Below are 58992 nucleotides of genomic sequence, written 5' to 3' on the forward strand. Positions count from 1 at the left end.
GATGATGATGTTGGGTTGATTTGATTTAAAAAAATATATTAAAAAATGAATGACTTGAACGAATGAAATGAACACCCCCCAGCGGTTCAATTGGACTGGTACGGTCCTGCACAGAGTACTGGCACCTCAAATGTTCTGCTTCTTGAGCACCGGCACCATCTTGTAGAAGTACCGTAACATTACAATTAGTAACAGTACACCGTACCATTACAATTAGTAACAGTATCGTAACATTACAATTAGTAACAGTACACCGTACCATTACAATTAGTAACAGTACTGTAACATTACAATTAGTAACAGTATCATAACATTACAATTAGTAACAGTACACCGTAACATTACAATTAGTAACAGTATCATAACATTACAATTAGTAACAGTACACCGTACCATTACAATTAGTAACAGTAACGTAACATTACAATTAGTAACATTACCGTAACATTACAATTAGTAACAGTAACGTAACATTACAATTAGTAACAGTATCGTAACATTACAATTAGGAACAGTACACCGTACCATTACAATTAGTAACAGTACTGTAACATTACAATTAGTAACAGTACACCGTAACATTACAATTAGTAACAGTATCGTAACATTACAATTAGTAACAGTATCATAACATTACAATTAGTAACAGTACACCGTACCATTACAATTAGTAACAGTACTGTAACATTACAATTAGTAACAGTACTGTAACATTACAATTAGTAACAGTATCGTAACATTACAATTGGTAACAGTATCATAACATTACAATTAGTAACAGTACACCGTAACATTACAATTAGTAACAGTACACCGTACCATTACAATTAGTAACAGTACTGTAACATTACAATTAGTAACAGTACACCGTAACATTACAATTAGTAACAGTATCGTAACATTACAATTAGTAACAGTATCATAACATTACAATTAGTAACAGTACACCGTAACATTACAATTAGTAACAGTACACCGTAACATTACAATTAGTAACAGTACACCGTAACATTACAATTAGTAACAGTACACCGTACCATTACAATTAGTAACAGTACTGTAACATTACAATTAGTAACAGTACACCGTACCATTACAATTAGTAACAGTACACCGTAACATTACAATTAGTAACAGTACACCGTAACATTACAATTAGTAACAGTACACCATAACATTACAATTAGTAACAGTACACCGTAACATTACAATTAGTAACAGTACCGTAACATTACAATTAGTAACAGTACCGTAACATTACAATTAGTAACAGTACCGTAACATTACAATTAGTAACAGTACTGTAACATTACAATTAGTAACAACACACCGTAACATTACAATTAGTAACAGTACACCGTAACATTACAATTAGTAACAGTACACCGTAACATTACAATTAGTAACAGTACACCGTAACATTACAATTAGTAACAGTACACCGTAACATTACAATTAGTAACATTACAATTAGTAACAGTACCGTAACATTACAATTAGTAACAGTACTGTAACATTACAATTAGTAACAGTACTGTAACATTACAATTAGTAACAACACACCGTAACATTACAATTAGTAACAGTACACTGTAACATTACAATTAGTAACAGTACACTGTAACATTACAATTAGTAACAGTACTGTAACATTACAATTAGTAACAGTACACCGTACCATTACAATTAGTAACAGTACACCGTAACATTACAATTAGTAACAGTATCGTAACATTACAATTAGTAACAGTATCGTAACATTACAATTAGTAACAGTACACCATAACATTACAATTAGTAACAGTACACCGTAACATTACAATTAGTAACAGTACCGTAACATTACAATTAATAACAGTACCGTAACATTACAATTAGTAACAGTACCGTAACATTACAATTAGTAACAGTACCGTAACATTACAATTAGTAACAGTACTGTAACATTACAATTAGTAACAACACACCGTAACATTACAATTAGTAACAGTACACTAACATTACAATTAGTAACAGTACTGTAACATTACAATTAGTTTCAGTACACCGTAACATTACAATTAGTAACAGTATCGTAACATTACAATTAGTAACAGTACACCGTAACATTACAATTAGTAACGGTATCGTAACCTTACAATTAGTAACAGTACCGTAACATTACAATTAGTAACATTACAATTAGTAACAGTATCGTAACATTACAATTAGTAACAGTACACCGTAACATTACAATTAGTAACAGTACACCGTAACATTACAATTAGTAACAGTACCGTAACATTACAATTAGTAACAGTACACCGTACCATTACAATTAGTAACAGTACACCGTAACATTACAATTAGTAACGGTATCGTAACCTTACAATTAGTAACAGTACCGTAACATTACAATTAGTAACATTACAATTAGTAACAGTATCGTAACATTACAATTAGTAACAGTACACCGTAACATTACAATTAGTAACAGTACACCGTAACATTACAATTAGTAACAGTACACCGTAACATTACAATTAGTAACATTACAATTAGTAACAGTACCGTAACATTACAATTAGTAACAGTACTGTGACATTACAATTAGTAACAACACACCGTAACATTACAATTAGTAACAGTACACTGTAACATTAAAATTAGTAACAGTACACTGTAACATTACAATTAGTAACAGTATCGTAACATTACAATTAGTAACAGTATCGTAACATTACAATTAGTAACAGTATCGTAACATTACAATTAGTAACAGTATCGTAACATTACAATTAGTAACATTACCGTAACATTACAATTAGTAACAGTATCGTAACATTACAATTAGTAACAGTACACCGTAACATTACAATTAGTAATTGTAATTCTGAGGGACCCTTTTTTTAAATTTTTGCCTAAAATGACACCCAAATCTAACTGCCTGTAGCTCAGGCCCTGAAGCAAAGATATGCACATTCATGGTACCATTTGAAAGGAAACATGTTGAAGTTTGTGGAAATGTGAATTGTATGTAGGAGAATATAACACAATAGATCTGGTAGAAGAAAATACAAAGAAAAAAAAGAAAAAAAAATGGTATTGTTTTTCTATCCCCATCTTTGAAATGCAACAGAAAGGTCCCACTTCTAGCCATCACTCTGGTTGTAATTCCGATGGTGTCCACAAGAGGGCAGCAGTGTATGTCCAAAGCCATCTAGCCATGGGGCGGCAGGGTAGCCTAGTGGTTAGAGCGTTGACTAGTAACCGGAAGGTTGCAAGTTCAAACCCCCGAGCTGACAAAGTAAAAATCTGTCGTTCTGACCCCTGAACAAGGCAGTTAACCCACTGTTCCTAGGCCATCATTGAAAATAAGAATTTGTTGTTAACTGACTTGCCTAGTTAAATAAAGGTAAAATAAATAATCACTCTGGTTGTAATTCCAGTGGTGTCCACGAGAGGGCAGCAGTGTATGTCCAAAGTTTCAGACTGATAACTTGAATAATGAGCAAGCTACATGACATTTAGTGTGAAGTCACCCAGGTGTCCTTCACGATTTGACCAAATGTACATTTACATTTTTCTGCAAGAATATCATCAAATCTGTATACTTGGACTTTGATTTAGCTTTTCCAGTATTAGTAGCTGTACTGTAAGCTCAACATTTGCAAAACACCCAGTTTTCATAACTTCATAACTCACCTTGTGCGCAACGAGCTCCGCCATATTCTCGCAATTTCTGTCCAAAAGTTAAAGGCTTGTTGCGCACAAGGTTAGCAGCAAAATTGCCGTGAAGCCCAGCTCATTGGCTATCTAGCTAGCTTTATTTGACAGTCAATCAAGTGAAGACCGCCCGTGTCATCGGCGCGCAATGAAGGTGCCGCTCTCTGACCAAATTTGGTGTCCTATAGGATATACTACACTTCTAATGATAGAGTGAAGTCTGGTTACGTTCTAGGATCTCTGATATGGTGTCCTATAGGATATACTACACCCCTAATGATATAGTGAAGTCTGGTTACGTTCTAGGATGTCTGATATGGTGTCCTATAGGATATACTACACCCCTAATGATAGAGTGAAGTCTGGTTACGTTCTAGGATCTCTGATATGGTGTCCTATAGGATATACTACACCCCTAATGATAGAGTGAAGTCTGGTTATGTTCTAGGATCTCTGATCAAATCAAATCAAATTTATTTATATAGCCCTTCGTACATCAGCTGATATCTCAAAGTGCTGTACAGAGACCCAGCCTAAAACCCCAAACAGCAAGCAATGCAGGTGTAGAAGCACGGTGGCTAGGAAAAACTCCCTAGAAAGGCCAAAACCTAGGAAGAAACCTAGAGAGGAACCAGGCTATGTGGGGTGGTCAGTTCTCTTCTGGCTGTGCCGGGTGGAGATTATAACAGAACATGGCCAACATGGCCAAGATATGGTGTCCTATAGGATATACTGCACCCCTAATGATAGAGTGAAGTCTGGTTACGTTCTAGGATCTCTGATATGGTGTCCTATAGGATATACTACACCCCTAATGATATAGTGAAGTCTGGTTACGTTCTAGGATCTCTGATATGGTGTCCTATAGGATATACTGCACCCCTAATGATAGAGTGAAGTCTGGTTACGTTCTAGGATCTCTGATATGGTGTCCTATAGGATATACTGCACCCCTAATGATAGAGTGAAGTCTGGTTACGTTCTAGGATCTCTGAGGAATAAATACAAAGGTGATTTGACTGGTTGAAACAACGTTTAGGGTTTCTTTCTTTGCAAATTGAACGAGTGGAAATACAAAATCGATCGTGCGTGCTACATGGACCTTTTGAGGATATGAAAAAGGATTTTATCTAACAAAACAACACTTCATGTTATCTCTGGGTCTCTTTAGATGATAAATCAGAGCAAGATGTCAGAATGTAAGTACACATTTCAGCGATAGAGGTGAATGTATCAAACCTGTGGCGATGAAAAAAGTTTGTTGTTGTTGTTGTTAGGAGCTCTCCTCAAACAATAGCATGGCATTTTGTCACAGTCATAGCTACTGTAAATTGGACAGTGCAGTTAGATTAACAATAATTTAAGCTTTCAGCCGATATAAGACACTATATGTACCGACATTTGTTGTTTCTCTAAAAGTCTGCGATCTTGACACATGGCGCTGCGTGATTTACAACTGTCCCATTGACAGGACGCCTATCCCTAATTAACATTCCACTTCAAGCACTGACATCACGCAAATGTAATGCAACCTGTGGTAACACTTGACTTTAGAGTCTGCAGGTATACCTATATAATGCAACCTGTAGTAACACTTGACTTTAGAGCCTGCAGGTATGCCTATATAATGCAACCTGTAGTAACACTTGACTTTAGAGCCTGCAGGTATACCTATATAGTCCAACCTTCTTTAACCTTCCTCCCTACCCCTTCATATCTCCAGGATTCCCAGGAGCAGGGGGGATATCGAGAGGATGGCGGGTCAGTGTGGTTTTGGGGAGCTCCACACCCCGTACGGCCCCCGTCAAGGGCCCCAGCCCGGCCTACAGAGCTGTCAAGTAGAGACACACCGTCACCAATCAGCAGGTTGAAACACACAGAGGAAGACGAGGGAGAAGACATCTTCCTCTCTGTTCTGTCCTCTCAGCACAGAAATATGGACTTGATCAAGCCAGTCAGTGTTGAACCTGTCTTCTATATTGCTCTGGTCTCTACCCTGACTCCTGTTTTAGGAGACAGAAGGAAGGGCCAGAAAGAGAAGACATTTATGTGAGCGCTCTCTAAAACAGACTGTATTATTCAACACCATCACACACAGCCCAGTATTTATTTAACCTTTATTTAACTAGGCAAGTCAGTTAAGAACAAATTCTTATTTACAATGACGGCCTACAAATAGGCAAAAGGCCTACCGCAGGAACCCCTCTCCCTCCCTCTCTTCCCAAAACCCCTCTCCCTCCTCCACTCTCCTCCACTCTCCAACCCTCTCCCTCCCTCCCTCTCTTCCCCAACCCCTCTCCCTCACTCCCTCTCTTCCCCAAACACCTCTCCCTCCCTCACTCCCTCTCTTCCCCTAACCCCTCTCCCTCCAACCCTCTCCCTCCCTCCCACCCCTCTCTCTCTTCCCAAAACCCCTCTACCTCCTCCACTCTCCAACCCTCTCCCTCCCTCCCTCTCTTCCCCAACCCCTCTCCCTCACTCCCTCTCTTCCCCAAACCCCTCTCCCTCCCTTCCCCCAACCTCCCTCCCTCTCTTCCCAAAACCCCTCTCCCTCCTCCACTCTCCAACCCTCTCCCTCCCTCCCTCTCTTCCCTCACTCCCTCCCTCTTCCCCTAACCCCTCTCCCTCCAACCCTCTCCCTCCCTTCCCCCAACCTCCCTCCCACCCCTCTCCCTCTCTTCCCCTAACCCCTCTCCCTCCACCCCTCTCCCTCACTCCCTCTCTTCCCCCAACCCCTCTCCCTCCCTCGCTCACTCCCTAACCCTCTCCCTCCCTCCCTCACTTCCCCCAACCCCTCTCCCTCCCTCGCTCCCTCTCTTCCCCCAACCCCTCTCCCTCACTCCCTCTCTTCCACTAACCGCTCTTTCCTTTTGAATTTCCTCCTCCCTTCTTTTCATAACTGGGCCACAGCCTGTCCTCCTCTCCACCTGGCCACAGCCTGACCTCCTCTCCACCTGGCCACAGCCTGTCCTCCTCTCCACCTGGCCACAGCCTGTCCTCCTCTCCACCTGGCCACAGCCTGTCCTCCTCTCCACAGCCTGTCCTCCTCTCCACTTGGCCACAGCCTGTACTCCTCTCCACAGCCTGTACTCCTCTCCACCTGGCCACAGCCTGTACTCCTCTCCACCTGGCCACAGCCTGTACTCCTCTCCACCTGGCCACAGCCTGTCCTCCTCTTCACTTGGCCACAGCCTGTCCTCCTCTTCACTTGGCCACAGCCTGTCCTCCTCTTCACTTGGCCACAGCCTGTCCTCCTCTTCACCTGGCCACAGCCTGTCCTCCTCTCCACCTGGCCACAGCCTGTCCTCCTCTCCACCGGGCCACAGCCTGTCCTCCTCTCCACCGGGCCACAGCCTGTCCTCCTCTCCACCGGGCCACAGCCTGTCCTCCTCTCCACCGGGCCACAGCCTGTCCTCCTCTCCACCGGGCCACAGCCTGTCCTCCTCTCCACCGGGCCACAGCCTGTCCTCCTCTCCACCGGGCCACAGCCTGTCCTCCTCTCCACCTGGACACAGCCTGTCCTCCTCTCCACCTGAACACAGCCTGTCCTCCTCTCCACCTGAACACAGCCTGTCCTCCTCTCCACCTGAACACAGCCTGTCCTCCTCTCCACCTGGACACAGCCTGTCCTCCTCTCCACCTGGACACAGCCTGTCCTCCTCTCCACCTGGACACAGCCTGTCCTCCTCTCCACCTGGACACAGCCTGTCCTCCTCTCCCCTGGGCCACAGCCTGTCCTCCTCTCCCCTGGGCCACAGCCTGTCCTCCTCTCCACCTGGCCACAGCCTGTCCTCCTCTCCACCTGGCCACAGCCTGTCCTCCTCTCCACCTGGCCACAGCCTGTCCTCCTCTCCACCTGGCCACAGCCTGTCCTCCTCTCCACCTGGCCACAGCCTGTCCTCCTCTCCACCTGGCCACAGCCTGTCCTCCTCTCCACCTGGCCACAGCCTGTCCTCCTCTCCACCTGGCCACAGCCTGTCCTCCTCTCCACCTGGCCACAGCCTGTCCTCCTCTCCACCTGGCCACAGCCTGTCCTCCTCTCCACCTGGCCACAGCCTGCCCTCCTCTCCACCTGGCCACAGCCTGTCCTCCTCTCCACCTGGCCACAGCCTGTCCTCCTCTCCACCTGGCCACAGCCTGTCCTCCTCTCCACCTGGCCACAGCCTGTCCTCCTCTCCACCTGGCCACAGCCTGTCCTCCTCTCCACCTGGCCACAGCCTGTCCTCCTCGCCACCTGGCCACAGCCTGTCCTCCTCGCCACCTGGCCACAGCCTGTCCTCCTCGCCACCTGGCCACAGCCTGTCCTCCTCTCCACCTGGCCACAGCCTGTCCTCCTCTCCACCTGGCCACAGCCTGTCCTCCTCTCCACCTGGCCACAGCCTGTCCTCCTCTCCACAGCCTGTACTCTCCGCAGCCCAACTGAAGGAACAAGATGTTCCATTTTCTTCCGATACTGGCTGGTTGCCAAGCAGCAGTATGGGAACATTCTTTCACCCGAGTTGAATAACAGATCAGATCGTCCAACATTCTATAGCAATAACCTATTGACGTGACTCAAATAAGATCTGATCGCAGATCCAATTTACCAATTCCCTACAGCAGGAATCTGTTGAGTTTGATTCAGATTTGTTTCTTGCAACACACCCAAAGGTTGGTGGTATTTGCTTTCGGTGCAGCATGCTAGTTGAATAAGATCTCCTTGTACAATGCAGATCCTCAAACCCCTCTTAACAGAGACCTGTTAGTGGGTGCAGATCCTCAAACCCCTCTTAACAGAGACCTGTTGCTGGGTGCAGAGCTAGAGACAGGCAGTAGAGACTTGGCTCCAGAGTACACTAATCTATAACCAACAGGCTTGGCACTAGAGTACACTGATCTATAACCAACAGGCTCTAGAATAAACAGATATATAACCAACAGGCTCTAGAATAAACAGATCTATAACCAACAGGCTCTATAATAAACAGATCTATAATCAACAGGCTCTAGAGTATACAGATCTATAACCAACAGGTTCTAGAATACACTGATCTATAACCAACAGGTTCTAGAATACACTGATCTATAACCAACAGGTTCTAGAATACACTGATCTATAACCAACAGGTTCTAGAATACACTGATCTATAACCAACAGGTTCTAGAATACACTGATCTATAACCAACAGGTTCTAGAATACACTGATATATAACCAACAGGTTCAAGAATACACTGATATATAACCAACAGGTTCTAGAATACACTGATCTATAACCAACAGGTTCAAGAATACACTGATCTATAACCAACAGGTTCTAGAATACACTGATCTAGAATACACTGATCTACGTCTGTCACGTGCTCAGTGTGAACCTGCTTTCATCTGTGAAGAGCACAGGGCGCCAGCGGCGAATTTGCCAATCTTGGTGTTCTCTGGTAAATGCCAAGCGTCCTGCACGGTGTTGGGCTGTAAGCACAACCCCCACCTGTGGACATCGGGCCCTCATAACACCCTCATGGAGTCTGTTTCTGACCGTTTGAGCAGACACATGCACATTTGTGGCCTGCTGGAGGTCTTTTGCAGGGCTCTGGCAGTGCTCCTCCTTGCACAAAGGCGGAGGTAGCTGTCCTGCTGCTGGGTTGTTGCCCTCCTACGGCCTCCTCCACGTCTCCTGATGTACTGGCCTGTCTCCTGGTAGCGCCTCCATGCTCTGGACACTACGCTGACAGACACAGCAAACCTTCTTGCCACAGCTCGCATTGATGTGCCATCCTGGATGAGCTGCACTACCTGAGCCACTTGTGTGGGTTGTAGACTCCGTCTCATGCTACCACTAGAGTGAAAGCACCGCCAGCATTCAAAAGTGACCAAAACATCAGCCAGTAAGCATAGGAACTGAGAAGTGGTCTGTGGTCACCACCTGCAGAACCACTCCTTTATTGGGGGTGTCTTGCTAATTGCCTATAATTTCCACCTGTTGTCTATTCCATTTGCACAACAGCATGTGAAATTTATTGTCAATGAGTGTTGCTTCCTAAGTGGACAGTTTGATTTCACAGAAGTGTGATTGACTTGGAGTTACATTGTGTTGTTTAAGTGTTCCCTTTATTTTTTTGAGCAGTATATATATATATATATATATATATATAAAAACCTATCGAATCTATATACAGTTGGAAGTCAGAAGTTTACATACACTTAGGTTGAAGTCATTAGAACTCGTTTTTCAACCACTCCACAAATTTCTTGTTTACAAACTATAGTTTTGGCAAGTCAGTTAGGACATCTACTTGGTGCATGACACAAGTAATTTTTCCAACTATTGTTTACAGACAGATTATTTCACTGCATCACATTCCCAGTGGGTCAGAAGTTTACATACACAAAGTTGACTGTGCCTTTAAACAGCTTGGAAAATTCCAGAAAATTATGTCATGGCTTTAGTAGCTCCTGATAGGCTAATTGACATAATTTGAGTCAATTGGAGGTGTACCTGTAATGTATTTCAAGGCCTACCTTCAAACTCAGTGCCTCTTTGCTTGACATCATGGGAAAATCAAAAGAAATCAGCCACAACCTCAGAAAAAAATTGTAGACCCACAAGTTTGGCTCATCCTTCAAACGCCTAAAAAGGTACCACGTTCATCTGTACAAAAAAATAGTATGCAAATATAAACACCATGGGACCACGCAGCCATCATACCACTCAGGAAGGAGACGCGTTCTGTCTCCTAGGGATGAATGTGGTGCGAAAAGTGCAAATCAATCCCAGAACAGCAAAGGACCTTGTGAAGATGCTGGAGGAAACAGGTACAAAAGTCTCTATATCCACAGTAAAACGAGTCCTATATTGACGTAACCTGAAAGGCCGCTCAGCAAGGAAGAAGCCACTGCTCCAAAACCGGCATAAAAATCCAGACTACGGTTTGCAACTGCACATGGGGACAAATATCGTACTTTTTGGAGAAATGTCCTCTGACATGAAACAAAAATAGAACTGTTTGGCCATAATGACCATCGTTATGTTTGGAGGAAAAAGGGGGAGGCTTGCAAGCCAAAGAACACCATCCCAACCATGAAGCACAGGGGTGGCAGCATCATGTTGTGGGGGTGCTTTGCTGCAGGAGGGACTGGTGCACTTCACAAAATAGATGGCATCATGAGGTAGGAAAATTATGTGGATATATTGAAGCAACAGCTCAAGACATCAGTCAGGAAGTTAAAGCTTGGTCACAAATGGGTCTTCCAAATGGACAATGACCCCAAGCATACTTCTAAAGTTGTGTCAAAGGAAAGGATAAAAGTCAAGGTATTGGAGTGGCCATCACAACGCCCTGACCTCAATCCTATAGAAAATCTGTGGGCAGAACTGAAAAAGCGTGTGTGAGCAAGGAGGCCTACACAGCTGACTCAGTTCTAACAGCTCTGTCAGGAGGAATGGGCCAAAATTCCCCCAACTTATTGTGGAAGGCTACCCGTAACATTTGACCCAAGTTAAACAACTTAAAGGCAATGCTACCAAATACTAATTGAGTGTATGTCAACTTCTGAACCACTGGGAATGTGATGAAAGAAATAAAAGCTGAAATAAATCACTATTATTCTGACATTTCACATTCTTAAAACAGTGGTGATCCTAACTGACCTAAGACAGGGAATTTTTATTAGGATTAAATGTCAGGAATTGTGAAAAACTAAGTTTAAATGTATATGTAAACTTCCGACTTCAACTGTATGTATACTGTAGCTAAGTAATAAGAGTATGTTGTGTAGTTGCCCATGTGCCTCTAATAATTTGGTCCCTTTCTCCTTCATAACTTACCCTACTGTTCTGATTTGGTGGTGCACATTTAGCCTACAGCCTGTTTTAGAGAAATGTAATCATTGACAATTGTAAGAGCTTTCATTGGTCTCCTTAGAGTCCCCCTTAAATGTATCCTATGGTTCTGACTTGGTGTACAGGGAGAACACTAAGAATGGCCCATGTTCTGAATTCTGTCACTGTACATTTCAAAAGGGCTGAACAGATAGTTATGACTACATCCATTTTAGCTCGCTCATTGTGGTAATAAAAATGACAGATTTCCTCATCATTGTTCCATTATGCCAGAGTATGCATGTAAACTGGTGTGAAATAGCTAGTTAGCGGGGTGCGCGCTAATAGCGTTTCAAATCGGGTGACGTCACTCACTCAGACCTTGAAATAGTTGTTCCCCTTGCTCTGCAAGGGCCGTGGCTTTTGTGGAGCGATGCTTCGAGGGTGGCTGTTGTCGATGTGAGCAGAGGGTCCCTGGTTCGAGCCCAGGTAGGGACGGAAGCGGAACTGTTACATGTACAGCTTAAATTGTTAGAAACCACATTTGTTTAAGTAAGTCTGACATATTAGCTTTTTTAAAATATTTTTTAATAAGGCAGTAAACGAGGCTGAATAAACTGTTTCGCTGCCAGACAAGGCTCAGCTGAAAGACAGGTGAGGATTCACGCCATGAAGCTGAAAGGAAACCCTTGCTGCTGGGACAGCTTTATGTAGGCCCTAACAGTTTGTGGGAACCGTTATAGTGCTGGGACAGCTTTTTGTAGGCCCTAACAGTTTGTGGGAACCGTTATAGTGCTGGGACAGCTTTTTGTAGGCCCTAACAGTTTGTGGGAACCGTTATAGTGTTGGGACAGCTTTATGTAGGCCCTAACAGTTTGTGGGAACCGTTATAGTGCTGGGACAGCTTTATGTAGGCCCTAACAGTTTGTGGGAACCGTTATAGTGCTGGGACAGCTTTATGTAGGCCCTAACAGTTTGTGGGAACCGTTATAGTGCTGGGACAGCTTTTTGTAGGCCCTAACAGTTTGTGGGAACCGTTATAGTGTTGGGACAGCTTTATGTAGGCCCTAACAGTTTGTGGGAACCGTTATAGTGTTGGGACAGCTTTATGTAGGCCCTAACAGTTTGTGGGAACCGTTATAGTGCAATTAATGTATTGTTTAGTGGCATGCATAATGACAAGTGGATTTTGCACCCCTAGACGGCTGAAAAATGACCAATCCTCAGGTGGACGATTCATGCACTTTGCTAACTCAAGATAACTGCCCGTTACAAATCTGCTGTGCTGGCTCTATGCAGTCACCTCACAAGGTACAATTCTCATTAGTGGTAAAGTCTCACATAGCGATTGGCTGTACGGTCCAAGGACGTCAGGATACTTAATAAGGGAGCGTCCAAAAAGGCCGCAGCATGGCAGGAATGGACTGCGAGTCACCATTTTGTGTGTTTACTCTGTACTTAGCAGAAGGTCCAATTTTTTGTATTTCAGATCCACAACGGTCACCTAAAAAGATAGCGGACTGCATGCATAGTGACGGCCCGGTCGGTAGCAGACTGCATACATAGTGACGGCCCGGTCGGTAGCAGACTGCATACATAGTGACGGCCCGGTCGGTAGCAGACTGCATACATAGTGACGGCCCGGTCGGTAGCAGACTGCATAGTGACGGCCCGGGCGGTAGCGGACTGCATAGTGACGGCCCGGTCGGTAGCAGACTGCATACATAGTGACGGCCCGGTCGGTAGCGGACTGCATACATAGTGACGGCCCGGTCGGTAGCGGACTGCATAGTGACGGCCCGGTCGGTAGCGGACTGCATAGTGACGGCCCGGTCGGTAGCGGACTGCATAGTGACGGCCCGGTCGGTAGCGGACTGCATAGTGACGGCCCGGTCGGTAGCGGACTGCATAGTGACGGCCCGGTCGGTAGCGGACTGCATAGTGACGGCCCGGTCGGTAGCAGACTGCATAGTGACGGCCCGGTCGGTAGCAGACTGCATAGTGACGGCCCGGTCGGTAGCAGACTGCATAGTGACGGCCCGGTCGGTAGCAGACTGCATAGTGACGGCCCGGTCGGTAGCAGACTGCATAGTGACGGCCCGGTCGGTAGCAGACTGCATAGTGACGGCCCGGTCGGTAGCAGACTGCATAGTGACGGCCCGGTCGGTAGCAGACTGCATAGTGACGGCCCGGTCGGTAGCAGACTGCATAGTGACGGCCCGGTCGGTAGCAGACTGCATAGTGACGGCCCGGTCGGTAGCAGACTGCATAGTGACGGCCCGGTCGGTAGCAGACTGCATAGTGACGGCCCGGTCGGTAGCAGACTGCATAGTGACGGCCCGGTCGGTAGCAGACTGCATAGTGACGGCCCGGTCGGTAGCAGACTGCATAGTGACGGCCCGGTCGGTAGCAGACTGCATAGTGACGGCCCGGTCGGTAGCAGACTGCATAGTGACGGCCCGGTCGGTAGCAGACTGCATAGTGACGGCCCGGTCGGTAGCAGACTGCATAGTGACGGCCCGGTCGGTAGCAGACTGCATAGTGACGGCCCGGTCGGTAGCAGACTGCATAGTGACGGCCCGGTCGGTAGCAGACTGCATAGTGACGGCCCGGTCGGTAGCAGACTGCATAGTGACGGCCCGGTCGGTAGCAGACTGCATAGTGACGGCCCGGTCGGTAGCAGACTGCATAGTGACGGCCCGGTCGGTAGCAGACTGCATAGTGACGGCCCGGTCGGTAGCAGACTGCATAGTGACGGCCCGGTCGGTAGCAGACTGCATAGTGACGGCCCGGTCGGTAGCAGACTGCATAGTGACGGCCCGGTCGGTATTTCCAGTATTTCAAAAGCGATAAATTCCATTGACAGTAACAAAGTCAAGCTGCTTGACTACCTGTACTGGACTTCTGGAAGTCACAGCGTGACCAAATGGACAAGATAACAGAAGTTGTATGTGTGCACCAAGTACAAAAAAAAAATATATATAGTTCCTCATTTTATTTTTAGTCGTAGAAAAAAAAAAAGATACAAAAAGTTAATTGGCAGCCTGTCTTACTAAGACAAACAAATCATTGTTCCAATACCCATAACGCTTAGCGAGTAGCAGAGTGACTGACATTCATTCTACGTAGTTTGCTAACGTGGATGTTGGGAACGTTGTTACAGCCTAAACAGCACCCAATATAGTGAATTACTTTTGACCATAACCCAAAATGGGCTTCGGTCAATAGTAGTGGACAGAATGCTATTTGGGATGCAGCCATAGTGTATGGTTAAAGGGGGAGGGTCTGTTCCAATACCTACGCTAGCATACTACATTGTATGCCTGATACATTGCTTCATACTTTCTCTGTAGTGTGGAGGATGGAAGAGAATTAAAAGGGTTTGGGGGGGGTGGGGGGGTGGAGGGTGGAAAGCAGCCTCCCATCTCCTAGCGTTGGTCCCTTCTTGCCTCAGGAGGGGGGTGGACTCGCCGACTCGGACCTCTCGACGTCGCTGACCTGCCTCTTCATCACCATCTCCCTGGCAACGCAGGTCACCTGGCCGTTGGTCAGAGTCATGGCCGCCGTCCTGGAAAAGAGGAGGAGAGGTTGAGAGAAAAAATAAAAAAGATCCAGGGTTGTATTCAACAGGGTGCAACTTGCTTAGTGTTACAAAAATTTAAATGCCATGATTACTTCTTACTCTGTGCCAGAAAAGCACGTCTGTGGTAGGGAGGTAGTATTCAGGAAGCAAGACAACGCCCTAATAAGGCTACAGAGAGTTCACCCTGTACGACCGTTGAAAAAAGTTTTGTAACACTTTATAAAAAAGAACTGGTTCTTTGGGATTGTCCAATGGAGGTGACAGACCGTATCCTTACGGCTTCTAGAGTGATGTCAGGTAGCCTGTTTCTCTCCCAATACGACAGCCAGTTGCTGGTCAGCCTGTTGCTGGTCAGCCTGTTTCTCTCCCACCACGACAGCCAGTTGCTGGTCAGCCTGTTTCTCTCCCACCACGACAGCCAGTTGCTGGTCAGCCTGTTTCTCTCCCACCACGACAGCCAGTTGCTGGTCAGCCTGTTTCTCTCCCACCACGACAGCCAGTTGCTGGTCAGCCTGTTTCTCTCCCACCACGACAGCCAGTTGCTGGTCAGCCTGTTTCTCTCCCACCACGACAGCCAGTTGCTGGTCAGCCTGTTTCTCTCCCACCACGACAGTCAGTTGCTGGTCAGCCTGTTTCTCTCCCACCACGACAGTCAGTTGCTGGTCAGCCTGTTTCTCTCCCACCACGACAGCCAGTTGCTGGTCAGCCTGTTTCTCTCCATGACAGCTAGTTTCTCTCCATGACAGCCAGTTGCTGGTCAGCCTGTTTCTCTCCATGACAGCCAGTTGCTGGTCAGCCTGTTTCTCTCCATGACAGGCAGTTCAAACACCACACTTCTCCCCTAGTCTACTTACTTCTGCTGGGCCTCCTCCGTCAGAGTGGTCATTCCTGGCTGGTTCTGCTTCCCAAAGAAGAAGCTGGACCACCAATGTCCCGAGTCTTGTTTTGGCAGACCTAGGAACAGATTAAGACAAGGTCAAAACACTACAAAAAGGTCTCACGTCAGAGGGTTTACTGCACAGAACAGGAATTCTGGAGTAATGACTGAATGTACAGTAAATTGTTCCCAGGTTTCAACAGGTCATTGCTCAAAATGCCACGTCACATTAAAAACAATTGCAGTTCATCACTTTAGCTAATAGATCACAAGTCAACTGACTGAGCTAGGGTGACCACATTTAAAAAAATATCCAAATGTACGACAACAGGATGATTTTGCGGGACAATGTAGCCTACATGAATAAAAAACTTTTTTTTCTATAAAAAAAGATGCCACCATCAAATTGCAATGTCTGCCTATGCCCACACTATGCCCACACTATGCCCACACTATGCCCACTCAAGAACATTTTACATTTGTAATAACCTCAAACACCAAATTAGGTATACCCAATTTCAAAAATAGGCCATGGCATCGTCAATGATGGTTCATATTTTACCAGTGAAATGACCGAACTGTCTGCATGCCAATCATTTGAGCTGTTTCATGGGAATATGCATTTAGTTCTTGAATGACTTTATTTTGTGAGCAGGTTGTTAAAACTATATAGCCTTTGTGTATTTTGACTCAAATCACAGTATTCTGCCTAGTGCTGTGTGCACTGTTGAGTTTTGATCATTTTTTTTGGGGGGGACTATTTCAGCAAACCATCCTTTAAAAATGACAACTGTGTTTTTGGTGTAACAGTAACATGCTATTATAGTTAGTTGTGTTATATAGAATACTAAATCATTAAAAGGTAAAAAAAATGTAAAAAAAAAGATTCAGCTTTCAGCCAACAAGCACCACTGAGAAGCTGTCAAGAGATGCGCAGCGGAACCAAACGGCAGCACTAATTGACGCCGAGACGAGAGACCACATGCATGGTCGTTATGAAAGTCGTAATATTTGGCCGAGGATACATTCCCTGAGACCACAAACAAATGTAAGACGTTTTGCCATCCCCCCTTTTTCAGTATCTCGAACTATCATCCAATTGTTGAAAATAGGTTCATTGCTCGAGGCTTTGTTCAGTGTACACCAGTGACACCTACTGGTCAAAATAATTTAGTGCAGCTAAATTATAGATGACGTCCCCACCCCCAGTAGCGAGTGCACAGCTTCTGTCTTCTACCAAACAGGTGGTTGTTTAAAGAAAGAAAAAGTCCAACAGCATTGGTCACGTGCTTCTGATAAAGTGAAACAGGCATCAGCACACCGATTCGAAGTAAAATGCTTAGCTCCAGTATCAAATCTAACATCACTTCTAATGAGCAACGAGAGCCTCACAAGTTAAGAAATGACCTTCCAGCCTAATATTTGTAGCTCTTCATCAGAAGCACACATTCTGTAAGTAATTAGCCCCAACTCTCCTCCAAGTTCAGCCTGAAAGGATTTGAGAAATATGATTGGGCGATTAGGCCTACATTTAACAAACATCACTAGTAGCTTCAGTGGTGTTAGGACTGTCCCCGCACAACCCGGGACACGTGGTCACCCTAGACTGAGCCGACGCATCGTCTGAGTCCACTCACAGCAAGGCACCCTTATGTCACCGCGCATCACCAGGTTTAAGGGCTAGGCTCCACTGTAAGTGACAAACCATTAACTGTTGCAGTTTGAGGTTGTAAGAGAACCCCCCCCCCCCCACACACACACACAGTTGGCTGTGTGACTACCTTGAGCTGTGATTTCTCCAGCCCATTACCCCATGGAAATGTGCGTTTGACTTCATAATCATAGGATGTAATTACATCTGTACAACTGTACACAAGACACCATTCCAGTTCAATGGGGACTGTTCTACCTCAAGAGTCCTGTGAACGTTCATGTGCACAATAATCATTGCGCCCATTCAGAGGGTAAGAAAACAGTAGGCTAAATGAACATCTTACGAAACAGAAATGCCTAAGCGATTGCAGTAAACCCGTGCAGGGAAGATGATAACGCTAGCAATTATTGTTAAGGTTAAGATGGAATGTATGAGATCCCACAAAACACATTTAAAGCAACAGCAAACATTTAAAACAAGAGAACAACGCGCTCGTCACTGTCGGGTTAGTTGAGATGCGTTTATCAATCAAATTGATGTATTAAAGCCCTTCTTACGTCAGCTGATGTCACAGATGTGCTGTACAGAAACCCCAGCTTAAAACAAGCAACGCAGGTGTAGAAGCTCAGGTTGAGTCCTCACCACTAATCATTTAAACAAATTCCTAAAACACAAGCTTCGTAAGTCAATTATAACTGTCAAGCCATTTTTGACATACCAAAAGACCAGTAGGTCTATGCTAGTAAAGTGTTGCTTGCTGCCACCTTGCAGGTGAGCTGTAAACTGTATATCCTTGATCAAAACTATTTTTTGTTGCAGCATATTTGTGGTGGCAATAATACTCCTGCCCTAACATGTGACATTTTGCACTTGATTGTGTACCTGGATGATGATGTGGAATGATTTCCCCGCTGTACTCTGAGCTGCCACAGGAGCTGCTGCTGCTGCTGGAGGTGGAGCCGATGCGCCCTGGGAAAAAACAAACACAATAGTAACGTGAAGGTTACTAGGGTTAGACAGGGCGAGAGGACAACGCTATAAAAATACAAACACCCTCACAAGCTCTTTCCCGGGATATTAAATCACAGAATCCATCCATAATCTCGTCACCGTAATCAGGATAGGACAATAGAACGTAACCCATTCATGACCAAGAGGTGAGATCCCAACAACTTCATACGGTTGTCTCAAGAGAAACCACTCCGTCATAGTCTAGGGTTAGACAGGGCAAAACAAGCCCCCCACACCACCTAATACAAGAGAAACCACTCTGTCATAGTCTAGGGTTAGACAGGGCAAAACAAGCCCCCCACACCACCCAATGCAAGAGAAACCACTCTGTCATAGTCTAGGGTTAGACAGGGCAAAACAAGCCCCCCCCACCACCTAATACAAGAGAAACCACTCTGTCATAGTCTAGGGTTAGACAGGGCAAAACAAGCCCCCCCCCCAATACAAGAGAAACCACTCCGTTATAGTCTAGGGTTAGACAGGGCAAAACAAGCCCCCCACCACCACCACCTAATACACAGAAACCAATCCGTCATAGTCTAGGGTTAGACAGGGCAAAACAAGCCCCCCACACCACCTAATACAAGAGAAACCACTCCGTCATAGTCTAGGGTTAGACAGGGCAAAACAAGCCCCCCACACCACCTAATACAAGAGAATCCACTCCGTCATAGTCTAGGGTTAGACAGGGCAAAACAAGCCCACTCCTCCCCCCACACCATCTAAAACAAGAGAAACCACTCCGTCATAGTCTAGGGTTAGACAGGGCAAAACAAGCCCCCCACACCACCAAATACAAGAGAAACCACTCCGTTATAGTCTAGGGTTGGACAGGGCAAAACAAGCCCACTCCTCCCCCCACCACCTAATCCACAGCAACCACTCTGTCATAGTCTAGGGTTAGACAGGGCAAAACAAGCCCCCCACACCACCTAATACAAGAGAAACCACTCCGTTATAGTCTAGGGTTGGACAGGGCAAAACAAGCCCACTCCTCCCCCCACCACCTAATCCACAGCAACCACTCTGTCATAGTCTAGGGTTGGACAGGGCAAAACAAGCCCACTCCTCCCCCCACCACCTAATCCACAGCAACCACTCCGTCATAGTCTAGGGTTAGACAGGGCAAAACAAGCCCCCCACACCACCTAATACAAGAGAATCCACTCCGTCATAGTCTAGGGTTAGACAGGGCAAAACAAGCCCACTCCTCCCCCCACACCACCTAAAACAAGAGAAACCACTCCGTCATAGTCTAGGGTTAGACAGGGCAAAACAAGCCCCCCACACCACCTAATACAAGAGAAACCACTCCGTCATAGTCTAGGGTTAGACAGGGCAAAACAAGCCCCCCACACCACCTAATACAAGAGAAACCACTCCGTCATAGTCTAGGGTTGGACAGGGCAAAACAAGCCCCCCCCTCCCCCCAATACAAGAGAAACCACTCCATCATAGTCTAGGGTTAGACAGGGCAAAACAAGCCCCCCCCCCACCACCACCTAATACACAGAAACCACTCCGTCATAGTCTAGGGTTAGACAGGGCAAAACAAGCCCACCCCTCCCCACACCACCTAATACAAGAGAAACCAGTCCTGTCCGTCACATAAGGCAGGATTTCCTCAAACTCGTTCCTGGGGACACGTTTTGGAATTTGCCCCAGATTACCAACTCATCCAGCTTTGATTATCTGAATCAGCTGTAGTCACAGTGCAGAAAACTAAATGTGCACCGAGGGGGGGCGGAGTTTGGGAAATCCTGACACGGTACAGGCAAGAGAGAAGACTAGCATGAGTTACACATATCTGTTTGTGCGGACTTGTCAACTCCTTGTCATGTTTGGTGCAACAGTGACATCACGGTTGACAGTTCTGGGACAGTTGTGCTAAGTTCAGGGGATATGAGGTCTTGAGAACACACTACTGTCGAAGGCAGAAGTGAATCATCATAACTTATAAAATCTTTCTGAAGACAAAGGATTTTTTTTTTTTTTTTTATAATCACAGAGCTTGATTGATTTAGGTCCTGAGGGCTTCGTCTGTGAAGATATGACCCTGCCCAAGAGCTACTCACGTCGGTGGTAGTCATGGGTTGCCACAAGAGAACCGCCTGCGTTGATCGCTGCCATTCTCACAAACTTGTTGAGTCATGCGTTAGAAACCCTGGAAGGAAGGACGTTTGAGTCAGACACATTGGTACATAAGACTATCAAACAATTTCTGTGCCAACATAGGTTGTATTTGAATACCATCATTTTACATTAGGATTTTTTTTTTTTTTTTTTTTTTTTTAAATATGTAAAATGTAGAAATTGACTCATTGAATTCATAAAAATGATGATGTAGCATTTTATGATTTTATTAAACTGAATATTTAGTTTGATGATGCAGTCAGATTTCTTTAGCCTGTTGAGCTAAGTCTCATTGGTCCTTTGTCTTGGATGGGTCTTTTCAAGGAGGTCAGTGGGGGGGGGGGGGGGGGGGGTAAAGTGTAACAAGTTGGGTCGGCGACCACGCTCATATGATAAATAACTTATCGGAGCCCTGAAAAGTTGCATTGTCTGGTACACAAGAGACCTGGGTTAGAACCCCACCAGTCAAACACACACATCTTAGCCTCGCAAGCTTACATGAATGTTTGCTATATGCGCTAGTCAGTCTGGTAATCCCATGTATGGATCACAACAACACCCCCCCCCCCCCCCGTTGCCACTCATTAAGTGGGGTGCACAGACCCCTCCTGCTTGCCACACAGTGTTGTGCAGTACACCTGCTTTCAAACAGTCAGTTATAGAGGTACTGTGATCTGTGTAGGAGGTGAAATGTATCTTCGTTGAACCACACCCTTGATGAGTAACCTTGCTGGGGACTAAGTCTTGATAGCTTCCTGAACTCATCCCTATGGGCTTTAGCCAAGTGTGCTAACAGTCGTGACATGCCGGAGACCTGGTTCAAACCCAGTTAGTCACACGAGCAACATTGAAATAGAGAGTGATAAAGTTATCCTTAGAAGGGCTATTCAACTATTTTGTTTGGGACACTCCCTTCTAAGGCGGCCTATGAGCACAATAGATGGGAACAGAAAACACATCCCATGTTGCAGAGAGTTTTAACTTCCAAGAATGGGGTCATAACAGGTTATAGTCAAAGCGTTTGATTCTCTGTTCTCTTGATTCTCTGTACCGTCATCTTTAAAAATGCAAGAGAAGGGCCATAATATATTATTCCAGCCCAGGCGCAATATAGTGTATGTACAAAGTTTTAGACTGATCCAATGAACCATTTGCATATCTGTTCAAAATGTTGTATCAAGACTGCCCAAATGTGCCTAATTGGTTTATTAATAAATGTTCAAGTTCAACTGAAAAACATTAAATTCAATAACCTAATTAAAAAATATATACAATTAAAATAGTGAAATCGCACCATAAGACATCACTGCAGACGTTCTTGTAATGATATTGCGCCTCATCGCTTCAGAATACATGGGTGGCTAAAGTACAAACAGTAAGTAATAAGTAAAATAGTAAACGGTTACTTCTCACACTTAGCTATCATTGTAAAATAAGAATTTGTTCTTAACTGACTTAAAATATATTTACGCAATCATCAATGGCAATGCTGCCTCAAAATGTTAGCGGTTGCCAGATATCTGGTCTGTGACTTTTAGGCATCCAATAACGTTACTACCGAACACATAATACACTACTTTAATTGTTTCCCATATGAAAATGTATCCCTCACATCGGGGGTTGCTTAACCCAGGAAATGCAGGGCCATTCGACCTACAGCAATCCCATGATTTAAAACAGCAGTCATTCGCTGCGGTACACTACGTTACGTTAGATACACTACGTTACGTTAGATACACTACGTTACGTTAGATACGGCGCCTAGTTATCCATGTTTTGCTAGCCGTTTTGCTAACAATGAAAACGGTTCTTATTCTTGGGAATTTGGGTGAAAGGGAAAAAAAAAGGACGAACACGGGTTTTGAACAACAAAACATAAAATGTGTTGGTCTGTGTATGCTGAAGAAAACAAAGCTAGCTCGACTAACGTTAACTACGCGAAACCTGTGATCTGTCGATGGCATTCGTTGGTGAAAAGGGACGAAACACCTATAAAAAAAAATACAATCTTGCCTGGCAGTATTGGCACACAACATGAAAATTGAGCGTAGCAACAAACAAATTAGCTACAGAAGAAAATAAAATAAAAATAGGCTGAAATCAGGAGGACTTCGTGACGTTTCCATATACAAAAAGGTCCTAAAACATAACCGGGCATCTTTTTTTTCTAGCATTATAGTAACTAACATCGTTTTAGTCTCTTATCATCAAACAGCCGTTTTCAATCAAATCTCACCTTTTTGTTACCCAGCCGTGCGGACGTGTAACAGCACCCAACTCAATCGGCGAGGCTTAGGAGAGTAAACGCTAGGCGACGGGGCCCATTTCAAAATACCTTTTTGGGTAAATAAATAAAAAATCTCCAACGATATATCTGCAGTAAATGTCTTGCCTGAATGGCGAGGACTTTTTATACTACGATGCGCTGAGCTGAAGAGACAAGGAGGGGCTTGATCTTAGGTAACGCACAGTGGGGTTGGCTGAGTTGTCTCTGGAGAAAAAAAAAGTGAACAGCAAATCCAATACAATTTTCAATTCAATTTAAGGGCTTTATTGGCATGGGATACATATGTTTATATTGCCAAAGCAATACAGCATTCTCTATGACGAAAGTATTAAAATATATATATAACTATACTGAACAAAACTATAAACACAATATGTAAAGTGTTGGTCCCATGTTTTCATGGGCTGAAATAAAATATCCCAGAAATGTTTCAAATGCTGTAATTTAACATTTCTCCTTTGCCAAGATAATCCAACCACTTGACATGTGTGACATATCAAGAGGCTGATTAAACAGCACGATTATTACACAGGTGCACCTTGTGCTGGGGACGATAAAAGGCCACTAACATTTGCAGTTTTGTCACACAGTACAATGCCACAGATGTCTTTAAGTTGAGGGAGCGTGGAATTGGCATGCGGGCTGCAGGAATGTCCAACAGAGCTGTTGCAAGAGAATTGAATGTTCATTTCTCTACGGTATACTGCGTCCAACATTGTTTTAGAGAATTTGACAGTACGTCCTACCGGTCTCACATCCGCAGACCACGTGTAACCACGCCAGCCCAGGACCTCCACATCCAGTTTCCTCACCTGTGGGATCATCTGAGACTATCCGTCTGCAATAATCAAATAAAATTGTATTTGTCACATGCGCCAAATACAACAGGCCTTCACCTTACAGTGAAATGCTTACTTTCAAGCCCTTAGTTAACGTCTACAGGATTGGTGTCCCACCCACGGGACGGTTGAGCTAACGTAGGCTAATGAACATTTCCCAGGACATAGACATATCTGATATGTGCAGAAAGCTTAAATTCTTGTCAATCTAATGGCACTGTCCAATTAACAGTAGCTATTACAGTAAAATAATACCATGCTATTGTTTGAGGAGAGTGCACAATTATGAACTTGAACATTTATTAATAAACCAATTAGGCACATTTGGGCAGTCTTGATACAACATTTTGAACAGATATGCAATGGTTCATTGGATCAGTCTAAAACTTTGTACATACACTATATTGCGCCTGGGCTGGAATAATATATTATGGCCCTTCTCTTGCATTTTAAAGATGACGGTACAAAAAAATACAAAATTATTCATGTTTTTTTCTTTGTATTATCTTTTACCAGATCTAATGCGTTTTATTATTCTACATTCATTTCACATTTGAACAAACTTCAAAGTGTTTCCTTTCAAATGGTAACAAGAATACTTGCTTCAGGTCCTGAGCTACAGGCAGTTAGATTTGGGTATGTTATTTTAGGTGAAAATGGGGGGGTTGGATCAATGCAGTTTTAAGAAAAAATAAGTGCTAAGTAAAAAATACATGAAAATAAAAGTAACAAATAATTAAACAGCAGCAGTAAAATAACTGTAGTGAGGCTATATACAGGGTGTACCGCTACAGAGTCAATGTGCGGGGCACCGGTTAGTCTGGTAATTAAGGTAATACGTACATGTACATGGACTCTATAATCACTCTATAATAATGCCCGTTTAATTGGCTGGGCCTGGCTCTCAGGCTTAGCTCCCAAGTGGGTGGGCCTATGACCTTCCAGGCCCACCCATGGTTGCGCCACTGCCCAGTCATAAGTAATCCATAGATTAGGGTAGGGCCTAATGAATTCATTTAAATTGACTGATAGATATCCTTCTATGAAATGTAACTCAGTAAAAACTTTGAAATTGTTACATGTTGCGTTTATATTGTTATTCAGTATGGTTATCAACAGTTATAAACAATTACAACTACGCTACCTTCAGTTTCCCTGGTGGTCTAGTGGTTAGGATTCGGCGCTCTCACCGCCGCGGCCCGGGTTCGATTCCCGGTCAGGGAACAACCATTTTTTATCACTCATACGTGAAGTTTTCAGAAGCATCCACATTATACAGGTAACTGTCTAAAAACGAAGGCTCCGCGCCCCTAACAAACGTGAGTCGAGGAAATGTCTGGTTATGACAACCAATCAGATCGCCGTCTCCCACCAAGAATTGCACTCGCCAACCAATCCGAGACGCCAATGCAACCAAGAGGTAACCAAGAATTGACGAATGAGGATAGAGCTATGGCGGGACCTTTAAACGCCAGAAGAGGTCCATGGAAAAATATATTTCCTCTCATGTAATTTTCGCGAGTCATCTTTCTTTTTAACTTCTTGAATCTACTTGAGACGCACATGTCCCAAGTAGGCACCTGGAAATGCAAATGCGCTACGCTAAATGCTAAATGTACTCGTTAAAACTCAAACCTTGATCAAAATTCACAAGCAGGGTATTAAATTAAAGCTACACTCGTTGTGAACCTAGCCAGCAAGTCAGATTTTTAAAATGCTTTTCGGCGAAAGCATCAGAAGCTATTATCTGATAGCATGCACCCCCCAAAATGCCAGCTCGACACGTAAACAACAGATTTTGCGATAGACGGCGCTACCCAAAACGCAGAAATAAAATATAAAACATTCATTACCTTAGACGAGCTTCTTTCTTGGCACTCCTATATGCCCCATAAACATCACTATTGGGTCTTTTTTTCGTTTAAATCGGTCCATATATACCCAAAATAGCTTTGTATAGAAGTAGTGTCATTCAGAAAAATTCATCGTTTTTAAACGCTGCGTAATTTTTTAAAATTAAAAAAGTCGACGATAAACTTTCACAAAACACTTCGAAATCCTTTTGTAATCCAACTTTAGGTATTAGTAAACGTTTATAATCTATCAAAACGATTACAGGGCGATGTCTCTTCAATAGGTCCTCACTTCAAAAACAATGCAATCTGATCTCTCCCTGAACTGCATCCGGGTGAAGACTGGAAAACTTGGGGTCAGACAGATGGATTTTCCAACAATTAATTCGATTGAAAATTAGTACAATGGCGCCATCGTGCGGAATTTGTATGAAGTGCAGGCAAATTTCCATTAAATTCTGTTCTCTTTTAACAACTGGTGGAAGTGACTTATGGAAATTATTTTTTGCTTTCAGAGAGCAGTTTTTCTTGCGTTTTTCAATGAAACACACGCTCTGTTATAGTCACAGCCGTGATTTAACCAGTTTTATAAACTTCAGAGTGTTTTCTATCCACACATACTAATCATATGCATATACTATATTCCTGGCATGAGTAGCAGGACGCTGAAAAGTTGCGCGATTTTTAACAGAATTTTCAAAAAAGGGGGGGGTAGATGTAACACGATGTTTTGTTGTATGCTGTTTTCATTGATCATCTTCATCGATCGGGAATATCTAACAGGTAAAATCAGTGTATTAAGCTACAGTAACATGTTAGCACAGATTGCGAGATTTACAGACTGTGTAACTACAGTAACTATATCAATCAAATGTATTTATAAAGCTATTTTTTTATCAGCCAATGTCACAAAGTGCTGGGGGGGGGGGGGGGGGACTTGACATAGTAAGGTAAGTTAATAGGGAAAATACTGTCTTGATAACAAATAGGCTAGGGTCATTGTGTTAATTATGAATGAAAACGCGTATTTAATCCAGTCAGCTCACTGTGATTTAAAATGGATATAATTTTATGTTTATTAAATATAAATGTATCCCTTTTATTTTCACAGCAAACACGGCGCCCTGCTTCATAAAACTGCCAAATGGATGCCTTGTCTTAACGGACACTAAGGATTCCAGGATTTACAGGACAAAGGCTACTAAAAGAGCATGGAGCAAGGCTGGGTCTCCAGACATAGTGGTGGATTCAGCCTGGAGGGCTGTACTGCTTTCCCAGCTGGACATAGTTCACAACATCCTTAACCAGCTGGACAAAGGTCACAACATTCTTTCCCAGCTGGACATAGTTCACAACATCCTTAACCAGCTGGAAAAGGTCACAACATTCTTTCCCAGCTGGACATAGTTCACAACATCCTTAACTAGCTGGACAAAGGTCACAACATCCTTAACCAGCTGGACAAAGGTCACAACATTCTTTCCCAGCTGGACATAGTTCACAACATCCTTAACCAGCTGGACATAGTTCACAACATCCTTAACCAGCTGGACATAGTTCACAACATCCTTAACCAGCTGGACAAAGGTCACAACATTTTTTCCCAGCGGGACATAGGTCACAACATTCTTTCCCAGCTGGACATAGGTCACAACATTATTTTCCAGCTGGACAAAGGTCACAACATTCTTTCCCAGCTGGACATAGGTCACAACATTCTTTCCCAGCTGGACAAAGGTCACAACATTCTTTCCCAGCTGGACAAAGGTCACAACATTCTTTCCCAGCTGGACAAAGGTCACAACATTATTTCCAAGCGGGACATAGGTCACAACATTCTTTCCCAGCTGGACATAGGTCACAACATTCTTTCCCAGCGGGACATAGGTCACAACAGTCTTTCCCAGCTGGACATAGGTCACAACATCCTTTCCCAGTTAGACAAAGGTCACAGCATCCTTAACCAGCTGGACATAGGCCAGACTGTAACACAGCGGCCTGACTGTAACACAGCGGCCTGACAGTAACACAGCGGCCTGACAGTAACACAGCGGCCTGACAGTAACACAGCGGCCTGTCTGTAACACAGCGGCCTGACAGTAACACAGCGGCCTGACAGTAACACAGCGGCCTGACAGTAACACAGCGGCCTGACAGTAACACAGCGGCCTGACAGTAACACAGCGACCTGACAGTAACACAGCGGCCTGACAGTAACACAGCGGCCTGACAGTAACACAGCGGCCAGACTGTAACACAGCGGCCAGACTGTAACACAGCGGCCAGACTGTAACACAGCGGCCTGCTAAATTGTGGGCGACATATCTCCATCCTAAGTGAGTTGATGGAGTCAGGCTGAACTGCTGGACTCTCATGGGACGTGGCTATAATAACATCAGAGTGTCAACAACGCCATGTTGATTCAGGAGACTGACCTAATGCTGCCAGTCCTCAGACATGCCACGTTAACACAATGGTGTGCTTGAGTTGTTGATTTGATATACAGGGCCTTTGGAAACTATTCAGATCCCTTGACTTTTTCCACATTTTGTTACGTTACTGTCACACCCTGACCATGTTTTGCTTTGTATGTTTCTATGTTTTGGTTGGTCAGGGTGTGAGCTGAGTGGGCATTCTATGTTACATGTCTAGTTTGTCTAGTTCTATGTTTGGCCTGATATGGTTCTCAATCAGAGGCAGGTGTTCGTCATTGTCTCTGATTGGGAACCATATTTAGGTAGCCTGTTTGGTGTTGGGTTTTTGTGGGTGATTGTCCTTGTTCCGGTCTGTGTTACTTTGCACCAGTATTAGGCTGTTTCGGTTTTCGTGATACGTTCATTTGTTTTTGTATTTGATCGTGTTTACCTTGTCCCATTAAACATGGATCACAATAGCCACGCTGCATTTTGGTCTGACTCTCTTTCACATAAAGAAAACCGTGACAGTTACAGCCTCATTCTAAAATGGATTAAATAAATAAAAAATCCTCAGCAATCTACACACAATAGCCCATAATGACAAATCGAAAACATATTTTTAGAAATATTTGCAAATAAAAATAAAAAAACAAAAAAAAACAGCAATACCTTGTTTAGATAAGTATTCAGACCCTTCGCTATGAGACTCGAAATTGAGCTCAGGTGCATCCTGTTTCCATTGATCATCCTTGAGATGTTTCTACAACTAGATTGGAGTCTACCTGTGGTAAATTCAATTGATTGGACATGATTTAGAAAAGGGACACACCTGTCTATAAAAGATCCCACAGTTGACAGTGCATGTCAGAGCAAAAACAAAGCCATGAGGTTGAGGGAATTGTCCGTAGAGATCCGAGACAGGATTGTGTCGAGCCACAGATCTGGGGAAGAGTAACAAAAAATGTCTGCAGCATGGAAGGTCCAAAAGAACACAGTGGTCTCCATCATTCTTAAATGGAAAAAGTTTGGAACCACCAAGACTCTTCCTAGAGCTGGCTGGCCGGCCAAACTGAGCAATCGGGGAAGAAGGGCCTTGGTCAGGGAGGTAACCTATAACCCGATGGTCACTCTGACAGAGCTGCTCCAGAGTTCCTCTGTGGAGATGGGAGAACATTCCAGAAGGACAACAATCTCTGCAGCACTCCACCAATCAGGCCTTTATGGTAGAGTGGCCAGATGGAAGCCACTCCTCTAAAAGCCACATGACAACCCGCTTGGAATTTGCCAAAAGGCACCTAAAGAATCTCAGACCATGAGAAACAAGATTCTCTGGTCTGATAAAACCAAGATTGAACTCTTTGGCCTGAATGTCAAGCGTCATGTCTGGAGGAAACCTGCCATCATCCCTACAGTGAAGCATGGTGGTGGCAGCATCATGCTGTGGGGATGTTTTTCAGTGCAGGGACTGGGAGACTAGTCAGGATAAAGGGAAAGATGAACGGAGCAAAGTACAGAGAGATCCTTGAAGAAATCCTTCTCCTAAACGCTCAGGACCTCAGACTGGGGCGAAAGTTCACCTTCAAACAGGACAACGACCCTAAGCACACAGCCAAGACAACGCAGGAGTGGCTTCGGGACAAGTCTGAATTTCCTCGAGGGGACCAGCCAGAGCCTGGACTTGAACCCGATCGAACATCTCTGTAGAGACCTAATTAGCTATGCAGAGACGCTCCCCATCCAACCTGACCGAGCTTGTGGACTCCAGAGAAAGGGGTAGACTAAATGTATGATATGTTCTGGGATATGTTCTGGAAGGTTCTCTGTGGTCCTCGGGCTACATCTAACCACCTGGAACCCCATAACACAAACCCATATAAACACTACCCAATTCATGTTTATGCCGTCCGCTTGTAAACGTTTTTTTTTTTTTCAAATTTACCTCCACCTTGTGCAAACCTCAGGGTTGGAAAACACATACTGGTGGAATCAGATTATGTGTACAGACACTGTGTACAGATTAGACAAGAAGTTGAAACTTCATGATTCTACATTGACCAAATTTAAATACCAAATTGATTCTGTATTGACCAAATTAAATGCCAAATTGATTCTGTATTAACCAAATGAAATACCTAATGTATTCCGTATTGACCAAACATATTTTCAACCAACCAGCTGAAAATTGAGACAAATTGTATTATTCTGACCGCAGCGTGGGGACCGTGTTGTCGCTTGGTTCCTTGATCTGATCTATACGCTATTCATCAAAGTAGCCTATTTTGCATTGATAACCAAATATAATCTCATCGACTGTTGAAACAATAAACCGAACAAAAAAAATTCCACCCAAACAGGTATTTTGTTTAGAAGTAGTAACTAGTGATTACAGGCTGTTGTGAGATGGTAGAATTTGCTGTAGCCAACTAGCTACCCATGTGCTTTGTTTCTTGTCCATGACCAAAGCATGTTAAACATTTTTGGCTGATATGGGAATGAATACACAAGCAGCATAGCAAACTAGGATGTTTTAGGTTACACCGGAAAGTAGAACAATATTTACCAGGGCATATTTGTTTTTATTATAAATCTAATTTATTTGACATGGCGTGGCGTTTCCACTCACTACCAAATATGGTGATGAGAGGAAGCCCAGTGGCCGGCAGTGGGAGAAGATGGAGCGAGATTAATATTTGGCCAAAATTCTGCTAATTTTCTCATCGATTAAACAATTGATCTCAATACAGTTTTGTTTCCAAAACTAAAATCTGTTACGAACAGAGTGGACTTTGTTTGGTAGATTTTACACTTTGCCAAAGTTTCTAAAAATGGCATTGTTTAGGAGTGCAAGGGCCAATTGAGTTATTGCGCAGGTGCATTTTGAGTAGGCGTTCCCTAACAGAAATATGCAAATGTAGGTTAGAACGCGCCGATCTCGCGAGCCCGTGCTTGGCTCTGCCCACTATTATTCATTGGCTCCCCGTTTAAGCACAAAACATATTGATGAATCAAGAAAATTGTGGTTTTATTCATCCTTAGTTGTCAATTTTCTCAACAGACACTAGAGTATGTAGAGAACAGTTCAGAATATCAGGGATCAATGACAGAATGTCATGTTAATACACACATATTCATCTCCTGTTCAGCACCAACTGGTAGATTAAAAAAATATTCTGATCTAATTTATTATGGAGGGTTAGGAAAGTATTTCTGAATAAAACTTTTTTTGAATGGTTTGGAGAGCCTTTACACACTAAATATATTGGTGAATCAAAAAATACATTGATTTGATTCATCCTGAGTTGCCATATTCAATTGTTCAATCTATGAAATATTGGAAGGTGAGAAAAGTTTACAATAGGGGTTGAACAGTAGTCCTATAAATCTACCAATCCTCATGAATCATGGGACTGTAATGACAACGGTCCTGTCGTTGTGCACCGCGCGCCAGGCTCCAGGTTTAAACTGCTACATATGATCTGTGTTCCATAATGATTCCAATAGGTGACATGTCCTAAATTATTGCACAACTTGTAATACGTTAGCCTAATATGACCCACTATAGCTAGCGATCCTCAGGAACAACCACACCAACAGGACAGAGGGAATAAAGGTAAACTAACGATGTAATGGAACGATACAAAATGTAAGGAAACTAACACTAAAGTGACAGTTACAAATGTGAGGAAACACTAAAGTGACAGTTACAAATGTGAGGAAACTAACACTAAAGTAACAGTTATAAATGTGAGGAAACTAACACTAAAGTAACAGTTATAAATGTGAGGAAACTAACACTAAAATGACAGTTATAAATGTGAGGAAACTAACACTAAAGTGACAGTTATAAATGTGAGGAAACTAACACTAAAGTGACAGTTATAAATGTAAGGAAACTAACACTAAAGTGACAGTTATAAATGTAAGGAAACTAACACTAAAGTGACAGTTAGAAATGTGAGGAAACTAACACTAAAGTGACAGTTATAAATGTAAGGAAACTAACACTAAAGTGACAGTTATAAATGTGAGGAAACTAACACTAAAGTGACAGTTATAAATGTGAGGAAACTGTTTGGCGCTGTACTGTCATTTACGCATGGCTACAGAAGCCTATAGCTTGTGTATCCATATTTTAAAGTTATAAGGCCAGCATTTCAAACTTCACTGCTGAAAATGTGATATGTTGATATTCTTGACTGGTTTCACATTTTCTCTCAAGCGATCATAAGGTACACTGTAAAATAATTGTCATTTATATTTACAATCCCCTTATCAAAAAGGCGTAATAATTTACCTAGCTCGTATCAATTTGTAAATTAAAGTGCATGGAGAACGGTGTAATTTATATCATAAAAAAACAAAGATGTTCACCTCGGAACCAACAGGTTGCTTGACCTTATTCATCGTTTCATCGCGCATAAAGTCAGTAGCGGTGCGTGGCCAAAATCACAGCGGAAGCCAGGAAAAAAGTAGAACACAACTGTTTTTGAATCATTTGAGGTCAGAATATGGTGTAACTGTAGACACACCTTAATTGATTTGATCTCCACCCTAAACGAATAGCGGGTGAATATCGTGCTATTCTCATGCTTTGAGTTCAATGTCAGAATACACGTAGAGAAAAGTTCGTAAAAAGAGAATTACGTTCCATTTACACACGCTTAACTCGGATAGGAAATCCCTCCTTTATGATCTGCGGAGGTCAAATAAAATGTAAACACTAACCACACAACTCTCTCCTTTAAATGAATGCTTTATTGAAATCCGAACATAAAACAAGCCACAATTATTATTTTTTCAGCCAACATTCGCTTATCTGATCCCTTTAATGTCTACAACTAGACTCACGTCCTAAATAAAGCAATTATATATAGTCATTATTTCATCCCGTTGCAAAAATGTACATTTGACCCAAACATGTATTTGCAGCTCTGCACAAGTTACATAATGCCTTTCTCCTTGCCCTGTCATAACCAGAGACAATAGAAACCTACTGTACTTAAAACGGCGTTTACTCAGGCAAGCCCAATTCTGATCTTTTGTCGCTGAGTCTTTTGACCAATCAGATCTTTTAACAATAAATTGTCCAAAACGTCAGAATTAGGCTGTCTGTGAGGACCGGTCTGCCAACACTGATTAAAGACCAGTCCTGGACTAAAAAGTATTCTCAATGGAGATTCTCTGGGTCTGGGAAACCAGTATCAGTACTATTATCTTCTGTTCTCGTCTACAACGGTTCTGTACTCGGTCATATATTTAGTTTCATGTAGACCCCGGGAAGAGTAGCTGCTGCATGCGCAACAGCTAAATGGGCATCCTAATGAAATCTAAACTTCAGGATTCTCTTGAGAGAAATATAACAGGCAGGTTTAATAAATCAAAACGATTTACAGATGGCACTTAAATACAAAAATGACTCTTATACTCCACCCAAGAGAAGAATCTAAAATGCATCACCCAAGTAGGACTACTAAAAACGAACACAGATGTTTTTTAAAGTAAATTACTTAAGTAGGATAGATAAAAGGCAAAATGAACATCCAATCCCATGGATAGAAAGAGATCAGGCAAAAAAACACAAAAATAAATCTAAAGTAGGTACTTCATGTTGAAAATAACAAAACGTGACGGTGCTACCAAACCAACGGCTGCTGTTGAAGGTTGTGGCAGGTTAACGGTGACCGCTAGTTGATCATCCGCGTTAAAAAAAAAAGGCTGGATTAGTCCAAACTGGCTAAAACAGGAAGTGTTGGTGATCATAACAGTGACGTTAGTCAGGGTCTGTGGGAGTGTATGGTGTGTGCACGAGACAAGTGTGTACATAATTCACGTGCACACACACACGTGGGGAATTAGTTATGTGGCATGGGGACAATTCTTCATATAATAATGTCAGAATGTCTGGACTGAATTTTAAAGTAGATCAACTCAGATGTGGCACATCAGCAGTGAGCCAACAGTGATAAAACCCCTCCCCTTTAAACCCGTTTCTACAACAACAAAAAAAATCACCAAAAGAAAGAAACCTTTCTACCAACAAAGTAATAGGAGTGAAAGAATAAGGCCAAAAGACAAGTTTCTACATTCGCCAGGAAGCTATACAGCAAAGCATTGCTTCACATTCTGTTCAGTGTAGAAAATAAACTTAAGTAAATGCCCAGCAGGGTACAAAACAGAGATCTTGTTGTATTCATAGTGTTTTTTTTATTTTAGAGACATTCTCTCCTCTTTTGGACATTTTTTGCACTCGTGTTTCCTCGAGCCTCTCCATCCTCCTTACCTACTGATAAATGCCGACTTGCAGTATTGTTTACAATATATCTATTCATATATAATTTTACATATAGATAAAAGTTATGTAAAAGCAGTGTAAAATAGTTTTATAAATACAAAATGGTTTAACAGTTTGTTGTTGTTTTTTACAAGCGGTGGTGATTTGATGTTGTGTAACCTGTTGTCCTTTGCGGTCGATTGAGATGAGATATGCACATGCTTTTAGTAGGTCGAGGAGGCTGAGGGAGATTCTAGATCGACCCTTAAGCCCATAACTCCCGAGGCACTTGTGTAGAGATGAAGTTGACTAGATCGGTGAGGGCAAATCTGGCAACAACTCAGATCGGTTTAAACAATACGGTGAGTGGCTCCACCTTCTCATAGGATACGTGGAATTGTTGCCGTGTTGCTTACACCTATCCAGTCCTAATCAGATCTCCACAAGGGCCTAGGAGCCAAGGGCCCATTTAGGACTGGGCTATAGGTAACTGAGGAGGGAGGCAGTAGTGAGTAATGGCATATGGTGTTGGAGGGTGATGTCACAGGTCAAGGGTCACTCAGCGATGATGTCGTCACAGTCCCGGTGATAAGCGCGGAAGGAGGAGCTTCAGAAGGGTGCGTTGTCCTGAACGGGGTTAGTTTCGGTCGGGGACTGGACAGCTTCTCCGTTACCTCTGGGTCCAACCACCATGTACTGAAGGATGAGAGAGAGAATTATTATTATTATTTTTTTTTAAATGGTCTGGTATCAATGTGATGGTAAATCTTCCCAGAAGTCATTTCATTCAAAAGGAGCTGTGTGCGAGAGATTAACCCAGTATTTTGAAGTTAATCCATACTGATCATGCATCTGTTAAGTTTCACACCTAATAAAAAAAATTAAAAAAAATAAATAAAAAAAAGCCTGGGCTGCAGCACCAGTTAAACATTACAAATAAAGTGACGAACTCTGAGGGTGACACCAAGCTAGGATACAATCTAACAATAACCCAAAACAAGCCCGTTAGTAAATACAACTCTTATCAACTTTCCCCAGGCCACATTGTTTACCTGTGCTGCAGCGAAGGGACACAAATCAGCCCAACTGTGAACAGAACAGATGGTCAATCTTCAGGGAGACAGTCATTTAAAAAAAAAAGTAGATGTTTGAGAGACAGTTGAGAATAATCCAATATCAATTTATTTTTTAAAAATAGGATACTTAACCAATAAGGCTCGAGGGTGTGTGGTATATGACCAATATACCACGGCTAAGGGCTGTTCTTAAGCACGACGCAACATGGAGTGCCTGGATACAGCCCTTAGCCGTGGTATATTGGCCATATACCACAAACCCTGAGGTTCCTTATTGCTATTATAAAACTGGTTACCGACGTAATTAGAGGAGTAAAAATAAAATGTGTCATACCAATGGTTTATGGTCTGATATACCACGGCTTTCAGCCAATCAGCATTCAGGGCTCGAACTACCCAGTTTATAGAAGCATTTATAACCTCCAACTCATGTGTAGGGTACACTTGTTGGCAGCACAGCAAAAATATGCTGTTAGTGTACAATGCAGATACAAAAATAAATTTGTATGTACAAACTAGAAATACACTTTTCCATTTGACTTGGCTTGTTGGTACATTTCAGTTCAAAATAGAGTTGTGTTAAGTCAGCGTCTACTAGAATAGAGGTTCTCAAAGTTGGGTTCAGGACCAGACGGCAAAACATATATATATATATATATATATTTTTGTAATATTGCAAGCAATAACAAGATGAAACTAATTTTTGGGATCTGTGGAAAACGTTTAGAGGGTGAGATATAGTATTATTCATCCACAGTGTCTTGACCCTCAGATGCGCAACATGGGCGGCTCGCAGGGGATATTGGTATCCACAAGTCTTGTATTTGCCAGAATGTTCCTTTTTGAACATAAATGCACTAATTCAAAGACGTCAGCCCGGTTTGTTAGCGACATACACGTTTTAAACCTCCCGTTTTGGGCTGGATGTGTCTGTGTAATTCATACATGCATCATCTATGAGCAGAATTACTGTTTTACTTCAATTAGCCACAAAATCACTAGTTTGAAAGTGACTGTTTTCTTGAAGGTGTGCCGTGCCATTTTCCCTACACCCCCCCCAGCCTCCAAGCCAATGAGCTTCGGCCCCCTGAACTTGAGTGACAGTGAGCAAGAGGCCGGCCCAGGGTCATCGATTGAGGTTGCAGGGCGGGTCCAACGGCTCAGTGGCCACAGCAAAGAGGAACGGCGTAGGACGCAATAGTCGGGGGACGACTTTTGGTTCGTGAGTGTTACTTTCTGAACTACTGGCTAAAAAGTATACAGAAGTAACAAAATCTATTAAGATTAAAAACTGCAAATGACACAGACAAAACATATAGAATTACAAGAAATAAGCTTTAAAAACAGCAACATTCTCTGATGCCAAGATGGAACCTTTAAAATGTTCTTTCCCAGGGCCTGAGAATGAAAATAAATATGAAAATGAAAATGAAAATATATATATATATATATATATATATATATATATATATATATATATATATATATTAAATCGCTCTAAATTAAAGTTGTGTTCTGATATGAGGGGTCCCTGATGAATTGGTTATCAAGAGTGGTCCCTGACGCAGTACACCGTCATCACCTGCCCATGAACCACTTCCAGCTCACCTTGATGTTCCCAACTTTGTCCTCGAACGACTTGAAGGTAGGAGAGTTTCTGCAAAACAGATATTACAAAACATTCAAGCAAATAAATAAAATTAAAAAGTCTACCACATGAGCACATAGGAATACCACTGACTAAACACCACAACTTTCAGAAGTGTTCATTCACGATAGAAACCCCCGGATGCTAAAATAATAATCCTCTCCTTTAATTAAAGTACATTTAGAATACTAAAGATGCTCAACCACCAGATTCCTTAAATCCAGGGTTAAACTGACGGAGATGATATCTTTACACATCATCTGGTCATACGCTTGTCTTAAGAAAAATAAGACAACTCTGTATTGTGTGAGACTATGATTCTGATTACAAGCAATCTCCAATTACAAAAGCATAATTATTTTATTTAAAAACACCATCACAACTGTTAAAGCTAAAATGCTAATTTCATTAAAGTGATCAATAAAATAGTAAACTATAATTAAAAAAAAAAAGGGGAAAAAAAGTGTGAGAGCCAATTTACCTCATCGTTGGCATACTTATCGATTGGCGGATGGAGTAGTTGCTACTTTGTAAGCATTAAAGGGAAGGAGACAAGGAAGTGTGAGTGTTAAGAGCCAAGCAGAGAGAGGACTCTAGACCCCCAAAAGCTCGTTTTAGCATTGGGTAGCGCCATTGATGACTTTCACCATTTTGAAGTAGTCATCTAGGGTTAATGATCACATGATGCCAACCAGGTTGTCAGGAGGGATCAGCCAACATTTCATAACTGCAGGTGGCAGTAAATCACCAGCCGTGGCTTCATACCTGTTCAAACAACCTCCAGGTGGCAGTATGCACCCTTTCAGTTTGTTTATCAACTCATAGATAGTAGAAGAAGGACTACTTCAAAATGGAGATGTCCTCAATGTCACTGTCCCATACTCTCACAGATGCCCTAATGGAGACAGATACAATGTTGCTTCTTCTAACTATCTTTAAAAGGGACAGAAAGATTAAAGAGCAGACAACGAACCCAGTCAAAGTCTGTGCAAGTTGAGGAGACTGGTGACCACTTCAGTCAAACAAATCAGGTTAACAGGCACTCATTTACAGGGAAACGGACTCCCCCCCCCACAAAAAATAATTATCAATAGGATATTCATGATCATAACAGCAAGAGGGATGACAAATTAGCATTCAATAAAAGTTATGAATTAACTTCTGCAGCAGATCAGTATACAGACTAGCAGTCTTTACTGGACAGATCTGCTATAGAAGTTGATCAAGTAGCTTAATTGGGATGTTTCGGGTCCCAGCAGCAGCAGAGTACTCTTACCCAAAGGAGTTTGAGAAAGGCAGCGCTCTGTAGACCATTCGCAGCAATTAAAACAAACAGGAAAAACGAAAACAGGGTGAGGAACAAGCAGTGGTTGGCCGGAGCAGAGTTAGCCTATCAGGTTGGGGCATAAATAAGCTACTATAGGGCAGGGTTGCAGAGGAAGTGTCCTAGACGGCATGGCACACTATTTAGGGCATTACTTTTGACCCTAGGTTTCAGGTCTGATGTAGTGCATTATGTAGGGAATAGGGTCCCATAGGACTCTGGTCTAAAGTAGTGCACTATATAGGGAATAGGGTCCCATAGGACTCTGGTCTAAAGTAGTGCACTATATAGGGAATAGGGTCCCATAGGACTCTGGTCTAAAGTAGTGTACTAGATAGGAGAAAAAGGGAGCCATTTGGGACAACCATACGTTGACAAGATTTTAAGGGACAAATAATTTTACGCAGGTCAGCCATGGTGGCTACATGTGTTAGATGGCATCGAACAGGGACACCTGTCATGAAGCCCCGCTGTAGGGGGTGTTAGATGGCATCGAACAGGGACACATGTCATGAAGCCCCGCTGTAGGGGGTGTTAGATGGCATCGAACAGGGACACATGTCATGAAGCCCCTCTGTAGGGGGTGTTAGATGGTATCGAACAGGGACACATCATGAAGCCCCTCTGTAGGGGGTGTTAGATGGCATCGAACAGGGACACATGTCATGAAGCCCCTCTGTAGGGGGTGTTAGATGGTATCGAACAGGGACACATCATGAAGCCCCTCTGTAGGGGGTGTTAGATGGTATCGAACAGGGACACATCATGAAGCCCCTCTGTAGGGGGTGTTAGATGGCATCGAACAGGGACACATGTCATGAAGCCCCGCTGTAGGGGGTGTTAGGATCCATTATCAGAAATCAATTAGTCAGGCTTGGTGATGGATAGATGAAAATGGAAAAAAAAAAAAAAAAAAATACAATGATCAAAATGGGACAAATAGAACAAGCCAAAAAACAGGGGCAGCGGAGCTGGGAAGCCACGGCTAGAACAGGGGAGGATGCCAACACACACACACACACACACACACTGAAGTGGAATCGTTAAAATGTTAACAAGCAGGGTAGCCTAGTGGTTAGAGCGTTGGACTAGTAACCGGAAGGTTGTGAGTTCAAACCCCCGAGCTGACAAGGTACAAATCTGTCGTTCTGCCCCTGAACAGGCAGTTAACCCACTGTTCCCAGGCCGTCATTGAAAATAAGAATTTGTTCTTAACTGACTTGCCTGGTTAAATAAAGGTAAAAAAAAAAATTAAAAAAAAATATTCCCAGGTCCCTTAGATAGTGGAGTTAGTATGTAATTAGGAGGGTGATTAAAGTGTAGGTGATAAATGGACAGATGGGCTTATTTAACATATGTATAACATGAATGACAGCATTGCTTTGAACCATAAAGGCATCTTCAACATAGCTGTACAAAAGTATGGTCCACATGCCATCACCACAGCTAGTATCTCCACTGAACACAAATATAAACTCAACATGTGAAAGTGTTGATCCCATGTTTCATGAGCTGAAATAAAGAGCCCAGACAAGTTCTAGTCACACAAAAAGCTTCTCAAATTTTTTGATGCACAAATTTGTTTACATGTTAGTGAGCATTTCTCCTTTGCCAAGATAAATCTATCCACCTGACAGGTGTGGCATATCAAGAAGCTGATTAAACAGCATGATCTTTACACAGGAGCACCTTGTGCTGGGGACAATAAAAAGGCCACTTTAAAATGTGCAGATTTGTCACAACACAGTGCCACAGATGTCTCAAGTTTTGAAGGAGAGTTCAATTGGCATGCTGACTGCAGTAATATCCACCAGAGCTGTTGCCAGAGAATTTAATGTTAATTTCTCTACCATAAGCCAACGTCGTTTTAGAGAATTTGGCAGTACGTCTAACCGGCCGCAACCACATGTATGGCGTCATGTGGGCGAGCAGTTTGCTGATTTCAACGTTGTGAACAGAGGGCCCCGTGGTGGTGGTGGGGTTATGGTATGGGCAGGCATAAGCTACAGACAACAAACACAATTGCATTTTATCAAAGGAAATTTCAATGCACAGATATACCGTGAAGAGACCCTGAGGCCCGTTGTCGTGCCATTCATCCACCTCCATCACCTCATGTTCCAGCATGATAATGCACGGCCCCATGTCACAAGGTTCTAGACCCAATTCTTGGAAGTTAAAAATGTCCCAGTTCTTCCATGGCCTGCATACTCAGACATGTCACCCATTGAGCATGTTTGGGATGCTCTGGATCGATGTGTACGACAGCTTGTTCCAGTTCCCGCCAATATCCAGCAACTTTACTTAGCCATCGAAGAGTGGAACATTCCACAGTCTACAATCAACAGCCTGATCAACTCTATGTGAAGGAGATGTTTCGCGCTGCATGACGCAAATGGTGGCAACACCAGACACTGACTGGTTTTCTGATCCACTCCCTTACCTTAAAGGTATCTGTGGGGTAGTCAACCCTCTTCCTGGATAACTACTGGGTAGTACACAGGTATTTGCTCCAGTCCTGCTGTAATTCCCGATTCAGCTAATCAAGGTCCTGAGGTACAGCTGATTAGTAGATTTGCTACAGCCCTAGAGGGTTGGTCTATATAAATACTACAATTAACATACCCAAGTCACTGTTCTGTAACAGTGAAAACATTTGTTACCCGAGGGGCTTTTAAAAAAAAATATATATATTTTTTATTTTTTATAATCTAGTAATTCTATTTCTATGGTTTTCCACCCCTGTTCTACAGGAAGGGCCGGCGGCAGCCATTTTGTGTCTTGGTCTGTACCTCATGTCTCCCAGTTTCCTGCTGAGGACAGTGCCCATGGTGGAGAAGGCAGCGGTGGTCTTCTGTCCAGCCACAGACAGGGTCTCAGAAGTCTTCTTATACCTGTAAGGGGAGAGAAGAAAATAAGGGAGGGAGAGAGCGAGAGAGATGGGAGTAGAGGGAAGATGGTAGACCGAGAGGGCGAGAGATAGGACGAGAGATGGGAGTAGAGGGAAGATGGTAGACCGAGAGGGCGAGAGAGATAGGGCGAGAGAGAGAGGGCGAGAGAGATGGGAGTAGAGGGAAGATGGTAGACCGAGAGGGCGAGAGATGGGAGTAGAGGGAAGATGGTAGACCGAGAGGGCGAGAGAGATAGGGCGAGAGAGAGAGGGCGAGAGAGATGGGAGTAGAGGGAAGATGGTAGACCGAGAGGGCGAGAGAGAGAGGGCGAGAGAGAGAGGGCGAGAGAGAGAGGGCGAGAGAGAGAGGGCGAGAGAGAGAGGGTGAGAGAGAGGGCGAGAGAGAATCTCCTTAGAACTGAAAACCAGCCTCACTTGGTTTAGAACAGATTAAGCAGTCAGGAAGTCAGCCACTAAGGAGTTAAATCACAGACAAAAGCTGCCTTTAAAAACAAAAACAGAGCAGCCCAATTCTGATAAGTTTCCACTAATTGGTCTTTGAACCGATCAGCTCCTTTGACAAATTGGACGAAACATCAGAATTGGGCCTTTGACTGTCTGGAGTAATGAACAGCCATATAGGAGAAATACTGCAGAAATACAGAGGAAACAAGCGAAGAGAAGAATAGCACAGAGCAACAGCTTGTATCCAATACGTGACCAATGTCTCCACCAAGAACATTAAATTAAGCATTAGGTCTCCGCTCAATGGTTTGATTGAAAAGTATATTAAAAATGGCTTCATTGACAGCCAGTAAGTTATAAGGGACAAAGACAGGGACTTCTCTACTTTTTTTCTACATCACACTACCACCGACCCCAGTGGGAGTTCAGTAGGGCGAGACGGACTACCGACCCCAGTGGGAGTTCAGTAGGGCGAGACGGACTACCGACCCCGACCCCAGTGGGAGTTCAGTAGGGCGAGACGGACTACCGACCCCGACCCCAGTGGGAGTTCAGTAGGGCGAGACGGACTACTGACCCCGACCCCAGTGGGAGTTCAGTAGGGCGAGACGGACTACTGACCCCGACCCCAGTGGGAGTTCAGTAGGGCGAGACGGACTACCGACCCCGACCCCAGTGGGAGTTCAGTAGGGCGAGACGGACTACCGACCCCGACCCCAGTGGGAGTTCAGTAGGGCGAGACGGACTACCGACCCCAGTGGGAGTTCAGTAGGGCGAGACAGACTACCGACCCCGACCCCAGTGGGAGTTCAGTAGGGTGAGACGGACTACTGACCCCGACCCCAGTGGGAGTTCAGTAGGGTGAGACGGACTACTGACCCCGTCCGTATACAGTATTTTTAATTTCAACTGGGTGGGTGGATCAATTGCACAACGCAGCAGCCTAAAACAAATCTCAAAACTCAAAAAAAAAAAGGTTATTTTAAATTGTACTATAAATTGAAAACAGTTGAAAAACAGAAGTAAAATAGTCTTTACATTAAAATATCTCAGCCTCCTTAACAAACCTCAATGTGACCAACCTAAAGCAGGAATCTACCCCGACAAGACTGTGCTGAGGGGAGGACGGCTCGTAGTAATGGCTGGAATGGAATGGTATCAAAACCATGGTAACCACGTGTTTCATTCTACACACATTCCTGCCCAATGCCCATAATATTGTATAATCCCATCGTATACAGATATCCCTCAATGCATGGCTGTTAGGCCTATACAGGGGTGGTACTCCACAGACAGACGACTGAGCAGAGGTGGCGATTGTCTCTAGCGTGGCATCAATAGCTACGTCACCCTGATAGTGCCGGCGTCGCTTACTAGACAGCCATTCAGTGCACAAGTCTATAGGGTCTAAGTCCTCATCCTTTAACATTGATTTCTATTCAGACTGACCAATACACACAAAAAAAATGGTATTGATAACTATTTGATAATAGTGAACACACAGTTGGGGAAACTATGCAGCTAGTGGACAATGAATGAATTAATGAATGATAGATAGATTGTTACACCTTGTAAAGCAGGTCAGAGGGTCTGCAGGAGATGTGATGACTAAGAAGAATGCCGGTACATTCAGCCAGACCAGGCCTTCAGTAGGACAATTTTAAACAGCCTCAACTTCAGTCCTCAAGTCACCAACAACTTATGTTGTTGCACCACACAAGCTATAATAATAATTGATGTAGGCATGTGCAAGGCTAAGCCAAAAATGTGACTTTTTGGGAGGGGGGGGGGGGGGCTCCAGGGCTGCAGTTGAGGAACAGGGCCTAAAGAACCAATACAGAGAGAAGCTACCATCAAACTCACACTGAAACCACCTCACCATCCACACACCACCAGCCGAACAGAACAGAAGCATGGTCAGACAGAACAACTCCTCCCTCCAAGCACCAAGCAAATGGCATGAAGACAGAAGCCCCTTTTACCCCTGCTGAAACCAACTTAAACAAATAAACAAAAAAGTAATGTATGTATATATAGACTCACGCTTCAGATTGGGCAATGCCATCCAAAGTTTCAGACGCTGTCAGATATCTACGGACACACAGTACGACATTTTAACCAACAAAAACACAACACTTTTTACATGAAGGAAAGGGCAAGTTAGAGACTTGACGTTTATATGAAATTGGACTTCACACACAAATTCAAAATCTTGATTAATGTGTCGGGACAACAATGACAATATTTTTTTATATATTTAAAAAATTTCTAGGGCTTCAAGTACATAACAGGGGTTGCACTAAACTAGTCTATGTTTAGGGATTAGAACTCCTTTAGTAACCCACAAAGAGTATCCAGCATCAGAATATTTGATAAGTCGTTCAGTTCGCACAAACCAAACAGTGTCCTGAAACAAAACATGGAATTAGTGGTATCCTGCAGATCCTGTTTTGTCGGAATGGAAAGGAGGATGTGGCTACGTTTCTGCTGACTAGAAAGGAAACCGGAACGCAATACATACCATAGCTGCAGTCTTGCTAAAAATAGGCTAAATGAACACTTTACTTTCTTCTACATCTGTAAATACTGATACAAATCAACATTTATTTATAAAGCTTTTGTAAAAAAGTGCTTATGCAGAAACTCAGCCTAAAAACACCAAACAATGCATATTTAGAAGCACAGTGGCTCAGAAAAACTCCCTAGAAATAGGCAGGAACCTAGGAAGAAACCTATAGAGGAATCAGGCTCTGAGAGGTGGCCAGTCCTCTTCTGGCTGTGCCGGGTGGATATTATAACAGAACATGGCCATTAAAGCCAGATTGTTCTTCAAAATGTTCATAGATGACCAGCAGGGTCAGATTATAATAATAATAATCACAGTGGTTGTAGAGGGTGCAACAGGTCAGTGCCTCGGGAGTAAAATGTCAGTTGGCTTTTCAAAATGTGTCTGGTCACAATGCAATCTCACAGGTGCACACACAGCCAACCTAGATCTCTCTCGATTGGTGTTTCTCTCTCTCTCTCCAGCATTCCATTCCTCACCCACACAATCCTGTTAAGAGTAAAACTGTGTGTGTGTGTGTGTGTGTGTGTACTGAAAGAACAGTGCAAGATAGCTCACAAATAAGCCACTTACCAAGCCTGTTAATATTGGCCTACAGCCATTCAGATTTTTTTGTTTTGTTGCCGTAGCAACAGTGGTGGCGTGAGTGGTGGCGTTTCCACATAGATGTAGGATATAAATACTGTAGCATGGAAGAGGGGGGGGGGGGGGGGGCATTTAGGTCCCCCCCCCCTGTTTCCCTAGCTTTAAGCACAACTAACTGCCACCAAACTAATAACAGAAGTGTAAAAACAAATATTGGTTGTTGGTTCAGACGATGTCACCTTAACACTGAGAAGCCTCGGGCAAGGAAGTTTCCCGTTTTATAGCAAGGAACTGATAGACGACTGACAGACGTCAATGTGATGGTGAGCCATTGCTAGCTAGCTAGCGATCAAAAAAAAAAAAAAAAAAAAGGATCATTTTGAGATGGGCCGACAGCTTTAGCTCCCGCATGGCTCATTGAGACTCCTTACCGGTGTGGAATTATTCAAACGTTTGACTGCCGACACCCTGTTCAGAGATCTCTAAGTAGTGTCGGCAGGAGATCTCGTGTTCACACAGCAATGACCTTGAAGCCGTCAGCCTCGTTAAAAATACCCCAAAACAGAAGAAGGAGGCCGTAGCGTCATTTGGTCCATGCGTTGCTTATGGTCTAGATTGTAGCTTATAAAAATAAAAAAAAGCCAATGTAGCGAGTTCAATTCCCGGGACCACCCAGATGTAAGTTGTAAGCACGAATAAATATTCCACACAGAGTGAGTCCATGCATCTTATGTGACTTGTTAAGCACATTTTTTTTTTTTTACTCCTGAACGTATTTAGGCTTGACATAAAAGTGGTTTAACTTACCGACTCAATACATAAAAACAATTCCTACCCTATGACATTACCACGACACTGAATAAAAAATGAAAAAAAGTAGCAAATTAAACTACATCTTTCCGTGACGTTAAAAACCCTCTATTATTAAATAAAAGGCCTTTATAAAAACAGATGGTCTCACAGGGAATGGGATTTTTCCCCACGTAGCAGGCAGAGGAACATGCTCCCTACAGACAAAAACAGGTGTTACAACATAATAAAACGGTGAGATACAGCAGCCATGTTATTAAAGTTCTGAGCAGAGGGGGGGGGGGGGGGGGGGGGGGCGCAAACACACTAGTTGCAGGCGACAGGTGGCGATCGATTGAGCAGTAAAAACAGGAGAGAGACTCACAACTCTGAACCGGTAACTTTCTCATTCCACTCGCCAAGTTTCTCAGTGGTTCTGACATAGCTAGAAGACAGAGACTGGGGTCAGAGATGTACAGCTCAGCGGTGTGCCCACGGTTAGCCGTCTGTCTGGTCGCCTGATTCATGCTACAGGGTAGATCCAGAACCGTAAAACGGGCTCAGACATTTTCTATTCACCATGTCATTTACAGAACGGATCCAGAACGATAACCAGGCTTAGCACAGCACAGCCCTACAGTAAGAGTCAAGAATTTGTAAGAGGCTTAGGTTGATATGATATCTGAGAAGGGAACGATCCAGTAGCTACAACCACAGATAGAATAATGAGCCAGATGTTTCACCGGATGTATAAAATGTGAAGCATCCACTACCAAATATGGTGACAAGAGGAAGCCCAGTGGCCGGCAGTGGGAGGAGACGGATTTGGGCCAACATTCTGCCAATTTTCTCATCGATTAAACATTAGACCGCAATACAGTTTTCAGTTCTCAAAACTAAAATCTGGTATGAACACAGTGGACTAAGTTGTCGACTTGACCCTTCTCCAAAGTATAAAATGTTTTGTTGTTTACGAGTGCAAGGGCAAATTGAGTTACTGCACCCGTGCACTTCAGAGTGGGCATTCCCTAAAGGAAATATAAATGCATGATACAACGCGTCACAAGGATCTCGGTAGCTCATGCTTGGCTCTGCCCACTAGGACTCATTTTCTCCCATTGAAAAACAACAGGTTATCATCTTCGGTCATTAAAAATCAGTTACAATGACTCATACTGAAATTTTAAAACATTATAAGATGTTTCACCCTTCTAGTTTGACTTAGTGTTTTTTTTAAACCAAGGATTTGAACATTATTATTTTTCAAAGGATCTTCTACTTACGCATTGGAGGTCTGGACATCCTGCCACCCCTTGGTGAGGTTCTGTTTGAGCTCGTTGAGGGGGCTCAGCCCCAGCTTCCTCTTCAGATCAGCAGAATGCTTCTCTTTGGCCAGGAGCACCTGTCTCAGGGTGTTGATCTCCTCTTCCACCTGACAGCAACACACAGGAGAGGTCAGAGGTCAAGTCCAGGCTCCTTTCTCCAGTGTGGGTTAACTGAAGAGACCTTCTTTGGGTGAATAGTCCTAAAGCATGCAAACTACATTGAACCAAAATATAAAAACGCAATAATTTAAGATTTTACTGAGTTACAGTTCACATAAGGACGTCAGTCAATTGAAATAAATTAGGCCCTAATCTATGGATTTCACATGAATAGATATACAGACAAGCATTTGTTGGTCACAGACACCTTAAAAAAAGGTCGGACGTGGATCAGAAAACCAGTCAGTATCTGGTGTGACCTCCATTTGCCTCATGCAGCACAACACATCTCCTTCACACAGAGTGGGTCAGGCTATTGATTGTGGCCTGTGGAATGTTGTCCCACTTCGCTTCAATGAATTTGAAGTTGCTGGATATTGGCGGGAACTGGAACATGCTGTCCTACACGTCATTCCAGAGCATCCCAAACATGCTCAATGGGTGACATGTCTGGTGAGTATGCAGGCCATGGAAAAACTGGGACTTTTTCAGCTTCCAGGAATTGTGTCCAGATCCATGTGACATGGGGCCATGCATTATCATGTTGAAACATGGGGTGATGGCGGTGGATGAATGGCACGACAACGGGCCTCAGGATCTCTTCACGGTGTCTCTATGCATTCAAATTGCCATCGATAAAATGCAAGTGTGTTCGTTGTCGTACCATTGCCGTACCATAACCCCCACCGTGGGGCACTCTGTTCACAACGTTGACATCAGCAAACCGCTCACCCACACGATGCCACACTTGTTTTGCCCACTGTGACTCATTCGTTCCCATTGGAAAGGACAGGCTGTGGTCTATTTTAGTTATAAAGGTCTTTGGTGCACCTGTGTAATGATCATGCTGTTTAAATCAGCTTCTTGATATGCCACTTCCTGTCAGGTGGGTGGATTATCTTGGCAAAGGAGAAATGCTCACTAACAGGCATGTAAACAAATTTGTGCACAACATTTTAGAGAAATGTTTTTTTTGTGCGTATGGAACATTTCGGGGATCTTTTATTTCAGCTCATGAAACATGGGACCAACACTTGACATGTTGTTTATAATTTTGTTCAGTGTCCCCATTGTCTGAAACGGAGTTCCTCAAATGTTTGTTGAATGGATTATTAGTAAACCAAACACTAGGGACAACAGGGCCTACACTGGTGAGCTCAGACCAACAGATAGATTAAGACACAGGACCCTAGCTTGGCTGGTTGAGAGTGGAGCTCCTCGGCCTCCTCCGTGAGCCCTGGGGGCAGCATGTTGATGGCTACTACGCCCATGACTACCTCTAACCTTAACCCCAACAGACAGGACAACAGGGCCTACCTTGGCTAGATCAGAGTAGAGCTCCTCGGCCTCTTCCTCCGTGAGCCCTGGGGGCAGCGTGTTGACGGCTGCTACTCCCATGGCTCCCCCTTCCGTTAGGGAGTCTACTCCTCCTGCGGGACCAAGGCCCTTGTTGGGGGAGTTCAGGTTGATGTCTGGTTCGAGAGAGAGAGAGAGAGAGAGAGAGTGAGTGGGGGCATGCTGAGATGAGAGTAGGAGGCCTTGAATTTAAATTGTTAATGTCATCAACAGTAAAGGGAACTAGACATCTGCATCTTTCACCCACTGTCTTTAGTCACACCTAGCTAGGTTTCCATGGTGACAGAATTTCATATGAACATTCTAAAATAAAATATGCGCATTTTCCCCATCTGAGATGTTTCCATCAATTTGACTTGTCGCAGATCAAAAGGATGTGTGTTGATGACGTATCGCACATAAAAACAAATTTGTGCGGTTGAATAAAATACACAAAAGTCAAATGGGTTTCCATCGCCTTGTCCCAACCGACGTTGCGTTATATAGCGAATGTGGCCACTCTAGTCTTGGCACTTTGGCTCTAGTCAACAGCTCGCAGATTATTATAACTATTTTTTTTTATTTTTACTTTTAACTAGGCAAGTCAGTTAAGAATAAAAAGTATTATTTTACAATTACGGCCCCCGGCCAAACCCAGACAACGCTGGGTCAAATTGTGCCCCGCCCCTATGGGACTCCCAATCACGGCCGGATGTGATACAGCCTGGATTCGAACCAGGGACTATAGTGACGCCTCTTACACCGAGATGCAGCGCCTTAGAACGCTGCGCCACTCAGGAGCCCGAGTGACAGGTAGACAACCTATAATGAACATTGATGATATTAATGACGAGATGTATTTATTTGTCAAACAGTAGTCAAGAATCTCCAGAATATTATGAAGACTGTCATAATTTAGTGGCAAGGAGCATCAATCATCCTCCTGTATGTGGGGCCTTCATTCAGAAAATATTCACACCAAGACTTTTCCCAGTGTGTTACAAAGTGGGACTAAACTGGATATAATTGCCATTTTTTTTTTGTGTGTGTGTCAGCAATCTACACAAAATACTCTAAAAACATGTCCAAGAGGAAGAACAACGATGCAGTAATGTGTTGGATTTGCCCCAAACATAACACTGTATTCAGAACAAACAATTCACTGGGTTCTCTTTTGTTGCCGTTTTATTTTAGTGCAGGATGCATGTTTTGGAATATTTGTGTCCTGTCCGATCTTGACTGAGATTACAGATAATTAATTGCATGTGTTGTGGTACAGAGATGAGCTGGTCATTCAACCATCATGTTAAAACCCCCATTGCTGCACACAGATAGTTCATGGAACTTATTATGTGACTTGTTAAGCACATTTTTACTCCTGAACTGATTTAGGCTTAACATAACAAAAAGGGGTAGAATACTTGCCTTAAAGACATTTCAGCTTTTCATTTAGAAATTAATTTGTAGAAAAGTCTGAAAAAACACAATTCCTCTTTGACATTATGGGGTACATAGGTGACATAAAATAGATTTCTAAATTCAGGCTAACAAGATGTGGAAAAGTCAAGGTGTAAAATTCGCTCCGACGGCACCATCATCACATGACCTCCCAAGTGTACTTCCGTGTGATGGTTATTATATCAATATTTGAACATAGATATTTGCGCCGCCATTTCTTGCGTAATACATTTGACAGAATAAAACGATCCCACCTTGCCTAAGGCATTCTGTTTTGTTGACATTTTGAAAGTTTACAGACAAATTTGCTGTTTCTATCAGGCCTGTCGTGACTTTGTATCCAGCGTACTAGCATAAAAAAAAAGGTTGTGTGGAACCTGGTTACAGGCAGCTACAGAGAGAGAGACGGGCAGCTACAGAGAGAGAGAGACGGGCAGCTACAGAGAGAGAGAGACGGGCAGCTACAGAGAGAGAGAGAGGCACACGGGCCGCTACAGAGAGAGACGGGCCGCTACAGAGAGAGAGAGAGGCACACGGGCCGCTACAGAGAGAGACGGGCCGCGGGCAGCAACAGAAATGGATAAGGAGATTGAAACAGCGACACGATGTAAGGAAAGTGCTTAGTGCCGACAAACGCAGAAGACTCCCGGAGGAGAGCGGGGCTAATTACAGAGTTAGGCCTAAACGTTCTTCTAAGAGGAAACAGCCCACCACGGAAGCAGCAGCCTTTTAAAAATGTCCATTAGTTCACTCCTGTCTCTCTATCCTCTTGAGTGGACTGGGCTACGCTGGTGTCCCAAATGGCACCCTATATAGTGCACTACTTTTGACGTGGCCGCACTACATAGGGAATAGGGTGCAATTTAGGACACAAAGAGGAAACACTTTTTTTGGGGTTACACTGATTCCATATGTTTTATTTCATAGTTTATGTCTGTCTTCACTATTATTTTACAATGTAGAAAATAGTTTTAAAAAACCCTGGAATGAATAGGTGTCCAAACTTAACTGGTACGGGACATACAGTGCATTCAGGAAGTACTCAGACCCCCTGACTTCTTTCATTCACATTGTTACGTGACAGCCTTTTCTAAAAAAATGGATTACACAACAACAAAATCCTCAATCTACACACAATGCACCATAATGGAAAACCGAAAACAGGTCTAGAATAATTTAGCACATGTATTAAAAACAGAAATACCTTATTCACATAAATATTCAGACCCTTTGCTATGAGACTCGTAATTGAGCTCAGGTGCATTCGGTTCCCATTGATCATCCTCGAGATGTTTCTACAACTTGATTGGAGACCACCTGTGGGATATTCAATTGATTGGACATGATTTGGAAAGGCAAACACCTGTCTATACAATGTCTCACAGTTGACAGTGCATGTCAGAGCGAAAACCAAGCCATGAGGCCGAAGGAATTGTCCGTAGAGCTCCGAGACAGGATTGTGTCGAGGCAACAGATCTGAGGAAGGGTACCAAAACATGTCTGCAACATTGAAGGTCACCAAGAACACAGTGACCATCATTCTTAAATGGAAGACGTTTGGAACAACCAAGACTCTTCCTAGAGCTGGCCACTCGGCCAAACTGAGCAATCGGGGACGAAGGGCCTTGGTCAGGGAGGTGACCAAGAACCCGATGGTCACTGACAGAACTCTGACAGAGTTCTTCAGGGAATGGTTGTTCTTGGAAGTTTCTCCCATCTCTCCAGCACTCCACCAATCAGGCCTTTATGGTAGAGTGGCCAGACAGAACCCACTCCTCAGTAAAAAAGCACATGACAGCCCACTTGGAGTTTACCAAAAGGCACCTAAAGATTGTCAGACCATGAGAAACAAGGTTCTCTGATCTGATTAATAACAAGATTGAACTCTTTGGCCTGAATGACAAGTGCCACGTTTGCAGGAAACCTGAAACCTGTTGTGGGGGTTGTTATTTCAGGTTTTTTTGTGTGATAAAAAAAAAAATCAATAAACCTGTTTTTGCTTTATCATTATGGGGTGTTGTGTAGATAGAATTTTTTTTAAAAATCGAATCCATTTTAGATTATGGCTGTAACATAACAAAATCTAGAAATAAAAGCAAGGGGTCTGAATATACATACATACATAATAAATTACATTTAGGTACAATTTTATAAAATGCCGACAGAATTGGTTTGTTCGACATGGTGGAATATTTTTGTGTCTGTAAAATGTATTGTATTATGCGACAAATGGCGACAGGAAACGTCTTTATGTGCAAATATTAATATAATAACCATATATTTATTTATTATTTATTTAACTAGGTAGGCCAGTTAAGAACACCTTTATTTAACCAGGTAGGCCAGTTAAGAACACCTTTATTTAACCAGGTAGGCCAGTTAAGAACACCTTTATTTAACCAGGTAGGCCAGTTAAGAACACCTTTATTTAACCAGGTAGGCTAGTTGAGAACACCTTTATTTAACCAGGTAGGCCAGTTGAGAACACCTTTATTTAACCAGGTAGGCCAGTTGAGAACACCTTTATTTAACCAGGTAGGCCAGTTGAGAACACCTTTATTTAACCAGGTAGGCCAGTTGAGAACACCTTTATTTAACCAGGTAGGCCAGTTGAGAACACCTTTATTTAACCAGGTAGGCTAGTTGAGAACACCTTTATTTAACCAGGTAGGCCAGTTGAGAACACCTTTATTTAACCAGGTAGGCCAGTTGAGAACAAGTTCTCATTTGCAACTGCGACCTGGCCAAGATAAAGCATAGCAGTGTGAACAGACAACAACACAGAGTTACACATGGAGTAAACAATAAACAAGTCAATAACACAGTAGAAAAAAAGAGAGTCTATATACATTGTGTGCAAAAGGCATGAGGAGGTAGGCGAATAATTACAATTTAGCAGATTAACACTGGAGTGATAAATGATCAGATGGTCATGTACAGGTAGAGATATTGGTGTGCAAAAGAGCAGAAAAGTAAATAAATAAAAACAGCATGGGGATGAGCTAGGTCAAAATGGGTGGTCTATTTACAGATAAATATAAAAGTAAACCTGGGAGTCACACGATGATACTTTGTGTGGTCCTCCCACTACAACTCGGGAAACCATGCAGTTTATTAGGCTACAGATTAAGTCATGATACACTTTCACCACCCTGTGAAGTTTATGGTGAGGAGTTTGAGGCTCCTTTGCTAATAAATATGGGGTGTTATTCTGGTGACTTGACGATCGATGTAGACTAGCCTACCCGCACTCTGCCAGCTGTTGGCTAGAGAACACGTGCCAAGACCGGAGTAAACACATTTGCTATTTAAAATGCAACAGTTCTGTGACAAATCCATCGGTAGAGTTTAAAACGCGATGGAAACACATTATACAGAATAAACATCTAAAGGTCATTGTGTGCACGAAATCTGCACACAGATTTTCATCCACAAGTCTGTTTGGTGGAAAAACACCACTGTTGGGGAAATTAGCATATTTTCTTCTTTGTTTTCCACTTCCCCTTCAGACAAGATAGATTTTTTACTCAGTGCTAGAGGCGTCACTACAGACCCTGGTTCGATCCTGGGCTGTATCACAACCGGCCGTGATCGCGAGTCCCATAGGGCGGCGCACAATTGGCCTAGCGTCGTTAGGGGAGGGTTTGGCCAGGGTAGGCCGTCATTGTAAAATAAGAATGTTCTTAACTGACTTGCCTAGTTAAAAAAGGTTAAATATATTATATTCAAACTTGACCCAAAAACAAAAAGGTCTGTAACACAATTTTTTACATCATTCTATATTATACAAGGAATCACAAAATTATTCACCAAAGAGAATCAGACAAATTTAGGCTATTGGCTTCTTCGCATATTCAAGCCAGTGGCAAAATACAACACTGCCCCTTTAAGGCTCTCCTGGAGGATGATTGGCCACCCTTGGTAGCCTATAAAATATTGCAACATTACAATGATAACCAAATGTGTAAATGTCCTTATAAAATAACTGCCTCTGGGGCTCAAATTAAGGGCCCCATCGTCCTTGGGTCTACGGTTCAAAAAAGACTCGGACGAAATATCCAAAATTCATACACCCACCGCACAGAATTTAAATGTTAAAATTACGCAGTGGGACCAATGCAACGGCTCAGACCGTTTAGAACGTTAATATGTTAATTTCTTCATATTACAAGATCAACAGTGAGCACGTCGCTGTAGGCTACACACCGTTCTCAAAATGTTTCATGTGACTAATATGAAAATATCCGGTAGAAGTTAAGTTTGACACCCCTTCGTCTTGGGTTGGTCAACAGCACTACTCCTAGTAGGAGTGGGAACATTAAGCGGTCCTTTTCCAGCACTACTCCTAGTAGGAACATTAAGCGGCCCTTTTCCAGCACTACTCCTAGTAGGAGTGGGAACGTTAAGCGGCCCTTTCCAGCACTACTCCTAGTGGGAACATTAAGCGGCCCTTTTCCAGCACTACTCCTAGTAGGAACATTAAGCGGCCCTTTTCCAGCACTACTCCTAGTAGGAACATTAAGCGGCCCTTTTCCAGCACTACTCCAGGTAGGAGTGGGAACGTTAAGCGGCCCTTTCCAGCACTACTCCTAGTGGGAACATTAAGCGGTCCTTTTCCAGCACTACTCCTAGTAGGAACATTAAGCGGCCCTTTTCCAGCACTACTCCAGGTAGGAGTGGGAACATTAAGCGGCCCTTTTCCAGCACTACTCCTAGTAGGAACATTAAGCGGTCCTTTTCCAGCACTACTCCAGGTAGGAGTGGGAACATTAAGCGGCCCTTTTCCAGCACTACTCCAGGTAGGAGTGGGAACATTAAGCGGTCCTTTTCCAGCACTACTCCAGGTAGGAGTGGGAACATTAAGCGGCCCTTTTCCAGCACTACTCCAGGTAGGAGTGGGAACATTAAGCGGCCCTTTTCCAGCACTACTCCAGGTAGGAGTGGGAACATTAAGCGGCCCTTTTCCAGCACTACTCCTAGTAGGAGTGGGAACATTAAGCGGTCCTTTTCCAGCACTACTCCTAGTGGGAACATTAAGCGGTCCTTTTCCAGCACTACTCCTAGTAGGAACATTAAGCGGCCCTTTTCCAGCACTACTCCAGGTAGGAGTGGGAACATTAAGCGGCCCTTTTCCAGCACTACTCCTAGTGGGAACATTAAGCGGCCCTTTTCCAGCACTACTCCTAGTAGGAACATTAAGCGGCCCTTTTCCAGCACTACTCCAGGTAGGAGTGGGAACATTAAGCGGCCCTTTTCCAGCACTACTCCAGGTAGGAGTGGGAACATTAAGCGGCCCTTTTCCAGCACTACTCCTAGTAGGAACATTAAGCGGCCCTTTTCCAGCACTACTCCAGGTAGGAGTGGGAACATTAAGCGGCCCTTTTCCAGCACTACTCCTAGTGGGAACATTAAGCGGCCCTTTTCCAGCACTACTCCAGGTAGGAGTGGGAACATTAAGCGGCCCTTTTCCAGCACTACTCCAGGTAGGAGTGGGAACATTAAGCGGCCCTTTTCCAGCACTACTCCTAGTAGGAGTGGGAACATTAAGCGGTCCTTTTCCAGCACTACTCCTAGTAGGAGTGGGAACATTAAGCGGCCCTTTTCCAGCACTACTCCTAGTAGGAGTGGGAACATTAAGCGGTCCTTTTCCAGCACTACTCCTAGTAGGAGTGGGAACATTAAGCGGCCCTTTTCCAGCACTACTCCTAGTAGGAGTGGGAACATTAAGCGGTCCTTTCCAGCACTACTCCTAGTGGGAACATTAAGCGGCCCTTTTCCAGCACTACTCCAGGTAGGAGTGGGAAAATTAAGCGGCCCTTTTCATTCAATGAGAGACGACTAGTTTTCATACACATTTTGTCATTTTGAGAAATATTGCACCAAACATCTTAGTGAGATGTAAAATTGCGCGATTAAGATCTCGTCGGAAAAACGTCAGAATTAATGGCCGCTTTCTTGATTTGTCTTGGTTTAATTCGGGCTATGTTGAGGAATCGTTTCTGGCCAGGTCGCTGCTACCGTAGGGAGACAGTCATATTGACGCTTTTTTTAAATTTAAATTGAAGGTCATTAAAGAGTTTGCCCGCACAGCCGGTATCTTCGCCTAGCTTTGCTAGGAGCAAACTAGCTGAGCAAACGCTCAACTCTTATCTTATACAAATGCGGAGTTCAGTATGGATAACTGGTTGTGCGATTTGCTAGAAACAATACTTAGAAAATTTAAATAAAAGTTGATTATGAAAACGCTTACATGTGCCTGTTTGTCCTGGACAACTGTGGTCCTTCTGCTAAAAAAAAACTACTTTTAATTTAAAAATAACGTATAGAATACAACCGCCAAATCCCCCATTTCTATTACTCGGTCCCAGTGCGATTGTTTGTATTTCAGCATCCCCGTGGAAGGACCGCAGTTGTACACGTAAGCTTTTTCCAGAATTGACATTATTACAAGAGTCAACTGATGGGGACAATGTTGTTGCTACCAAATAAAAACTAAACTCCGCCTGATAAGAGAACAGAGTTGAGCGTTCCTCAGCTAGGAGCAAACTGAACCTACGGATGCCTTTAGAGGGAAATGCATCTAAACTAACATTATGTAACGTTAGCTAATCAAACAATTCGATAGCTAGGCTAAATGCCACCGCCCTGGCATAATTGCCCCCCCCCCCCTCCCCAATCTCAACACTGGCCCGATTTTGAAGAAACTTGGGTGATTGTTGCGTCTTGCCAGAGAGCCGGCATTTAACAAAATTACACTGATTGACCCAAGGCGGGTGCTATAATAATTCAATGACATTTGTTAGTCGGACCAGAGAGGAAGATGCAAAGCGAGAGGGATAACTTGGCCCAAAATACGTCTTCTCCAGCAGGTGGCGTATAGAGTGTATATGCTACTGGTACACAGGCTAACTGGCTTCCATTTTTTTAAAAAAATACATTTATTTTCCATTAGAGGAGACACTTGAGTATCTCTGGTCAACATACTAGATCTGTGGTCACAACTGAAAATGTGTCACACGCTATAACTCAATGGCCGCTACATCTTTCGTGGGGTATGACATGTTCACTGTTGTTGCCTTGTTGGTCATTGGGAACATAGCCAAGGTGTGTCACTCAATTGAACCATATCAGCTGGCAAGCTAACAAACTAGTTAACCAACCATCCTGGCTGCGTTCTTGTCTAGCCATTTACGTTTTCTAACCATCAAGCAAAATAGCCTTTATTTACAAAAAAAAAAAAAAGCTACGAGCGATTTAAAAAAAAAAGCTAATTGAATAATCGCATAACTATAAAAACATTAAAAGAGATCATTGATAAGGGACTAAACTAATATGATTAACAAAGATATTTAAATTACAGTAACTCGATCTCTGCCCTCCGTTCCCCTTCCTATGACATTTCCAGAAGAACGGCTGTTGTTGCCGTCGGGCCCCCCCAAGTTGCGTTCATATCCAATGCACAATCATGAACAAGAATTCGTAATAACTTCCCCCTAAATCAACGGCCAGCTGACAAATATGTCTTAAATTCAGCAATAGTGTCAGTAATTTACGTTACCTTGACCAACGGGGTCCATGGCGTCGAATGAGCGGAGTGTTTGAGCGCCTTAAAGCGAGAACGACGTTAGCTAGTAAATGGAAAAGGGTGGTGGCTAACTAGCTAGCAGTGCCGTCCACTCAATCAAACGAAACCTGTGGCGTGACAGTTTCTCAACAATAACAACCTCATTCGTCGAGGGACACAGATACGAACAGGTAGTACTCGCTCCAATAATAAAGCCACCTCAGCTCGATGATGAACTCTCAGGTTGCGCCTTTTCCGGCGTCTGTGGATGACGTTGTTCAAGGCGTCACCTTGCCCCGCTCGTCACACGGACGTAACGTCATAAACCCCGCCCGTTTATACAATTTATTTTTTGTTAAAATTTGATTTTAAACCTAACCATAACTTTAATCACACTGCTAACATTATGCCAAAACTTAAACCTACAATGAAGGCCAAATAGCTTATATTTTGTTTTAATTATTATTTTCGAGATAAATTTGACTTTGTGGCTGTGGTAACTAGTGCAACCCCCTTTTTTTCCCACCTTCTTTTTATCCTATTCAAATGTTTTATTGGTCGCATGCGCATACTTACCGGATGTTATTGCGGGTGTAGCGACATGCTTTTGTTCTGAGCTCCAACAGTGCAGTAATATCTAACAATTTACAACAATACACACAACTCTAAAAGTAAAACAATGGAATTAAGAAATATATAAATATTAGGACCAGCAATGTCAGAGTCCAGAGTATGAATGTTTATATATATGCGCATACTTACCGGATGTTATTGCGGGTGTAGCGACATGCTTTTGTTCTGAGCTCCAACAGTGCAGTAATATCTAACAATTTACAACAATACACACAACTCTAAAAGTAAAACAATGGAATTAAGAAATATATAAATATTAGGACCAGCAATGTCAGAGTCCAGAGTATGAATGTTTATATATATATAAACAGTGCCTTCGGAAAGTATTCAGACCCCTTGACTTTTTCCACATTTTGTTACATTACAAACTTATTCTAAAACTGATGAAATTGTTTTTAAACCCTCAACAACCCAATTTATTTATTTTTAATACAGGAATATCACATTTACATAAGTATTCAGACCCTTTACTCAGTACTTTATTGAAGCACCTTTGGCAGCGATTACAGCATTGAGTTTTTTAGGGTATGACAATACAAGCTTGACAGACCTGTATTTGGGGAGTTTCTCCCATTCTTCTCTGCAGATCCTCTCAAGCTCTGTCAGGTTGGACAGGGAGTGTTACTGCACAGCTATTTTCAGGTCTCTCAGAGTTGGTTGATCGGGTTCAAGTCCAAGCTCTAGCTGGGCCACTCAAAGACATTCAGAGACATCACAAAGCCACTCCTTCGTTGTCTTGGCTGTGCTT

At 43.3% G+C, this 58992-nt stretch overlaps 2 protein-coding genes and 1 non-coding gene across 30 annotated transcripts; 1 reads left to right on the forward strand and 2 right to left on the reverse strand.

Annotated features, from left to right (window-relative positions):
* Window positions 1-14482: 14482 nt before the first annotated feature.
* On the reverse strand, window positions 14483-23235 carry LOC118966118 (pancreatic progenitor cell differentiation and proliferation factor B-like). Its single transcript, XM_036988997.1, has 5 exons — window positions 22997-23235; window positions 20703-20791; window positions 18499-18585; window positions 15940-16039; window positions 14483-15070 (listed from the first exon to the last, which is right to left on the reverse strand). Exons 2-5 carry the CDS (start codon window positions 20755-20757, stop codon window positions 14953-14955), a joined length of 360 nt encoding a protein of 119 aa, XP_036844892.1. The 5' UTR covers window positions 20758-20791; window positions 22997-23235; the 3' UTR covers window positions 14483-14952.
* Window positions 23236-25038: 1803 nt separating this feature from the next.
* Window positions 25039-25110, forward strand: trnae-cuc. The gene has a single exon. It is a non-coding gene; the product is annotated as a tRNA-Glu (tRNA).
* A 7781-nt stretch (window positions 25111-32891) lies between these two features.
* On the reverse strand, window positions 32892-57896 carry tpd52l2b (tpd52 like 2b). Of its 28 annotated transcripts, none has more exons than XM_036988989.1 (11): window positions 57606-57896; window positions 48572-48726; window positions 47054-47202; window positions 46156-46215; window positions 43874-43921; window positions 41268-41369; window positions 38428-38454; window positions 37633-37674; window positions 37112-37160; window positions 35480-35513; window positions 32892-35123 (listed from the first exon to the last, which is right to left on the reverse strand). In XM_036988989.1, exons 1-10 carry the CDS (start codon window positions 57622-57624, stop codon window positions 35505-35507), a joined length of 660 nt encoding a protein of 219 aa, XP_036844884.1. In that variant the 5' UTR covers window positions 57625-57896; the 3' UTR covers window positions 32892-35123; window positions 35480-35504. The 28 variants fall into 28 exon arrangements, with proteins under 28 accessions (XP_036844884.1, XP_036844882.1, XP_021472659.1 ...); XM_036988987.1 differs by having other exon boundaries at window positions 37633-37677; XM_021616984.2 differs by lacking the exon at window positions 46156-46215.
* Between the last annotated feature and the right edge of the window lie 1096 nt (window positions 57897-58992).

This window comes from Oncorhynchus mykiss, chromosome 9 (genome assembly GCF_013265735.2).
Source record: "Oncorhynchus mykiss isolate Arlee chromosome 9, USDA_OmykA_1.1, whole genome shotgun sequence".
In the NCBI taxonomy this organism is placed as follows: Eukaryota; Metazoa; Chordata; class Actinopteri; order Salmoniformes; family Salmonidae; genus Oncorhynchus; species Oncorhynchus mykiss.

Bases quoted from the DNA above. Each gene is read 5' to 3' on its own strand.
- LOC118966118 (XM_036988997.1), bottom strand. From the start codon at position 20,757: ATGGCAGCGATCAACGCAGGCGGTTCTCTTGTGGCAACCCATGACTAC. The intron at 18,586-20,702 runs GTGAGTAGCTCT...GTTTTTTCCCAG, and splicing joins AACCCATGACTACCACCGAC to GGCGCATCGGCTCCACCTCC. The intron at 15,071-15,939 runs GTAAGTAGACTA...CCTCTTTTCCAG, and splicing joins ACGGAGGAGGCCCAGCAGAA to GACGGCGGCCATGACTCTGA.
- tpd52l2b (XM_021616974.2), bottom strand. The intron at 43,922-46,155 runs GTGAGTCTCTCT...GTGTGTCCGTAG, and splicing joins AAAGTTACCGGTTCAGAGTT to ATATCTGACAGCGTCTGAAA. The intron at 37,678-38,427 runs GTAAGAGTACTC...ATGCTTACAAAG, and splicing joins CCTTTCTCAAACTCCTTTGG to TAGCAACTACTCCATCCGCC.